This window comes from Tamandua tetradactyla, chromosome 4, assembly GCF_023851605.1.
Source record: "Tamandua tetradactyla isolate mTamTet1 chromosome 4, mTamTet1.pri, whole genome shotgun sequence".
NCBI lineage: Eukaryota > Metazoa > Chordata > Mammalia > Pilosa > Myrmecophagidae > Tamandua > Tamandua tetradactyla.
Window position 1 is genome coordinate 163,202,033 of NC_135330.1, and position 61,527 is coordinate 163,263,559.

The 61,527-nt window shown below is 35.5% G+C and overlaps 1 protein-coding gene across 1 annotated transcript; it reads left to right on the plus strand.

Moving 5' to 3' along the window:
* Window positions 1-2,390: 2,390 nt before the first annotated feature.
* GPR180 (G protein-coupled receptor 180) lies at window positions 2,391-40,573 on the plus strand. The gene is made up of 9 exons (XM_077158535.1): window positions 2,391-2,642; window positions 5,030-5,188; window positions 14,356-14,556; window positions 27,242-27,422; window positions 27,564-27,613; window positions 30,229-30,386; window positions 33,390-33,581; window positions 35,449-35,526; window positions 36,485-40,573. The coding sequence occupies exons 1-9, from the start codon at window positions 2,498-2,500 to the stop codon at window positions 36,641-36,643; spliced, it is 1,323 nt and encodes a 440-aa protein (XP_077014650.1). The 5' UTR covers window positions 2,391-2,497; the 3' UTR covers window positions 36,644-40,573.
* Window positions 40,574-61,527: the final 20,954 nt, after the last annotated feature.

Here is a 61,527-nt window from a genome sequence, read left to right on the forward strand (position 1 = left end):
CAGCCAGGACCTCCTTTCCCCAGGCAAGCCACCTCCATGCTCTTTTCCCCAGATGTCTGCATTGTTTTTATGTTTTGTTTTGTTTTGTTTATTCCTGCTTCTGCAGGTCTCAGCTTAAATATCACTTTACTAGAGAGTTCTTCCTTGACCAACCTCAATTAAAAGAACAAGATATCCACTGCCCAACCACTATACCCTTTCCATAGCATTCATCAACATTTACTTGTGTAATTTCTTTTTGTCACTGCTCCACGTCCTCCATGTCCTGTCTATCCCATGCCTGGAGGGATCCATCCTAATCTGTTAACAGAGATTACCCTTGGGTACTTGGATATGATCAAGGAAAGGAGGAAATGGGGATTTTCATTTTTACTTCACATATTTTTTACTGTGATTTTTTCCTGCACCTAATGAATTGCTTTTGGAATTGACCCCGGGTCTCCTGCATGGAAAGCGAGCATTCTACCACTGAATCACCCATGTGCCTCCATGAATTACTTTTGTAATTTAAAAAGTTCCAATGCACTTTAAAAAAATCCTAAAATATTATTACTTCCCAGTTTATTCATGCTTAGCCAGAGATGCTAAAAATGCTGGGTATGTGGTAAGAGGTATTCTCTCCAAGCCTTTTTTTCCTAAACAGTGAAGTCTGTTATAAGAACTTACTGATATGTAATGAAAGCTTGTGGTTGAATGAAAAATACTATATACATTTATTTATGAAATAGTGTTGAGCTTCCACTTTTGTCAAGACTGTCATAGACTCTGACCAGTTGGAGTTTACAATATAGTGAGAGATTCAGTGTCTTAGTGTCTGATTGCTCAAATAAATACCATACAATGGGTTTGGTTTTGAGGCTAGGAGAAGTCCAAAATCCAGGCATCAACAAGGTGATATTTTCTTTTGGAAGACTATGGCCTCCTGGGGCTCTCTACCAGCATCTTTAGTCCTTGGTTTTTCTGTCATATGGCAATGCACATGACAATGCTTTTTCCTTTCTTCTCCATGTTCCTTTGACTTCCCACTTTTTGCTTCTTCCATGGCTGTTTCTCTGTGGTCTTCTCTGTTACACCTCCAGATATGGAATTAAGACCCACCCTGATTCACTTGGGCCACACCTTAAGTGCAGTAACCACATCAAAGGTCCTATTTACAGAGTTCCAGCCCACAGGAATTGACTAAGAACATAGCTTCCTGGTATACATAATTCATTCTGCCACATATAGATATTCAATGGATAATTATAATATAGTGTATTAAGTGCCCTGATAGAAGAATAAGGGATACCGGTTTGAGGGACATCTAACCCAGACTTGAGGGTTTGGGAACGACTTCTTAAAGAGCTTTCGGAAAGAGGAGTAAAGTAGGAAAAGTAAGGTAATGTGGCATGTGAGTGGAAAGTAAGGGAAGTATTCCAGCCAGAGGGATCTTCGAGTGCTATTGGCTAAAAGCCTTGGAGTGTTGTGGGAACTTCCAGTGGTTCAGTAAGGATGGAGATTAGAAGTTGAGAAACAACTTGAGATATAAGAGCCATATTCTAAAGAGTTTAGCAACTGAGAGCCTTTGAAGGAGAATGATCTGTTAAGCTGCACTTCCAAAGCTTTCTGTGGCTCTAAGATAAAGGATGGATTGTAGCTAATTGAAGCGAATCAAGAATGAAAGCAGTCTGTTGCCATATATCAAGAAAGTGATGATACCGTGGTGTCCTCAGTAGGAAAGCGGCTGCTGCTTCCTATCGTCAAGGTCCAGAAAAGGAGCTAATAAACATTTGCTTAGTTGAATTGATTTAGATGTGGGAGTACAAGGGAGAGGAGCCGCTATAACCCCCAATTACCAGGCCTGGTGTAATTCCCAATTATCTGGCCTGGTGGGTAGTGATGTAATTTTAAAAGACACGGAGGGAACTTGGGAGGGAAAAATCGGTTGGAGTGCAAAGACAAGTCATGGACAAGTATAACCTACTGGAAATGTCCAATAGGCTATATAAGCATCAACGAAGGAAAGGTAAGGACACGGTTCTTGCTCTCAGAGGGGATTGTCATCCCTCCACCAGAAATGGTCTGTCAGGCGTTTCTGAATTCTTCCCGAATCCCATATACCCCTCGAAGACCCTATTGGCCCGTGCCAGCGCCTCTGCGCATGTGCAGTAGTCCGACGCGCAGAGATAGTAAGCAAGACAATTTTTCCGTAACCCGAAGCAACAGTCTCTTGATTCTCCATTCAAAAAGGCCGGAACTGGCAACCAGACTGGAGAGGGATGGGATGCGCGGGTCTGCACGGCCCGCCCACTTCAGTCTCTGATTGGTAGATATCTTTGGACCGTGGCGGAGGCCTCCACTTCATTGGCTGTCAGTCTTCCCGGGCGCTAGTCGGCGGCGCCGAGTGACGCCCCATGCCCGCCTCCACCCCCCCTCCCCCGCTGCCACAGCCGCCGACGTGGGGCTGCAGGCCCGAGGCGGTTGGGGCAGGGGTGTTGGCGCGGAGTGGGAGGCCGGGATGGGGGGGCTGCGGCTGCTGGCGGTGGCCCTCACGTGCTGCTGGTGGCCGCAGGGCTCTCAAGGTAAAACTCTGCGGGGCAGCTTCAGCAGCGCCGCGGCCCGAGACGCTCCGGGCCAGAGCATCGGCCACTTCGTGTTCCACGGTAGGTCCGGGGGGCGGGGAGAGGGATGAAGGCGCGTGGGCCCATTCGCGGTGCGCTCCTCCCCGCCTAGAGTGGCGAGGCCTGGACCCGGCGCGCCTCGGCCCCTCCCCGCCACGTACGGAGCGCTGCCCAGCCCCTCCTGGACTTCCTGCGCAGGTGGCTGTCCTGTCCCTATCTCAGCTCCCCGGAATCGAGGAGGTGCGTGATTGTCAACCCCTCGGTTGCTGCTTCCCAGATTTCGTCAGCAACCTCTCCCGCTTAGGAATTGTATTCCGCACCCAAAAGTTCATTTCCCCCAAGCCTCCCCATACAAACGCATATAAAAATGACTGGTCTGTTGCATCTTTCGAGATTCTTTCTTCAAAGAAACATCATTCATTTATTCCTGTCTCAGCCTGGTGGTATATTGGTTACGAGTGAATTTAAGCCAAGGAACTTAGATCTCTCTGTTTTTTCCAAAGCAGTTTAATAAAACCTGCTTGCAGCAGGGCGGTTTTGGAAACCAAGTCTAACAGCTGATAATCTAGTAGTCCTTATTACTACAGCAGTTGGTTACTCAGTTACTAATGGAGTACATTTACTGTGGACCATGAGGTCTAGCAATAAGTTGACAGAAATGTATGTTAGAGGTGTCCTGGAAGTTTCATAATTTTTATCCTCGATGGCCCTGTTGAACTTAGGGCTGCATTTGATCCTTACCTTCTGGTCTTCATCAAAAATCAGTGAGGGAACTTGCAGTTTATTCCAATTCTTGCTTTATTTACACCCACCAAATTTAAGTGGTTTTCTTGGTGCATCCTCTTGTCACCTCTTCTTAATTTAAGTAGCATTGTATTTCAAATAATTATTTATTTAAATGAGGTTGGGATCCTTGGTTCGTACAGTCTTCAGAATTAAAAGATACAGCCATGAAGATCAAAATATTAGCCTAAAAAATATTCTTAGGAGAAGAAAATAGAAAATAGAAGCTATTTTGGTGAGGGAAAGGAATTTAAAGTATTGGGAAATTACAGAATGGTGGTGGTGTTAAGAGATGGAAACCTAATTTTTTCAATCTGAAGTTTTTAAGATAGTTAAGAAAAGTAGATGCAACCCTGTTTTCCATAATCCAGTGTGGAACATACCTTGGATGAATGAACATTAAGCCCTAGAACCAGAGTTTTTATTTATTATATTTTTAGTCACATTTTCAGTTTCTTAATCAACTGTCTATAACTGTTCTTTAAAAATAATGTCACCAAAACCAGCACAGTCTGGACAGCTCAAGAAAATCTGTGATACGTGGTAGCAGTGATAGAACTTTCACTCCTGACCAGTAGATGATGTGGACAATCTCAGTATTTCATGATGGTCACTCAGTAAACATAAAAGAGAAACACATATACTAAATCCAAATTTCTCTAGAAAGTTTGGGGAATAGGGTATTCTAAGTATACTCTCTCTTTCACTCTTATTTATTTATAATTATCACCAATTTCTAGTGAATATGAATACAGTAAAATAATAACAATATGGCATTAGAGTCATCATACATAATGCCATGCTTAAGACTGTTGATAATATAGAACTAAATTGATGTAAGAGACCTAGATGTTCTTTGATATAATCTGTACATTTAAATTTATTTAAAATATTTAATCACAGAGATAATTGCAGTAACAAATGTCATTCGTATATACACAAACAGAGGATCTTAACATGAAAACAGCAGTCTCCTGCCTCACCTCTCCTAACCCAGAGACCCTGTCCCAGAAGCAATGGTTTTTGCCATTTCTTTTCTAGGCCTCATATTAGTTGGTGTGTGCACCCAGGCTCATCCTATATTGCATTACATATATCGTTAAAAAAATTCTTTGTAAAAGTCATAGGTAGCAAAAATTATCAGGTATAAGATGTCTATCTCCAAACTCTTATTTAAACTTTCTTTCTGTTAGCTATACTTACATTTTATCTTAAAAGTATAATTGAATAGTAACAGCCATGTTGCATTAAAAAAAACAAAAGAAACTTTAGCAGGAAATTTCTATGGATGGTTCATGAACATATGTCAGAGATGTGGAGTAGATGTAAAATGAGGTAAAAATTCTATTGCAGTGATGTCTAGATAACTGCAGAAGTTGCTAGTCAAGTGAAATGTTATTTACTAAATGAATTATAAACTGTGCATTCATTTGAATAATTAATTTGAAAAATCACTTGACTTGCATCTGAATGTGATTTTCATTCTAATGTGATTTATTTTGAGATTTCTTAAGAGAGCATTAAGAAAAATTGTACTTTTTAAACTCTCATTTTGATAATTAGAGGTGTTAAAAGAACTGTCCTACCATCTGAGTTCCACAGGGACAAATTCAAATCTGGTTGATAATTTGTGTTTTAATGTCAAGGTGACCATGCTCTTCTGCGTGTCAGAATCAGCAATATAGCAGCAGCAGCTGGAAAAGAAGCTAAGCTCTACCTGTTCCAAGCCCATGAATGGCTACAGCTGCAGGAAAGCGGTCCTGGCTATAGCTGTAGCGAAAAATTATCCAAAGCTCAGTTAGCAAGTGAGTATGTCCTTTGTCCTTTGATCATTAGATGTTTTTTCTTCCTCAGTGTTGATCTATTTCATGTGCTGTCATGACACAGCACGTATCACACCATGGTGTCACTTTGTTTAGTATGTTTTAAGAGGTTTAAGGAAAGTAAGTTTTTCCTTGATCAAAAGACAGAATCCCTACCAACATTCACAGTTCTTAAAAAACTATTCAAATAATTTTCTGAAGAAGTACTTTCCTTCATTCATACTCTTTACAGTTCACATAAATCATGTCCATATGACAGATATATTTTGACCAATGAGAACATGGAATGAATGAACATTTGTTCCATATTTATTGTATGCCAGCACTAAGTATTTTCTCAGTTAATTGTGTGATTTAGTTCAAGTGGTGCTGTTTTGCAACATGCCCTTGCAACATGCGACCTAGTCATTTAATGACAAAATATGTCATTTTGAGATGTACCACCACCACATTATTTGTAAAACTCTAGCTTTGCTTCTAGAGAGGCTCTATTTTTATTAAACTAATATAGTTGCCTGAACTTTGAGTCCTTCCATTCTCATCAACACTACTACGGTTTAAACCATCCATCATTAGTATAAGTCTTATAGAAATGAAGAGCATGTGCTGTTCTACCCATATGCCCCCTTGAAAGTTAGATGATTGTAGGAGACTGCAGAAATTTGAAGCATTCATGAGAATTATCCCTTTACCTCTTTTTTCCATACATCTCCCTTACCATGTTCTGCACATGGATGAGTCTCTGCATCTTCATTTAAGTAAAAGAAATCTTCTGGTCGATAAAACACTTTCCTTTCTAAATATCCAGTCTAACCATCTCTGCTTTTAGCAGCTGTCTGGTCCCTCATTAGGCAGTTAGCCAATAGAGCAGGGATAAAAGCAGAGATCCCTGATCTTTGCCACCATTATGAGGATCTTTTATCCAGATTTGTGAAGTAACATTGACGATATGCTGAAGCAATCTGAATGGTAAGATTCAGGTATCAAAGGGACGGTTAAATGTTACTTACCTCAACCCTAAACTTAAGAATTATTCTGGGAAATTCGTGTGTATGCTTATTATTAGTTACATTTTCCTTTCTATACCAGTTTGCTTATCTAATTGTTCTATATATGTATGAAAAGTTCTTGGCCTTCGATTCCCAAAACAAATATTCAAAACAGAACTCAGGATCTTCCCTACCCAAACATGGTCTTCTTCCAGTGTTCACTCTTTCAGGTATTGGCATCACCATCCATTCAATAAACAAAGTAGAAACCATGGAGTCTTCTAATACAACAAATCTTTGACCTCTCTACTGCCTTCATATCCATCAGTAAGTCCTGAAGCTACTGAATTTGCTTACTTCTCTAAATCCCTACCACTACATTATTCCAAGCTACCATCATCTCTTGCCTGAACTATTGTAGTAACCAACCTGATCACTCTCCAGCCACGCTGGTACCCTTCTGTAACCTTAATGATCTTTCTAAACAGCAGATTTGATTGTATTACATTCCCTTCCTCAACGTACCCTTAAAATATTTTAGTGGTTTCCCACTGCTTTTCAGACAAAGACAAGCCTACATAATCTGTTAGCAAAACCAACATAATCTGGCCCCTGCTTACCCCTCTAGTCTCATTTCACAGCATTGCCTGCCTCCCATCTCACTCTATTTGGAATGTTCTTTTTATTTCAGCACTTCTCTGGGCCTCTGCCTAGGTTTTCTTCTCTGCCTGTTTTTCCCTCCCCTCTTCTGCTCCTCTCTGACCTCCACTAAGATGAAACCTGAGTTTTTATAGCCTCTTGTTTTCCTGTATAGCACTTATCATAGTTGCCACTTTACTTTTTATGTAAACTGTTATAAAATCAATTAGTGACAACAGTAGGGCATTTTGGTCTGTTCATTTAAACAGAGATATAAAGCAAATGCAATAAAATGTCATTTAAATGTCTCTCATTTTATTGCATTTGCTTTATATATTAATTCAATGAGCACTTCCACCCTTTCCTGTACTATCCCAAACACTGGTGATATACCAGTGACCAAAACACTGACACCCTCTCAGCCCTTAAGAAACTTACAGGCTGAATCATATCAATGTAAATAAATGTGAAATTGCAATTATGATAATTACTATGAATGTTAGTTGTTACATGGTACTGTGACAGTGAGAATATATGATATTCTAGTACCTAGTGAAGGGTTCACTAAATGTTTGTAGGGTGGATTTTCATAGACCTTAGTGCTTGAGGGGTTTTTGTTTTTATGTTTTTGTTTTTGGTTTGTCGGTTGTTTATTTTGTACTTGGCCCTGAAAGACTTTCTTTCTCCAATAAATACTATGTTTTTTTGTATTACATAGTTAATACTATACTGTATTCAATTGCAAAAAACATGATTTTTTTATCAGTCATAAACCTGCATTCCCAGAACTTACATACACAGGGAGACAGTGTGATGCGATAGGAAGACCACTAAACTAAGAATCACTACAGTAACTTGTAACATCTTAGCATTTAATATCTTTGAGCCTCATTTACATATCTGTTTGAAGAAATTGGATTAGGTTTCTTTAAGGTTCCTTACAGTGCTGAAATGCTATGATTCTTACTATAACTCTTTAGTTTAGAGTTGCTTATGTTTAGGACTATAACTTATAAAATCTCTTCTTGTTGTTTCTGCTTCTATTTTCCCTTCTTTCCTACTTTGTAGAGTGCTGTGTTATTCTGTGAGTTATGGAACAGATGCTCTCGGTAAACGGGAATTTTAGAGGAACAAGCATTGTTTTGTTAAGTTTTGGGGCCAGAAACAATTAAGTACTCCTGATATATATATAGCTCTTTCTATACATTAGCCAATGATTTTTTGCCAATAGCAAACCCAAGTCTTAAGAAAGTCTACTTTCTCTAACTTGTATATAGTAATTATATATATATATAGTATGTTGTTATTTACAAACTCAGGTGTATTGAAACAAAAACATTTCCTTAAATTCATGACAGTGTAATACCACCATGTATTTTAAAGTAATTCCTTCATGTGCCATTTTCTTGCCGTTAATGAGACTTAAAAATTAATAAGCTTTTACTTACTTGGTAATGAGCTCATTAACTATGCATAACTTCTATTTAAAACATTACCACTGCTATCAGCTATGTAAAAACTAGCAGATTTGAGAAATCCTGTATGTTGAATGTTACTTGATTCATTCTCCCAAATTAATGTAAAGTTATTTTTTAATCATCCTTTTATTTTTTTTTTAACTGATTTCATAAAACAGATTTTTTTTAAAATTCTAAAATATACTTCTAGGTTTTTAAAACAAGCAAACAAGACATTTAAAAGCACTGAAAGTCATGCATTTATAAATTTCTATCAAAAAATCTTAAAGAAATTCAGAGTCATTTACTGTTAAATTACAAGAGCTGAATATAATTTTGCATATAAAACATTTTTAATATTGTCTTTTTACATCTTGTGCATATGTTTCCTTTTGTAAATTTGATGTACTTCACAAATCATTTAAGGATATTGGTATTTCATTATTTTGTGTATTTGGGTTAACAGTTTTCATTTCCTTTATAATTTGATTGGGCATTTAGCCATTTAACACCATTCTCTGCAATTCAAGTATTGTTAATATATTTGTGATACTAATTACACCAGCATAAACTATGCATGCTGTGCTGTAGTCTTTTGTTTTAAAAACAATGAACATACAGTTTTGTCAAGAGACCTTGTTCCTAGGCTTGCTGAAAAAGGCAGCAAAACAAAAACTAAAGGCCCGTATCACTTTTATAAAGCACCCTTTTTCCGTTTGATGTGTCCACGTAACTTAAAATGAAACATCAAAACGTGTAAAATATAATGAAAATATAATGGTTAATTTTTCTGTTGTTTTAATTAAGTGAAAATAGTAGAAGTGATACATCAGCAACACAGTAGAGTCTTTTAATACTGAGGTCTAGATTACGTAATTGCACCTGCACTTTTAGAAACCACTTTTATTGATCATATAGTGAATGTTATTAAAGGTCTTCAAATATTTACCAGAAACTAGAGTCTTGCCACAATTTTACTAGAAGCTTTCCAGTAAGAAAACAGTAAACTGAAACTAACTTAAGATAGGCAAAAAGAGCAATGCTGTGGTACTGTTAATAAAATTCTAAGGTCTAAGTTCACTGTTAATGAGTGAAATGTTTAACTGTGAAGTCCACGTCCATGAAATTTGAATCCTAATGAGATGCATCTGTATCTCATTCATAAAAATAACTTATAAATAACATTTTCCCAACTTTTTATTAAGAAAATTTTCAGTTATACAGAAAAGTTGAAGGTACATCTAACATTTGTATATTCTCTGCTTAGATTCAATTAATTGTTAACATTTTATTGCGTTTGCTTTATATCTCTGCATATATTATTTTTTTTAACTGAACCATTTGGAAATAAGCTGCAGATATCATGAATCTGCCTGATTGCCCCTCCATACTTCAGAATACATTTCTTAAGAAAAAGTACCTCATTCTACATAACCACAATACCATTATTATAAGGAAATGAATAATTTCAAAATGTTCTCTAAAATCCATCCCGTATGTAAATTTCCCCATTTACAATTAAGAATGTCTTATTTTTTTCCTTCAATTGAGGAAAAATCAGCATTAATTTGACCTTACATATAGGTATAGGGTTGAGGGGTACCAAAATTGAGAATAGGCCCATTATTATCTTATGTTTTAAGAATATTCTATTTTGTATAGAATCATACTTTATGTCAGACTTTGATGTGCTGTTTCAATTGCTCCTCACAAGAGCTTTGAACTAGGCTGAGAGAGGTTAAGTGGTTTATTTGCTAAGTCACCAGATTAATAAGTAGTAAGACTAAGACTTGCTCTTCTGGTTCTGCTACTCTTTTCATTATATGTAGTGTTTGGGACACTATTCTTTTATAATTTTCTAATAGTGAAAGTGAGTGCCTTTTAAGTTAGAATCATAGTTTTATCTTTGGGAAGAATCTTAGACTTCATTCAGTGTTTCTCATGGGGTGCTATTCATATTTTGGGTGGAAGAGTTCTTTGTTGTGTGAAACTTTACCTTTCATTGCATGAAGTTTAGCATAGCCCGCTCCAAGTATCTTCCCCAGCTATCATGACGATACTGTCCCCACACATTGCCAAGTGCCTTGGAGGAATTGATAACTACTTACTAGTGTAGCCACTTTGTTTTAAAGAAAAGTAAAAGGAGAATTAACAGGTATTCAGTGACTACTCTAGATACTAAGATAGGTACCTTAGTCCTTGCATCAGCTTTTTGTTGTAGGTATTATCTTTATTTTACAAATGAAGAAATTGAGTGTCATTATTTATATAACTCACCATGGCCAAATGGAAGGTAAGTGTTGAAGCCAAGATTCAAACACCGATCTGTGTGATGCTAGTATCCATGAGGGATTTTTATCCATGAGGGTTTTTTTCCCATTATATCATTACTTTTTTGGTCCAGATTCAATAAAATAATTCTTATATTTCTGTAATTTCTGTTTTTCTACTTTCAGTACCTTTTTAAGAATAGCCAATCAAAAAAATATGTTGGAAACATGGATGAACCTTGAGGACATAATGCTGCGCAACATAAGCCAGACACAATGGGGGGATAGATACTATATGATTTTACTAATATGACCCCTCTGGAAAATGAAAACTCAGACTTAAAATGTAGGATATAGGGGACCTAGAGAAAGACTGAAGTTGGGGAATGGGGAACGGTTACCAGTATGTACAGACTAGTTAACAAGGTTGAATATAAATGTATGAGAATGGGTAGAGGTAATGGTAGTTCATTAGTGGGTTTATAAGTAATAATGCTATATTGAAGGTGAATATGATTGAAAGGGGTTGTTTAGAGCCCTGTACCTCATTGATTAGCACTACAAGTATAAATAAGTTCTTACATGAACTACTTCAAATTATGACACTTGTACAAAGAGTTTATAATAGAAGGATATTTGGAAAAAATTACTTATTGCATGCTATTTCTGTATTTAACAGGAATACTAGTACCACAACAATATTACGGGTAAATGATTGGGGAGGGACAAGAGTTAAAGGAAGTTTTGGATTTTCTCTTTTAGTGTGTGTGTGTCTTTCTGTTATTTTTCTCTGTGGAGCATTGAAAATTGTCTAAAATTGATAGTGTGATGATTATACAACTAAGAGGATATTGTGAAACCTTGCTTATTTTGTTTAGAATATATGCTATTGAATATATCTCAACAAAATTTGCAGATTCAAAATAAATGAACAGAAAGATTCAAGTGCTGGAGAAAATATGGAGAGAGGTATACCTATTCAACATTGATAGGGTAGCAGAATGGGGCAGCCCTTCTGGAGGGTAATCTAGTGGATCCACAGGAGGCTAAATATAGGGTTGCCATATGATTAGGCAATCCCATTATTGGGAATATACTTGAAAGACTTGAAAGCAGGGACTCATAGACATTTGTGCACTGATGTTTATGGTGACATTATTCATGATACCCAATGAATGGAGGTGGCCAAAGGGTACACTGATTGAGAAGCAGAAGGGCAAACTGGTGTATACTTATGATGGAATATTGTGCAGCTACAGAAAGGAACAAAGTCATGAGGCGTGCAACAAGGTGAATGAACGATGAGGACATTATGTTGAGCAAAAGAAGCCAGAAACAGAAGGACAAATATTGTACAGTCTGTTTTAGAAAATACGTAAAAGAAAATTGGGGCCTAGATTTGTAAGCTCTTACAACAGTCACATTTATTCCTGAGCTGTGTTATTTCTAAATTCTGAAATGCTGTACTATATGTGTATAACCTGGTATTTTCTTGGGTCTTTGGGTACCTGTGTGACACCTAAGATTCAGAGATGGAGTTTTGCAACTCTCAAAGTCAGCATTGCTATATACGGCAACTGTTAAAGAAGCCAAAAAAGAGATCAGTCTTCAATTAGATATAAGAATGAAGGCAATCTGATTGGGACTCAGATAAATCAGAATACCAGGTAAAGGTTATCATTTGTGTTTTAGAACTTCACCTACAGTATGAAACTAAAGGAATACAGTTTATTTTGTCCAAAACCTAAATTTTCTGCAGCACACAGTCTAAGTTAACCTGTCTGGCCAGTTCAGTTAAAAAGTCTAAACACATGGAGCTTAGAATTGGAAATGAGGTCTTAAAATTCTATATAGCTTAATGTAATACCTTGATACATTCCAGAGTATGTTGGGCATATAATTTTAAAATGTTAACAAAGTCCCTTGAAGGACTGGAGAGAAAATATGGAACTATTAAACTTTCCCACCTAGGAAATCCCTGATTTTGTCTCAAACATTAGGGACTCCCAAATGAATAGGACAAACCCTTGATCTTGAGGCCGGCTCTTACAAACCTTATCCCTGTAACGGAGAAGCTACACCACCTATAATTATGTCTAAGAGTTACTTCCAGAAAACCTCTTTTGTTGCTCTCTCTCTCTCTTAGCCCAGGTCTGCAAATGTGGCACATGACATCCAGGGGTGTAAGTTTCACTGACAATGTGGGGCATGACTCCCAATGGTGAGCCTGTTCCTTGCACCATGGATTTGACAGTGCCACCCTGAACAAAAGGGGGAAAATAAATTTTTCCCCTTTTTTGGGGAAATGTAACAAAATAAAGTATTAGTGGCTAAGAGAGTTCAAATAGAGTTGAGAGGCTATTCTTGAGGTTACTCTTATGCTAGCTTTAGCTAGATATCGCCAATTGCCATGGTATGCCAAGCCCCAACTAATAGTATTCTTGTAAACCCAAAAGAATACCCAGGGCTCTGTCTGAGACTCTATAAAAGTTTTCACTCACTAAGTTTATTTTTCAGAAACCTGAAACCTCCAGATGGTTCTTAGGCCAGATAAGCCCTGAAACCCAGAGTTACTAGTCTCTCCAAGAACATAAACTAGTCGCATCTCCCTGCTCTGTGTTGGCACTCTTTTCAATATGAAGAAATTAGAATGGTCATTGCCAAAATATCCCTAAAAATTGGGAGAATGATCAAAGGAGATGAGGAGTTCAAACAGAGAAGATACGATTTAACAAATGAATATGACTTGTGAATCTTTATATTGATACTTCTTTTTAATCTCCAGTGTCATAGAGCAGCTAGAAGGAAAAACCTGAAATTGTGGAATTGTAAAACATACCATGCTTTGAAATTTGTTCTATAACTGCTTGTTAAAATGTATTTTGAAATTTATTGCTTTTTTTGTATATATGTTATATTTCACGATAAAAATGTTTTAAAATATTGGAGGTATTTATCAGCCATAGATTTTAGAATATAATGATTTCTTAAGTTGAATACTCCATTTTAAATTTAATTCAAGTAAGTGATTTTCAAAAATGTCAGTTTATTTAGAGAATAAACTTGGAATATGTCATTGGTAACAGAGACCATCAGGAGTTAGAAACAGGGTAAGATAATGGGTAATTGGAGCTGAAGGGATACAGACTGTGTAACAGGACTAGATACAAAAACTCAAAAATGGACAGCACAATACTACCTAATTGTAATGTAATTATGTTAAAACACTGAGTGAAACTGCATCTGAGCTATAGTTTTTTTTGTTGTTGTTTGTTTTTTTATATATATTTTTTGTATTTTTTCTCCATATTATCATTTTATTTCTTTTTCTGTTATCTTGCTATTTCTTTTTCTAAATCGATGCAAATGTACTAAGAAATGATGATCATACATCTATGTGATGATATTAAGAATTACTGATTGCATATGTAGAATGGAATGATTTCTAAATGTTGTGTTAGTTAATTTTTTTTTTTAATTAATAAAAAAAATGTCAGTAAACTCACTTGGAAATTTTGAAAATATTTAAAGTTAAAGGCTCAAAGTTTCAGTGAAACCATCCTGCTCATTACTGGTGTTTCATAGTACTTTTATAGTAATTCTTTTGATTAAAAGTTCCAGTTTTGTCAGCTTTATGATTTATGTGCCTCATTTCAATATCACCTCATGGCTTGGATTTTCAAAGCAATAAGAAATAAACAAAAGGATTCTAATCTCAAATCAATTTTATGACTAAAACATTGAGTACATTTGAGGGTTTTGCTTTGAAAGTAATATTTTCTTTCTCTTTAAAGTGACCATGAATCAGACTGAACATAATCTAACAGTGTCCCAGATTCCATATCCACAAACATGGCACGTGTTTTATGCAGATAAATATACATGCAAAGATGACTATGAAAATTCTCAGGTGGAAGATATTTCATTTGAGATGATGTTACTAAATCCAGATGCCGAAGGGAATCCATTTGATCATTTTAGTGCTGGAGAATCTGGTAAGAATATATTTAAATGTATGTTCTAAATTTAGAAAAAGATTTATGTATACATAACTTCATGTTTTTTTTTAGAATATTTAAAATTAAAAGCAACCTATTATATCTAACAAGAGAGAAATGGTTAAAAGAATCTTGTTATAGCATTTTAATAGTTATAATATTAAGTAAAAAAACACTGAATTTTTTTATTGCATAATTCAAGTATGTTCAGAGATGCAGAGGAGAAACAGAAAAGAAGTACAGCAAAATACTAACAGGTGGTTTCCATATTGTGGATGGTAGAATTATGGATAATTTTTAGCTTATTCTATATATTTTAAATCCTTTTTTTGTTTTGTTTTGTTTTTGTTTTTTTGATAACCAAGCATTAAATGTTAGTAAGTTGAGCAATCTAAATTGGAAACTCCCCGATTAAATGAAATTAGAAACTAAACTACTTTGATGACTTTCCTTTCATTAGGTTGTTTGAGCAGATTTAGAGATTGCCTTCATTGGAGGTTGCAACAGTTTTAAGATTGTAGTCTATAATGCTTTCAACAATCAGATTTACCCCCATAAAATATTTCATCAAAATTGTAGGTTGACTATGTTCTGCCCTACTGAAGTGATTCACTTTTTGTGGTTCGTGATAAGCATGCTATTAAGTAATATAATAGATTTATAAATTAACATGTCAGATTGAAAATTACTATCTGTAGTTCTTGTTGGAAGAGTCAGTCTGCTCAGAAAAAAACTCATTTCCATTGTACCTCGTTAAAGCAGGGTGGTGAGAGATGGGGCAAAAGTGAGCATTAGACCTAAACAAGATTATTTAGATCAAAGTGTAAATTTCATAGGTAGAAAAGCAACTCAAGAAGTATATGTTATGGACAACAGTCACAAATAAGCTTAATATTTGAAGGGATAAACATTTTTTTCCCTATCCTTTGGTCTAAAAAATATATATGCATAGTGATAGAGTGGGATGCTGAACATGAAAAATAATTTATTTTAAGAGTTCTTTCTGGAAAAGAAATGACATAAGTGTAAGCTTCTCAACTTGTTTTTTTTGTAAATGAACTTAAAAGTCTAAATTTCACTTAATGATTCTTTGGATCAGTGTAGATCGTTATAGGAAGTTAACAGTCCTACCATCTCTTTTTTCTTTATAAAACTAGTGACCTGTTTATTTTCTGTATTTTGGAAAAGCATTGATAAAATCCAGGTCTACTGATACCATTGGATGGATAAAATTAAAAGCACTAAATTGCTGTTAAGTTCTCTTTTTAAGCATACAGATTAATTATTTCATAAGGCACTCCTGCAGTCACTGGTATATGCAAAGCCTTTGTCTCTAGTGGACTTCAGATCTAATAGCCCTTTCCTCTTCTGCCTCCAAGCCATAGGACTTTATCTCAAATGATGGTTTTATTGTATGGATCCATGTGACTGCTCTAGATACTGAAAGAAAAAGGAGGCTTTTTTTTGCCTCCTCATCCAGGCTCCCCTTTCCTAGCTCTTCTCATTTGCAGTTTGGTGTCTGAGCATTGACTTCAGGACATAAAGTGATCACATTTTGCTGTCTGCCGTGCATGAGCCACCGAAAAGTGATCATGTTCAACCTGCCTAGTCCTGAACCTTGCCCTTATCTTCTAGTTGTTTTTTTTGTTTGCTTGTTTATCAATTAAACCTGGCTTTTTCTTCAGAGTTCACACTAAAAATTCTGCTTCAGTTCTTATTCTTCTGACCTACCTTTTCCTGTTTCTGATTTTGATTTGGGGCATACACATCTATCTGAAAGCTGTCTTTCTTATTCTAAAATGAGGAAAGTTACACTGATTAGACCACTGAGAATTATTTTAATAAGGTGCAGAAACCTCACTATAATAGGTATTTTCATTAAGCATGAAATTCTGTGTCAGGCTAATCTGCAACAACTCATTTTTAAAAAGTACCCAAAAGTACCCAACCTTGTTATGTCCTAAGAATCATATAATTTTATTAATAAGGATACCTAAAAGCCTTTATTATTCTACATTGGAATCTAAATTGTTTCTTAACCCATCACTGTGTATGCATCTGGAGAGCTTTAAAAAACTACAGATGTCCATCCCCAGAGACCCAGATAGATTTGATTTAGAATGAAAACCAAAGACTGATAGTCAAAGCTTCCATGTCGATTCTAATGTGCAGAACCACCGATCTAAGAGTTCATATCTCAAATTGTTTCAGTAATGTGTTATCTTTAAAAGAAAGCTTTACTATAGGCTGAGCCCCCAATCTTGGGGTTTGTTCATATGAAACTTAACCCCACAAAGGATAGGTCAAGCCTACGGCCTAAGAGTCACCCCCAAGAGAACCTCTTTTGTTGCTCAGAAGTGGCCTCTCTCTCCAGCCATCACAACAAGCAAACTCACTGCCCTCCCCAGTCTACGTGGAACATTCCTCCCAGGGGTCTGGACCTTCCTGGCAACGTCAGACAGAAATCCTAGAATGAGCTGAGACTCAGCATCAAGGGATTGAGAAAAACCCTAGAATGAACTGAGACTCAGTATCAAGGAATTGAGAATACCTTCTTGACCAAAAGGGGAAAGAGTGAAGTGAGACAAAATAAAGTGTCAATGGCTGAGAGATTCCAAACAGAGTTGAGAGGTTATCCTGGAGGTTATTCTTATGCATTAAATAGATATCACCTTATTAGTCAAGATGTAATGGAGAGGCTGGAGGAAACTGCCTGAAAATATAGAGCTGTGTGCCAGTAGCCATGTTTCTTGAAGATGATCGTATAATGATACAACTGTCACAGTGTGATTGTGAAAACCTTGTCTGATGCTCCTTTTATCTAACTTATCAACAGACGAGTAAAACATATGGAATAAAAATAAATGATAGGGGGAACAAATGCTAAAATAAATTTAGATTGAAATGCAGTGATCAGTGAAAGGGAGGGGTAAGGGGTATGGTATGTATGACTTTTTTTCTGTTGTTTTTAAATTTATTTTTCTGAATAGATGCAAATGCTCTAAGAAATGATCATGATGATGAATATGCAACTATGTGATGATACTATGAATTACTGATTATATATGTAGGTAGAACAGAATGATCAAAAGTTAAGAATGTTTGCTTTTGTTATTTTTTTAATTTAAAAATTAATAAAATAAAAAAGATAAAGCATTCCCATATATATATAAAAAAAAGAGAGAGAGAGCTTTAAAAGGTATAGAATCAGAGCTTTCCCTTGGGTATGGAATTTGTTACCAGGTACTAATCTCTAATTAGTTCATTTAGAAACTTTTGCTAGTTTGTCTAATTATCTACCCTGGGTTGGGAAAATTGCCTTTTTTATTATTATTTTTTATTTTACTGAGATTGACTTACATTTATCCAAAAGGTTTGAATTAGACTAATCTGGTGAATATAGCTGCAGTTGATATTATATATTATTTTAACTTTTATAATTTGTTTTCTTTCAAATCAAGTGTATATTTTATATCAATTAGACTTTGGTTATCATCTATTTTACAGGTTTGGTCTGTGATTAAAAAAACTAAAACAAGTTTGAAGTCATTTGACACCGTACTTAAATAGGAATATGATACTATAAGATAGAATGAAATAAAGCTGCTTCTTAAGAATTTAGAATCCTCATTAACTGTGTTAGTACCCAGAATCCTGAGCGTGAAAGCATTATTCTCTAAAGGCATATAGACTGATTTTCATTGGGATAATATTATAGGACCTATCACAAATGCCTTCTCACTACTTTTTTTGTCTTTTGTTTATTCTCACTGTTTTTAAGATTCCAGATGTGTTCATTCATTTTTCTCTTATCTCTCTTCTTTTTCATGTCCCAAATAGTAATAATGGGTTGGATCTTCCATTTAGCTCTGGTAAAATGTTGCTGTATCAGTTGGAATATTTTTTGGCTTAAAATAACAGAAGAGCCCAATGCAAGTGGTATGAACAATAAGGAAACAAGTTCTCTTTAGTAATAAAAATTCCCGAGGCTGCTTCAGGGTGGTTTATTCAGCATCTCTCAACCCTGCTATCCTCTTATTGTCAGCTCTGTCTAGCTTCCTTCATGTTCAGAGTTAGCTCTAGTATTTCTGGGTATCGTGTCTATTTTTTTTAACTTTTTTATTTTTGAAGTCTTTAAAACTGACAGGAGAGCTGCAAAAATAATACAGACCCCATATGGAGAACTCCAACATAACCCCACCCCTATCCCAGATACCCAGATCCACCAATTTGAACATTTTGCCACGTTTGCTGTATCATTCTGTCTGCCATCTATCTGTCTATTTTCTGAAATTTGAGAATAGATTGCACACATAACTTCCATGTACATTTCCTATGAACAAGGATATTCACTTATGTAATTGCCTTAAGTGCAATTATCAAGTGCAAGAAATTTGATGTTGATTTAAGGCTTACATTCTATACTCTAATTTTTTCTTATGTCTCAGTAATGTCCTTTTTAGCCTTTCTCCTCCATTCTTAGATCCCATCCAGTATCATGTATTCCATTTAATTGTCATTACCTCTAGTTTCTTTTTCTTTTTTTTGAATTGGGGAAACATAAATTTTCCTGAAAGGTTTAGGAAGCGAAAGCGTGAGAAAGACGAAAGATGGACCAGGAAATTTAAAGTGGGGCAGGGGGGTATTTCTGCACTCTGGGGCAGAACTCCCCAAACCCAAGATGGAGGGAGGGGAGTGTGCACGCGGGCTCCCACACGGGCAGCTTTTAAGGATGGAGGTCAGGTGACGTCCGGAAGGGGCAGTTCATTAGTTCTAGAAGTCAGGTTGGGAGGGGCGACACAGCCTCCGCAGCTCCAGTTGCAGTGCCCTTCCCCATTCCCCCCCCCCCCCGACCTAACACTTCCCATCCCACTCTCTCCCAAACAGTAAGATTAGTCACATTCACAGTGTTACAGTACCCTCACCACTGCCCAATGCTATCACTTTCCCTTCACCCCACAGAGAAATCCTGAACTCATTTTACATTAGCTCCCCATAATCCCTGCCCCCTGTCCCTTGTAGCCTGTATTCTTTCTGACTGTGAATTTGCATATTCTCTGTTGTTTTCTTTGTGGTTTCCATGGGACTTAAATTTAACATCCTAAATCTCTTTAACACTCTCCTTTGCTTAAATACCAGTTTAACAACTTCAGTAATATACTGTCTTCCTATGCCCCCATCCCCCACCATTAATGTTCTTGCCATAAATGACATATTTATACATTGAGTCCCAAACCATTAATTTACCATTGCATGTTATACATTTTTAGATGCTGTAGGAAGTAAAAAGTAAACAATACAGTATAACTGGCATTTGTTTTTAGCCATCTCATTATCTTTACTAGATATCTTTATTTCTTCATGTGGCCTCAGTCAATTGTTTATTGTCCTCTCCTTTCAACCTGCAGAACTCCCTTTAGCATTTTTTGTTAGGCTGGTCTACTTTCCTCGGCTTTTTTTTATCTGGAAATGTCTTAATCCCTCCCTCAGTTTTGAAAGACAGTTTTGCCAGATACAGAATTCATGGCTGGCTTATTTTTGCTTTCAGCACTTTAAATATGCCTTCCTACAGCCTTCTTGCCTTCATGATTTCAAATGGGAAATTGGTATTTCAGCTTATTAAGTCTCCCTTATATATGACACATAAGTTCTCTCTTGAGGCTTTCAGAATTCTATCTTTGGCATTCAACAGCTTGATTATAACATGGCATAGTATGTGGGTCTATTTGGATTTATACTGTTTGGAATTTGTTGAGCATCTTGGACAAGTATATTCGTGTCTTTTGATAAATTTGGAGAGTTTTCAGCCATTGTTTCTTTGAATATTCTCTCTATCTCTTTCTTTCTTCTCCCTTTGGAGAGAATGCATGTATTGGTATGCTTGAAGATATCCCACAGGTTCCTCAGACTCGCTTCACTTTTCTTTATTCTTTCTTCTCAGACTGGGTATTTTCAGTTGTCTTATCTTCAAGTTCATTGATTCTTCTATCAGCTCCAATCTGCTGTTAAGCCCCTCTAAGGAATTTTAAATTTTTGTTACTATGGTCTTAAGCTCTTTGGTTCCATTTCATAATTTTCATCTCTCCATTGGTATTCTCTTTCTTTTCCCTGATTTCCTTTAGTTCTTTGACCATGTTAATTATTTGAGCAAATTTAGGGCCTTTTTATAAAAGCCTTTGTCTGGTATGGCTCAGGTATGGTTCACCTCAATGATGGTGCCTAATGCTTTAATCTTCTCCTTTGCCTGGTCCATCATTCCTTGTTTCTTTGTATGCTTTGTAACCTTTTGTTGAAACCTGAACGTTTTGATATTTTAGGGTGTTATTGCTGGGATTTAGACTCTGAGACATCTGTTCCTTAAGCTTGTACCTGGTTAGTGTTATGACTGAGTTTTCCTTGAATACCAGAAGCTAATAAAATAAAACAGAAAAAAATAAAACACCTTTCCCAGTCTCTGCAGATTGACCTATTCAAGTGGTGTCCTTCAGGCCTTATCCATAAAATGGGTTGCATGAGAATAGCTTCTGGCCAAACCATAGGGCCTTCCTAATCCTTTCTGGGAATGCCTCTTGTCTTGGAGCTTTAAGAATTCCCCTGTTTACACAAACAGGAATACCCCTCTTCCCTAGGAAATATTTTCCTCAGGGTCCCAGGCATTGTACATCCTACAGCCAGCAATTGATTGTCCCAGGCAGCAAGACTTGACTGCTCTTCCACACTAGGTGAACTGCCTTCTACATTAGCGTGGCAGTTCTGGGACAGGAGTACATAAGGCCATCATTAATCAGATTGGGCCAGAAATACATGCTTCCAGTATGTACACAGTGTTACTCTGCTCCTGCCTGATCCGGGGACAGGGATCTACGCTGAGCAGCTTAGGGGTTGTGAGAGGGTCCTGCCAGGGTGCTGCAGAAGATCCTACCACTTTTTTTTTTTTTTTGTATGGGCAGGTACTAGGAATGAACCCAGAACTCCGGCATGGCAGGCAAGAACTCTGCCTGCTGAGCCACCGTGGTCTGCCCTGATCCTACCACTTTTAAGTGGCGTTTTTTTAAAAAAAAAAATTGGTACTTGCCCTGTTGCAGTCCTTTAACTGTTTTCTGGAACTTTTAGAAAGATGTTTCTGCCTGTCTTGTTGGTTGTTCAAAGCTTCTGTAGGGAGACAGAGCTCTGAAGCCTCTGACCCCACCATCTTCATTGGGGTGGACTTACGTCTAGTTTTCACAGCATTCAGTGGAAGAGAAGAGACAGTGTTTCCTTTGTATTTCTTTTTACAAGTGAGGAAACCTTTCCCAAAAGCTTCTCCATCATATTTCATTGGCCAGGGCTGATTCACATGTTCTTGCTATACAGCATCATAAGACAATTGTGAAGATATCATAAAGAAGCTAAAGCCTTTAATTGGTAGACCAATCTTTCAGTACAAAGGGTAAGATTTACCTTTTACTAGCAAGGGATTGGAATTCCTCTGATTAGTTTACTATCAGGATATATCTTCGGGACATTGGGGCAAGGATAGCAGTTAGGTATCCAAGAGTATCTGTTAACAGGTGCTGTCCCCCTGACATGACCCAAGGACTTTCTTCCCTTTTCTTGCTGCCTCCTCTCCCATCTCTCATCATTTTTATTTACACTGTCCTCTAGGTTTTTACGTACTTAATTTTGAAAATGCTTTTTCCCATGAAGATTGCCTTAAAATCTGTGCATTTCCTGTTAACATAAGTGCTTACCACCTATTGCATCCCCATTTAAAAGTGTTTTTCTTCATTAGCGTATATGTAAGATTGTTATTCATCTGTTTAAAATTTTTTTTTTAATTTCATAGTGAACAAACAGATTGCTTTCTTAGGAAGGATGGTGGCAGAACAAAAATTAAATTAGTAGCTGAAGGAAAAAGCAGGGAGACTGATATTTATTTGGAAGAACACTACAAAACTAGCATTTTATTGTTAAAGTACCTTGTGGATAGGGTCAAGGTAAGAATAATTTATACAAAATTCAGTGAGCAAAGTACAGCACAAATGTCTTAGTGCAATTCATTTTATATGTTGATAGCTCAATGAAATAATTTTTTGTTGTTGATTATAAATATTAGCTTCTTCTGGAAGATACATTTTGAAAAATCCTAAAACATTTTTTGCTGGTGACATATGTCTTAATTTCAAAAGTCCCTTCTCCTGTAGTATTCTGATTACTCAGTAAATAATCTGAGTATTTTCATTTTCTGAGGGACTTATATCCTAATGAAGTCTAAAACTTTATCTTGCAATGGATATTCTATGAAGGGTTATAAATAAATAAAACTTTAATGGTGGAATGCTATATTTAATTCTTTAATATTAAGAAGAAAGATAAAAACTAAGTTCAAAATGCATAATAGCATGAAGAATGTTACTGACCCACAGTTATAAATTTAGTATTTCTAATTTCTGTCTTGTTCCATTACTGTGACAGTCCTGGACTTGTGAGCCCATTTTTTTCCAGGCAGTATTCTTTACTATATAAGGAGTTTTAAAATAATGTATACCCCCTCTATCACTTAGTCTTGAAGTTGAAACATGCTTTTCACCTGAGGGAGAAAAGTGGATCATTGAAATTTATGTATGTGGAGCAGGAGAGACACCCAGTGGCTGAAATACTTCTTGCCTCTTTTATTTTTTTTCCTCCTAATCATGCCAAAAGCATGACTGAGGTTGAATTGCTTATTGACTATTTTCCCTGCTGTTCATTTGTATCTTCTAGACTGCTTTTGCAAAATTATTTTCTACATAATGGAAATATTCCCTTCCCTGCCCAGTAATTGGAGTTATCCCAAATGGGAAATTAGAGCAGGTTCAGTGTTCATAATTGGAATAGAATGATTGCAGTTTACATTATTCATCCACAAGTTCAATGAAAACAGCTCTATTCTTAGCCACTGCTGCCACACCCCAGTGTTATTTAGACTGAATGTAGAAACCTTATAGTAGGGAGTACCTGAATAGTAACTAAGTAAATGTAAGCCATTAACCTTAAAACTAGCCTTCTGGCTCTTCATTAGAAAAAAAAAAGACCTCCGAAATTTCTGAAAAATGAAGTCTCAGTGAAAAGACTAGGTAACTCAGAAAAATGGGTGTATATCATGAGAGTATTTAAAAACTGCTGAAAAGCTGCCTCTAGGCAACCGTAATAACTGGCATCAATGTCTTACCCCATCGTGCTTTTTTTTTTATATTTTTATTGGCAGATCTTTACACACAGTCCATACATGGTATACCATCAATGACTCACAATATTATCGCATAGCTATGTATTTATCACCATGATCATTTTTAGAACATTTGCATCACTCCAGAAAAAGAAACAAAAAGAAAAAAAAAAACAAACATACGTCCCATACTCCTCACACCTCTCTCTCGTTGACCACTAGTACTTCAATCTACCCAATTTTTTGCCCCATCCCCCCTATTATTTATTTATTTTCTTTCTGTTTTTTTTTTACTCATCTGTCCATATTCTGGACAAAAGGAGCACCAGACACAAGATTTCCACAATCACACAGTCACATTGCAAAAGTCATACTGTTACACAATTATCCTCAAGAATCAAGGCCCCTGCAACACAGTTCCTAAGCCTCAGGCACTTCCCTCTAGCCACTCCAATACACCATAAACCAAAATGAGATGGCTATATAATGTGTAGGAATAACGTTCAGGATAACCTCTCAACTCTGCTTGAAATCTCTCAGCCATTGAAACTTTATTTAGTCTCATTTCTTTTCTCCCCCTTTTGGTCAAGAAGGCCTTCTCAATCCCATGATGCCAGGTCCCACCTCATCCAGGGAATTCTATCCCATGTTGCCAGGGAGATTCACATTTATGGGAGTCATGTTCCACATAGTGGGTAGGGCAGTGAGTTCATCTGCTGAGTTGGTCCAGAGAGAGACACAACATCTGAGCAACAAAAGAGGCTCTCTTTTGCACAATTCTAAGTAGGCCTAGCCTTTATTTGCAGGAAATAGTCCTATAGGGATGAACCTCAAGATCAAGGGCCCACCCCGCTGACCTGGTTGTCCCCACTGCCTGTGAGAATATCAGAAATTCTCCAAATGGGCAAGTTGAACATCTCCTCCATTCTCCCCAGTCCCACAGGGGGACTTTACAAATATGTCTTTATTCACTGTCCAAATTACTATAGAATATATCAGGGCATCACTAAACTGGACAAACAACAAGCCCTCATGCCCTATTCTAGATTCCATGTCCTTATGTTGTTCAACTAAACTGACCATACAAGTTAAATTAGGTAATGCATTACTCAAAATAGAAATTTTGTGCCACTAAACATCTCTCCCTTTGGTCTCACACAGAAATTGAAGTTTTAAAATAAATGGTGTTTTTTTTTAATTTTTATTAATAAAACCAGTCAATGTACAATATGAACATTCTTTTTTTATTACATAGTTGTATATTCATCATCATGATTTCTTAGAACATGTGCATCAATTCAGAAAAAAATAAAAAGAAAACAGAAAAAAAATTCATACACACCATACCCCTTACTCTTCCCTTTCATTGATTACTAGCATTTCAATCTACTAAATTTATTTTAATATTTGTTCCCCCTATTATTTATTTATTTTTAATCAGTATGTTTTACTCATCTGTCCATAAGGTAGATAAAAGAAGCATCAGACACAGGGTTTTCACAATCACACAGTCACATTGTGAAAGCTATATCATTATACAATCATCTTCAGGAAGCATGGTTACTGGAACACAGCCCTACATTTTCAGGCACTTCCCTCCAGCCTCTGTTACACCTTCACTAAAAAGGTGGTATCTATTTAATGCATAAGACTAACCTCCAAGATAATCTCTCAACTCTGTTTGGAATCTCTCAGCCATTGACACTTTATTTTGCCTCATTTCTCTTTTCCCCCTTTGAGTTGAGAAGGTTTTCTCAATCCCTTGGTGCTGAGTCCCTCATTCTAGGATTTCTGTCCCACGTTGCCGGAAGGGCCACACCCCTGGGAGTCATGTCCCACATAAAGAGGGGCAGGGCAGTGAGTTTGCTTGTCATGTTGGCTGTGAGAGAGAGACCACATCTGAGCAACAAAAGAGGTTCTCTTGGGGGTGACTCTTAGGCCTAATTCTAAGAAGGCTTAGCCTATCCTTTGCAGGGTTAAGTTTCATATGAATAAACCCCAAGATTGTGGGCTCAGCCTATTGCTTTGGTTGTCCCCACTGCTTGTGAGAATATCAAGAATTCTCCACTTGGGGAAGTTGAATTTTCCCTCTTTCTCACCATTCCCCCAAGGGGACTTTGCAAATACTTTTCTATTCACTGTTCAAATCCTTCTGAGATTTATCGAGGCATCACTCTGGACAAACCTACAAAATCTCATGCCCTACTCAAGGTTCCATGTATTTATGGTGTTCAGTTAAGCTGTCCACATAAGTTTTATTAGGAAATGCTCTAGTCAAAATACAAATTTTGTACCAAATAAATGTTTTTTGCTTTTGTCTCACACATAAGTTGAAGTTTTAAAATATTAATTACCATCTGTTTTCAACACCCTGCATTATTGACATTCCTTTGTTCTTCCTCATGAAAAACATTTTTAAATTTGTACAATGAATGGAATTTTTTTTACATGGGCAGGCACCGGAAATCGAACCCGGGTCCTTGGGCATGGCAGGCAAGCACTCTTACCTGCTGAGCCACCGTGGCCCACCCAGTGAATGGCATTTTTAATACAAAATTTTGTACATCTACTTTCTTCTCTGTTAAAAACCAGCTCCTTTTGCTCATTCGTAATTTCTGCTCACTCATAACTTCGGTTTCAGCATGGCCTAAGTTTGACTCCTCTGCCCTTTCAGCTTCAATTCCTGTTGCCTACTTCTTTTCCATGTTGTGTAGTTTGAATTCCAAAGAGACGATATTAGCCTAATTTAATGAGATACAAATCATGTTATTGGCCAATGACCAGTCTTTGGGTTAATAGTTCTTTGGTCAGATGCTATAGTTTCATTCAACTATAAAGTCGAGTAACATTATCTTCATAGGATTTTCTCTTTGGCAAGAGATGTAGGCAGTTTACCTCAGAGGGGACCTCTGGACATGAAACCTATTTTGAAACTTGGTCAAAATGGAAATTTAAGATAATGGGACATTGCAGAGCTGTGGTTCTTACATGGTAGCTGTTTCAGAATCACCTGAAGGGCTCCACTCCTAGAATTTCTGATTCATTTAAGCTGGGTGTGGCCTAAGAATTTGCATTTCTCACTGGTCACACTTTGAGAACCATTGTCAGGAGATGAAACTTGACTGACTAAATCTGTTTCTGATCTTCTTAAAAAGATCTATTTTGCAGGTAAAAAGTATATCTAACTGAATACCAAAATCATTGTTTTTACTTACTTTTTTGTTGTTAACTGTGATTTTTATGGTGAGTTACAGCCCTACAAATTAAATTTAACTAGTTTAGTTCAATCTGCTTTCTTATAGTTAAAATTTTATCCCAAAGTAGAGAATTATTTTAGTTTTATGATTTTCCATTTTTTCTTTTACATACATGAATGCTGTAATTCCAATTAAAAAACAATTTCTAGAAATATGTTGACAAGAAGATTTTTACAACAACCCAACACTGTAACTGGCTTTATTTTACTGAAGCAAACTCCCTTTCTTCTCTTCGCAGGGTTACATGAGTTCTTTTTCCTTCTAATCCTAGTGTACTTTGTGATTGCTTGCATTTATGCTCAATCATTGTGGCAGGCTATTAAGAAAGGAGGACCCATGCACATGATTTTAAAGGTTCTGACAACTGCATTGCTGTTACAAGCTGGTTCAGCTTTAGCTAATTACATTCATTTCTCCAGGTAACTCAAAACCGCTAAAACTGTGTTCATCGTTTCATCTATTTAATCCTAAGTAGTCCACCCAAATTATGCTTGTTTAGATTATGAACAATTTTTTCACCTTTGTAATTTACACTAATATTTTGTTCTATAATTCTTCAGTTATTCCAAAGATGGAATAGGGATACCTGTTATGCAAAGTTTGGCAGAATGTGAGTATCTTTCTGAACATTTTTTTAAATATAAACTTGCTGTCTGCTGCATGTTTGTTTTCCTTTTTTTTTAAGGTTGTTTTTGTTGTAATAAAGTTTTTCTATCCAAGCCTACAGGTGCTTAGAATTCAACCTGAATAAATACAGGGTTATACATTTAGTTTTCATATGTCCTACTTTCTTAATAACGGGTAGTGTTTGTACCTCTTCGTTGTTTTTATGCACATATTTATGTGCATTTTCTCATTTAATTCTAAATACAAGCTCAGTGAAGCAGGAATGCTTATCCCTATTTTGCAGATTTAAAAAATTCAATTCAGCAACATGAAGCAAATTTCCAAATGTTACTTAGCTATTGAGTAGTAGAGGCCAGGCTTAAAACTAAAGTTTCTGACCCAAAGCTGAAGTTTTTTCTCCTATATTATCCCTATTTTCTAATACGTTGACACTTTTTCTCTATTTCTGACCAAAGCCACAGAGTTTACACCTATAATTGAGACATGCTCACAACTTTGAAGTACTGCTTCAGTTAAACAGGGTAGGAAAAAAATATTTAAAGTTCCTGAAATCATGACTTTAAGGAGAACTTCAGAGGATCATCAGATATATACCCTTTTTAACCCTGGAAAATTTTAAGATTTGCTTTAAAAAAGCAAATTCTGACCATGAAACCATTTAGGGTTTTGTTTTCCTTACATTTCCTTATTTCTCATCTAGTGTCATCACTCTTAATAGAGTATCTTAAGGTAATCTCTTTTAATCACCTTAGGAACCACTTATTTTGACCTTGCTCCCTATTTTAAGATTCTAATACTTTAAGGACCTTTCATATTCCTTGTGAAGAGGAAATACGTTATTACCTCCTATGCATGAACAAAGGAGACTTATCCTTCTTGAGCATTATTTAGGTTCCTGGTTTCTCCTTCTCTTTTCTCTTTAATGACTTTTGAGTGTTTAATAGAATCATGGAATTTTAGAACGGGACAGAAACCTAGAATAATTTAGTTTATGAATATTAGATGAGGCAATTGAGTTCCACAGAGACAAGCAAACAGAAGCCAATTAATGACAAATTGTTACTCAAATCAAGGACTATTTAATTTTGGTGTGTCTGCTATATATAAAACAGTGTTTTAGCCTGTCTAGCATCCTCGATAAAGGTTGAAAAATAAAAGTTGGGGTAGAAAGCTGGAATAAAATCAGTGTTGCTTATTTTTAGTAGTTCTGACAGAGTTTTGATTAGTATGTAATTAAAATTTTTCAAGACAGAATGAGATTTTAGTGTGGTCTGTATTTTATGTGTAGTATTTTTCAATAATGGATAATCAGCGTTCTACCTATAGAAATAATTCATGTATGTGTTACTTAGTTATACAAATGAGCCAGAAAAATTTTTTTCCGGCTGTTTGTTTTTGCTAGTTAGCAAATTATGTAGAAATATCCCTTTGGATAACGTATTTATTAAGTAATTTAATGTATTTAAGTAGTTTAAGAATTTGTGAAATATTTAATAAAATTAATTGGCATTACAGTCATTTAAAATCTGTGCTAACTGTGCTTGACTACTCCTGTATTTTATATTATTAAAATGTAGTGACAGTTGATTATCAGAATTCACTATTACATATATATAAGCATAAATGTACAGTATCCACTTTTGATTTGGACAACAGAGCTGGAAATATCTATAAAAATATATCTGAAAAGATGTATCACTAACAGGTATTTATTTGGCTTGCAGATTTTAAATACAATTATTATACTTTAGTAACTAGTTTTATCTGTTTCTGCAACAGTGTCTTCATAAAAAGAAGCAAAAGTTGTAAACATTGAAGTAATGAATGGCAATTTGAAGAAAGGCTTATTTTGTTCAGTAATGATCATGTTTATTCCAAAATCCGAATCAAAATACACTGTGATGAGGAAGTGATAATCTTTTGTTTTGATCAATAAATATTAGCTTATAAAACAAATATGTAAGGAACTTGAAGTATTTATAGATTTCTGTTGTTTTCTTTTAGTGCTCAACTGGATTCAGGCAATTTTGTTACATCCTTTTTAAAAGTAGCAGTTTTCCCTGCAATGTAAGCGATGGCCACGTGGTGGCACATCAGACTAATGCATAGAGCATTTCATTTGTGTTCAGGATGTTATAGTGGCTATGCATTTTATTGTCATGCTATTTCTTAATAATATAATAGTTTTAGAAAATACTCATTCTTCACCTTATAGTTCAGCAATCAAAAAAATTTAACAACATGTGAAAAAACAAAAGGACTTGACCAGAAATTATACTTAAAATTTGTTTCTTTTAATAAGTATGGGTTATGGATATGATTGTATAGGAGGAAAAGCTAAGAAGAATGGGAGATACAAAGAGAATTATATATGAGTTATATGTTTTTAAAAATAGGGCTATTGCCTTTAACTATTTTTATAAATGTTTACAGATTTTCTGGTAAAATTGTAATTCATTAGAATTTTTGTATGCATCTCTTGCTTTTCTGTGAAAATACCTATGTTTTGTAGTTCAATAAAATGATGTTCTGAATGCAAAAAGGACCAAATTCTTTTTATTGTAGTAACGGTTCATTTTGGTTTTCATTTCTCATCAGTTTTTGACATCGCTTCCCAAATTCAGATGCTTTACCTACTTCTGAGTCTGTGCATGGGTTGGACAATAGTCAGAATGAAAAAAGCTCAGAGCAGACCTCTCCAGTGGGATTCTACTCCTGCATCCACTGGCATTGCTGTATTCATTGTCATAACACAGGTAAGTGTTGATACTAAATGATTTTGCTTTGCAGTATTCAGAAATGCAAATATCCCATTTTAAAATTGAAATCTGGGACTCATGAGGAATTTGTGTCATTTCAAAGTATGAATTTAAAGAAAAGTAGTTCAAATAATCTGTTAATCTACTGGGTGCTAGTATATGTAGACTGCAGAATTTAATTGTAATTTACCTGTAGTTGAGTTTTCTATTAGCTTATATAGAGCAGTACATACTATTTACAGTAGATTCTCATTTCCTACTTAATATCTTTCTTTGATATTTTCTAGCACATAATAAGTACTCAACATTGAATAAGTGAGTTGATGAATTTGAGAGTCATCTATTGGCAAGGATCTTTAGATCTACTTCTGCTACTATAAACATAAGAAGAATCCAAGTGAATATATAAGATTAATTGAAAAGTAAAATAGAGAATAAAAGAGTAGGATCTTATTTTTGAAAGCAGATATGAAAACAAATGTTTCTTTTTCCCTATAGCAGTAAAGGTGACATTACTATAGGGTATCCATATGCCTATGTAAAATGTATTTATAAATGTTAAGAAGAAAGAAACGTACAAACAAAAATTTATACTGACCAGCATTAGATATAGATGAAAATAAATATTTTGGCTCTATAAAATACATTATAATCTGTAAGTGTTAATGCATTAAATAAGTCATTAAATAAGGGTAGGCTCCATGCTGCATTCATCTTTATATCCCTATTATTTATTTAGTACAGTAGATGCTGAGTAAAGGAGGTATATTGAATTTACATGATTGATCTGAAAAAGAGACGATGTCATAGGTGGTGATGCTTAGGAAAGAAATAATGCCAGAAAGAGAGGACTAATGAGAGAGAACTGAATTAGAAGTGATTAAACTAAGGACAGATTCTACCAGCTTAATGTTTTTGATCCAGGAAATTAGAATGACCTTGTGGAGAGCAGCATTAACTTCAGGTTAGATTCTCATTTCTTATTTAATGGCTTTTTAAAAATTGAATTTTCATTATTTTGTTGTACTTTTAATTCATTCTCATAGACAAATGTGTACTGAGAATACATATTATGATACTTCCCTTGAGTTTATGTGAGCATTTATGAAGACTAGATCAGACATAGCTCTGATTTTCGACAACAAACCAGAGAAGGCAGACAAGCAGGCAACCAAAGACCTTATAAATATATAGATATATTATCCAGATAACATTAATCTATGTATGTCAAAATATGGGAGTTGGGATATGTAAAAATATGTCATTGGAAATAGTAGCTCTATAGTAGCATGTCTTTCTTGAAACATTATGTTTAGAAACTTTTTAGGATAAGCACTTAAATGGGTATTTGGTGGAGTAGAAGAATGACAGTTTCAGTAATAAAGATCAAATTTTGAGCCCAAGAAGGAAATTTTCATGTGTGTGGAATGACAAAGGAAGTAATGTGTAAAGAGGGTAGAAGGTATGAGAATTACGAAGGGAAGAAGTTGCTAGTAAAACTCCATTAAGCCTAAGAATAGGATTTGATGTTGAGTTTTGATCCAAATTCTTGGAAAACTACTGAAGACTCAATTTTGATGGCTGCAGACGTGTGATAGCAAAAACATTATAGTAATTTAATTGATTGATATTTAAAGATGGAGGGAAAGTAGACAGTGATTTCTACTGAATAGCAAGCAGCTTAATCAGGAACTTGCTGAGTTTTTTACTACTATAGTAACAATGTGGGGAAAAAAGCATCAATAAGGAAATGAGGGTGAATAACAGCGTCCCGGGTGTATATAGTGAATACTGAAATTTTTCTCTCTTTTACCCAGAACCCTGCCATAGAAGAAGAGTGAAGTCTGAAATCAACAATTTTGGCTTGTTTATTTCTAGATTAGAAAAGATGCTTAGAAAATTGAAAGTTATCCTGAGATAGTGGGCTTGAATGCAGAACAGTTTGATTCCTGCTGATGGTGTTGAAGTAAAAAGGGGATGGATTTAAAAGAAAGTTTATATTTATTCTCTTTTTTTTAATATACATTTTTATTGTAAACCTTAACAAACAAACATACAAACATTCTTGACATACATTCTATACATGGTATACAATTAGTGGCTCACAATATCATCACATAGTTGTGTATTCATCATTGTGATCATTTTTTTGAACATTTGTATCTGTCCAACCAAACCAATAAAAAATAAACAGGAAAGACTCGTACGTGCCATATCCCCTACCCCTCCATCTCACTGATCACTAGTATTTCAATCTACTCAATTTATTTTAACCTTTGTTCCCCCAATTATTTGTTTATTTTTATCCATATTTTTTACTCATTTGTCCATACCGTAGATAAAAGGAGCATCAGATACAAGGTTTTCACAATCCACACAGTCTCATTGTAAAACCTATATCATTATACATTCATCTTCAAGAAACATGGCTACTGGAACACTCAACAATTTCAGATATTTCCCTCTAGCCACTCTAATATGCCATAAACTAAAATGGGATGTCTGTATAATGCATAAGAATAACCTCCAGGAAAACCTCTCAACTCTGTTTGAAATCTCAGCCTCTGATACCTTATTTCATCTCATTTCTCTCTTCCCCCTTTTGGTCAAGAAAGTTTTCTCAATCCCTTGATACCAGGTCCCAGCTTATCCCAGGATTTCTGTCCCATGTTGCCAGGAAGGTTTACACCCTGGGAGTCATTTTACATTATTCTCTTAACATTTTCAGTTTTTATCCCTAGAGATATTTTATTTAAATCATGATAATAGCATTTTTTGATCTTTTGTGCATGTTGCTATTTGAAAATCCCTTTTTTCTGTTTTAGAATATTAGTAAGGAAGACTGCCCGTACTTTAGTAATTAACAACCTTTATAGTCTGATTACAATCTCTTTAGACATGTTTATTTTATGTTTAAGAGATCCTTACAGAGAGTTGAAAAGTATACTTGATCATAAGTAGATACGGTCTTTTTCCTCAATGTAATTTTGTGTTTTACAGAGTATTTTGCTACTTTGGGAACAGTTTGAAGATGCTGGTCACCACGGCTACTATTCACACCACAACTTAGCAGGGATCCTTCTAATTGTTTTGAGAATTTGCCTAGCATTATCATTAGGCTATGGACTCTACCAGATCATCACAATGGAACGAAGTACACTAAAAAGGGAGTTCTACATCACTTTTGCCAAAGTATGAATTTTGATAAAAAATGACTTCTGGTTGTCAGAGGCTTGTCAGCTTCTTTTGGGTTTCTTTTCGGGGGCTAACAAACAACCACCTAGTAACCTTTATTAAACTTTTATTATGTACTAGATGAACCCCTGTATATGCTTTAACTCATTTAATCTTCATAATCTATGAGGTGCAGGTATTCTTATCCCCATTTTACAGAACACAGGGAATAGTATTTTCCATGTGCTTTTTGACAGGTGAGTTTTTCTTGGAGCATAATTTCTCTATCATTTGTGATTTTCACACTTTTTAATATAGATTCAATTTTTTTTGTATCAGAATTTTTAAAAAATTTAAATCAGGATATGGCCTGTATTTCTCAAAAAACAGTTATTTGACTATGAAGAGCTGTTCATCAGCATAAGCTGATGGAGCCAGGAGGCTAAGTAAATATATGTTTTAAGCACTCCATCCATATGAGGTCATGTTCACTTTATTCTTCCTTTCTTTGTGCTTCTTAAACTAACAAAAATTAAAAGTAAATTTTATTTTTTAATACCTAGTCAGAAAGGTTCTGTATTCATTTAATTAAGTACAACATATCAGAAGATGATCAGGAGAGGGGTTGGGACTATTATAGTACAGAAGCCTCCCTCCCTAGAAGTTACGGTCTTCTGTCAGATTGATGGGATCTGTATTCGTTTGAGAGGATCCATATTCCTTCTAATCTCGGCAAGTCCAAACAGCATTCAGATAAACTGTTCGTTCAGCCCATCCCAGTCTGAAGTCTGTCCTGACCATTTCGGGGCAGCTGTATTAGGAGGGCCATATTCCTTCTTTATTCCAAGTGTTGCGCATTTCAGAGCTGCTGCCACCCCCCAGGGGACCAGCATTTGGCTTTTTAGTATCAAACAGGCAAGAAAATGCCATTCTGTTTTTAAATTTTTCATAGGGACGGAGTGCTTTATTATTTTAAAGTTAGTAGATAGTTGGTGTATTTAAATACAGAATTTCTTCCTTTGTTTCATATTTAAAATAGTGTCAGACTTCTTGAACTGAACAAAATTATTTTTATGTATTTTAATTTAAGTTTTTGAATATATTCAAACATCGAAAAGAATCCAGAGGGTAGCAAAAAATGTGCCCCACGTCTCACCTGTCTATAGTTATCATCACCTCCATGTAATTGCTATTATTTCCCAACTTATGCTTCTGGAGAATTTTCAATATATATGCCTACATTTTCCCTCCATTTTTATACAGATCACAGTATAATAAATAGATTTTTCAGCATCTTACTTTTTTTGTTTTCTGTATCTTCAGCCTACCAGACATCTCAGAAACTACTATTTATTAATTTATGATTTTGCTTCACATTTCATTCGGGAAAAAGAAAATGCATTCTATGTTTAAAAAAAAAAGAAAGAAAAATAATTGAAAAGTATAATGTAAAAAGTTTCCCGTTCTTATCTGCCCAGTTCTTCTACCTTCCTTTGTTCTATCCCTCAAACAGGTAGTATTATTATTTTATGTGTATTCTTACAGAATTTCTTTGTGTATCTGTATGTAAATAGGAATGTACATTCTTATTTTTTCCTTTTTTAATAGAAATATTACATATTGTACCCTTTCTCACTTATTTATTTATATGAATATATTCATAGTACATCAAAATACGTATATGCAACAGATTTACAAATTTTTAAAAACGTATTTAAAAACAAAGTATTAATATCATAGCAAGATTTTTTATTTCTACATGTTATTGTAACCTCTGTTCTAAAGGTCAATCAGAACCTCCTAAATAGTGATTTTTTTCATCAGGTACATTCTGAAAAAAAAATTAAAGGCACAGCTGTACTTATTTGTCTTATTCTTGTTTCAGGGCTGTATCTTGTGGTTTTTATGCCATCCAGGTCTTGCATGCATTTCTCTCGTTTTTAGTGATTACCAAAGAGATAAGGTAAGTAATATGTATTATTAAAATAATTCTGCGTTGGGAAATATTAAAGTAAGAAGGGCCTGTTTTTCCTCTCAGGAGTTTCTTGCATTCTTTAAAATAAAACTTTGAAACAAAATATTGAACCAAAAAGTATATAAATAAGAAGTTTAAGATAGAAAAGAAAAATTTTTAAATTAACATACAGGCAGAATGGTAGAAAATAGCTTTAGTTACTCTTATTTTAGCCTATCCTAGAATACAGTTTTAGAAATTAGAGAATCGTGATACATAATAAGAATAAATTTTAAAAATTCTTTGTAAGTAATTGTAAAAAATCAAGATAGATTTATAAAAATCAGACTAGTTACCTTAACAGACAACAGACTGGAGTACCATGCTTGAGTATACCATATTTTGATTGTATTGATACCTGGCTTCTTAGGTGAGTAACTCTGCCGTTTCAAAGTGGAGCTCTGTCAGGAGCCCTTTGCAAGCAATGCAGTATGTGCTTGAACGCACAAATGTTTTATGAACCTGAAGTATTTTACAAAGTGAATAGGTAGGAAGGCAGTCTATAAAAATAGAGAGGTGGTGTGAGTATTTTTGAAAGGGCTTTTAGAGTGCTCTTCAAAGTTTGAGTAGAGACATGCTTTATTCCTATTACTAATTTAACCAGGAAGCTGATTTTTCTTATTACTCATTGAAACTCCTTTCTGTGATATGTGCATTCTTAGGAGAGAATAGTCTAGCAAATTACTCTTCTGTGTCTTTACTTTGCTGCCTGTAAACTAACTTAAAGAAATTTTACCCTTTGAATGTTATCCATATTTTCCTTTTGAAAATTTATTTGATGAAATAAACCCCTGGTAAAGATGTGTGGAGTAGTATATTTATATAAAAAAGTATATATAGGTTTACAATAAATAAGATTTCTGTCTTTCTGCATGCAGTAAAAGCATTCTATTTCTTTTCTTTTCAGGTTATTACGATAGGTGTTGTCCTTTGCCAGTCTGTTTCCATGGTTATTCTCTACAGACTCTTTCTATCCCACAGTCTATACTGGGAAGTTTCTTCACTTTCCTCAGTAACACTACCACTGACCATATCATCTGGACATAAGAGTCGGCCTCATTTCTGATACTTGATTTTGTGTAAAGGAAAAGTGAATTAATATATAAAGTGCAATAAGATCCAAATATAGACTTTTTTTCATATATTTGTGTGAAAAATTGAACAGAGAAAGAAGAGCGTGTTTTTTTATAACTGCATTTAAGCAGTACCAAAACTGAAGAAAGATAATAAATGAAATGTTTTGAAATATACTTAAACAATAAACTTTCAAGAAAGATTATTGTTACAAAGTGATTTATGGAAATTAAGGTGAAAAGGAATTATATGATATTTCGAGTATATACCTCTTATAATGCCTCATCTTATATCAATATAGCTAACTCAGGTTTAGTAGTCTGATAAAAAGTAGTCAGTTAAATGATTACTTGGTTATACTTATCTAAACTATGAAATCAGTGTTAATATACTGATTAAAAGCTGCTTTTTTATGCTTAAGGAAAATGCATTTCATAATGGAGTTTAAAAGAATTAAAAAATGAAATTACTTCAGGAAATGAATGTAAAATGTCCACAGTTAAATGAGTATGCTATTGTTTATTTGTGGGTGGAGTTAGTTTCCAAATTTTTCTTACCACTTTTTACTCTAGTTGAGGTTTTAGCTTTAGCAAAGCGTTTCTGACAACAGTTTATGGAAAAAATAAAACAGACACATTATAGGGGTTGTAGGGATGAAAAGTTTTGAAATGTAAGCACTTAAATGAAAGAACAGGAAGGTATGCATGTTTAAAAAGGAAGGAAAAAAGTACTGTGTGGTATGGTACTAAAATTTTAATCCTGATATAATTCATTTCTATTACATTGAATCCCCAATCATAATTAAGCCATATACACAGATTAAATTAATAGAAGCATTTCACATAAATGTTGGTTTCAGTCGTCAACTACCCATGAATTCCTGCCCAAGGATACTTAATCAGGATTAAATTTTCTATGAATAATTGAAAAACAAAATACTCACTGGATTTGTTATAATCCTTGTTGGCACTGGATTCTAAGCAGTTGCCATCTTGAATCCTTAGTAATGAAGCCATATTTTTTTGTGTGATGTTCCAGTATTGGGTGTGCTAGCTAAAAAATTACTCTATTTAAAGTGCCTATTCAAAGAACTGCTAAATGATTGTTGATACCTGCTGTATAAAACGAGTATTCCCATTAATAGGCAGTGATTGAAAATTATTGTTTTTGTTCATCAAGTTCACAGATTTTTATTTTACTTGTAACTTACTTAAAAATATATATTTTTATCTGCTTCCAAAAGTGTTGCATTTTTAAGCAAGAAATGTTGCAGTGGTCTGATAATTGAACTTTTAAATTAAATAGTTAAAAAATGTGCAATTAAGAAATATCTGTGACTTTATTTTTCCTTTATACCAGTCTCATTTGAAATGAATAGTATTCTGCCTCATTTTAAAAATATCTGTGACTAGCAAAGTAACAGTTCAACTTGCTCATTAAATCATCTTTCAAACAATTTTTTGTAAGTTATTTAGTAAATGAGAGCTACAGGTTGAAGGTAGAAAATCTGAGGTATGTTTTAAGTTTACAAGATCTGCTGAATGATCATAAGCTTTTTCTTATATTAAATTTCACTAATAACCCCGGTTATTATCTGTTGTGTTCAACTGAGGTGCAGTTAATTAAGCTAAAAAAAAAAGTGAAGCCTATTTATAAATTTAGGGAACTTGGCGACATTACAGAGTGGAATGATCTTTGTGTTGTCTTACATAAAGAATATAGTAATTCTGTAATCAACATATTTGAAATATATTATTATACTAGCATTTATGAAACTTTTAAGTTTTTTTTTTACTTTAATCATTTTTTAATTTATGGTTGAATTTGCCAGTAATTTATTTGTTATTCAAGAGCCATTGTTAAATGAAGAAGAATAGTCGTTAATAAATGCATAAAACTGTCTTTGATTTATAACCAGAGGTCGAATTTTATAGTTCATAAGTTGCGACACAGCATCCCTTTTCCTCTTTCTGAATGTTTACATGAAGATTAATCGCTGCAGATTACAGAACAGTAAGTGTATACTGTAACTTTAAAGATCAGAAACTTTTCTACTTTTATTCTCTTTCAGAAAATGCCTTTCTGAGCAGTTTTTAAATATTTTTTCAAGAAGATCTGTCTAGAACTCTTTTTTTTTCCAGAAGCATTTCTTTTCCTCATTTAGGAAAGCATGAAGATGTTTGGCTTTTGTTGCATGTATAATAATATTGGCTCCTGTGTGAGTGCCAACTATGCATCAGGCACTTGACACTCATTATCACGAAGCCCTACAACAGTAACTTGAAGCCCCCATTTAACTGAGTCGTAAGAGAGAATAAATGATTCCTCTAAGGTCACCCAATTACTATTTACTTTTTCTACTTTACCCCCTGGATTTAATGAGCACCAATTATGTGGTGTTCATAATTCATTTTAGCTCTTGATTTTAACATTAAACTTGGAATTGTGCTGAAATCATGAATGAGCTTGAAGATGTATAGGATCTCAGCACAGGTCAATATTTAAACCTTGACTTTCAGCCAGATAGTACTCTGAATAGAAGAGCTTGTTTTAGGGAAATTTGTCATGATCTCCAGGAAGATAAGCCAAATCTGATGAAAATAGAAGACAGACAAGTCTAAGGTCAACTGTAAAGTAATGAGACTAGATCCTACCCATCAACATGAACATTTACTCTTTCAGTGTGCTTCTCTCGGGAGACTGTGGACATGCTGTGTTGATGCTGTCAGCCTAAAAACTTTTGGAAATCTGGAATTATTTGTGAAACATTCTCTTGAATTGTTTATGTTGTCAAATCTGTACTTTTTCTGAGAATTTATGATCATTAGGAATAGGCCAGTCAATTTGAAACCCTGATACAAGACTGGTTTCCTTACAAAAAGAAAACAGACACAGAGAGGAGAATGGAACATGAAGACATAGGTTGGAGTAAATAGTCTACAAGTTAAGAATTGCTATCAACCACTAGAAGTTAGGAGAGAGGCATGCGACAGATTCTTCTTCAAAGCCCTCAGAGGGTACCAACCTGGCAATCACCTTGAGTTTGAACTTATGGCTTCCAAAACTGAGAGAATAAACTTTGCTTTAAGCTACCCAGTTTGTGTTATTTTGTTACAGCAGCTCTAGGAAATTAACAAAGGATCCTAGCTAACTTTTTTTTCCATACAGTTATCCACTAACTGTAAGCACTTAATATCCAGTCCATCTTTTTTTCACTGATTTGTTGCTGATCTATTTCTGGACTTTTAAGGACGTTTCACTGAACTGTCAATTCATGGTCTAGTACTATACTGTTTTAATTATTGTAGTTTTAGAATATACTTTTTTATCTGGAGGGGCTAATTTCATGTTAGAATTTCAGAACTTATGGAAGTTTTCTGACTTTTCTTAACTTTTTTCTTTTTACATGAACTTTAGATCAATTTTTGATTTCAACAGGACACACAAATTCTGTTGAGTGTTTTTAGTGGAATGAATTTAAATTTCTCTATCAGTTTAGTGAGATTTGACTTCTTTATTATGTCAGTGTTAAATCCATATACGGTGGCTTCACCCTATTGACTTCTCAGCCAAGCATATCATCAACTGTCTGGACCATGGTTGTTTCCATTCTGACCCAAGAAACTGGTATGAATACTATTCTATTTCTTTAATATGCATGTGTGTCCATAGGTAAGTAATCTTTAAAGTCTTCTTCATATGTATTTTGTACATTTCTTGATACCACTGTATTAATATTTTCTTTCATTGCATCTTGCCTATGACTGGTTGTTCTTTTACACACAAAGACTGTTGATTTCTTTATTGTAATTTTTATCCCAATTTGCCTAACTGAATTCTCCTAACAGTTGTAATAACATTCCAGTTGCTTCTCTTGTATTTTCTAGTCAAATGAAAATATCATCTGCAAATAATAATCATTTTTGTCTTCTTTCCATTTGATGCCTCTTACATTTATCCCTTATTTTTAATACTTCTAAACTGAGGGAACAAACAGAAAACAAATAATAACTTGATAGACCTAGATCAATAATTAGCTTGAATGTTCTTAATATAACTATTAAAAGATTGTCAGAATGGATTTTCTAAAATGATCCAACTGTATGCTATCTATAAGAAATTCACTTCAAATATAATGATATAGGTAAGTCAAAAGTAAAATGATGGGAAAGATATGCCAGGCAATTAATAATCAGACAAAAACTGAAGTGGCTATATTAATATCAACATCTACCTCAGAAGCTTATGTAGATAGAGAAGCTTACCCTTCCTGTAGGTATGCCTAAGAGTCACCTCTGGAGGACCTCTTGTTGCTCAGATGTGACCTCTCTAAACCCAACTCTGCAAGTGAAACCACTGCCCTCCCCCCCTACGTGGGACATGACATCCATGGGAGATAACCCCCAGGGATGAGTCTGACCCTGGTGCCATGGGATCAACAATACCATCCTGACCAAAAGGGGGAAAAGAAGTGGAACAAATAAGGTATCAGTGACTGAGAGAGTTCAAATATAGTCAAGAGGCTACTCTGGAGGTCACTCTTATGCAAGCTTCGGTTAGACATTGCTAGCTATCATGGCTTGCCAAACCCCAACCAAAACCATTCCAGCTGATCCTAAAGAACATCTAGGGCATTATATAAGATTCTACAGAGGTCCCACATGCACTAGGGTAACTCCAGAAACCTACGACTGCCATATGGGTCCCTGGACAAAATAAGTCCTGAAACCTAGATTGGCCAGTCTCTAGAACATCAGCTAGACCTATCTCCCTACCCCATGTTATAGACAGCCCCTTCCAACATGTAAAAAGTTGGAATGGGCATAGCCCAAATACTCCTAATGAGTGGGAGAAAGATCAAAGGTGATGGTGGAGTCATACAGAAAAGGTTTAACAAATGAGTATGATTGCTGGATCATTAAATTGATATTTCTTTTAGTCTCCAGTATCTTAGAGCAGCTAGAAGTAAAAACCTAAAGTTGTGGAATTGTAACCCATACCAAACTCTGAAATCTGTTCTACAACTAATGTGGAGATGTGCTTTGAAATTTATACCTTTTTTGTATGTATGTTATTTTTCACAAAAAAGAAAAAGTCAATTGTGATGATAAAAAAATATTCCTTCTAGTCTCCAATGTTCTGGAGTAGCTAGAAGGAAAAATCTGAAATGATGTATAGTAGCCCAAAGCTCTGGGATCTGTCCTGTCACTACTTGTTGAAGAGTGCTTTGAAAGCTAAGATGTATGTATGTGTATATACATATATATATAGATTCAAACAATCAAAAACAAACAAAAAATCTACTTCAGGGCAAAGAAAATTACCAAGATGAAACAGGATATTACATGATAGTAAGAGGGTCGATTCACCAAAAAGACATAACTAGTCCTAAATGTGTATAGACCAAACAAGAGAACTTCAAAATACATGGGGAAAAAATGAGGGGAAATAGGCAAATCCCCAAACATAGTTAAAGATTTCAACACTCCTCTCTCATCAATCGACGGAACTAGCAGAAAATCAGAAAGAATATAGGATGACTGAACAGCACCATCAATCAATTGGATCTAATTGGCACTTAGAGATCACCCAACAGAATATACATCATTCACAGGTGCACATGGACCACTAACTAAGATAGAGTATCCTCGGTCATAAAATAAAATAGAACAAATTTAAAGAATTAAAATACTACAAAATGTGGTCTCTGACTATAATCAGTAACAGAAAGATAATTGGAAAATCTCCAAACACTTGGGAACTAAACCAAACTCTTATAAATCATCCATGGGTAAACAAATACATTTTGAACTGAACAAAAAGGAAACTAAAAGCATGTGAAAGTGTGTTATAGGGAGCTAAAGTATTGCTTAGGGAGAAAGTTATAGTATTTATCAAAAGCTTATGTAGAGGGTGGGCCGCGGTGGCTCAGCGGGCAAAGTGCTTGCCTGCTATGCCGGAGGACCTCGGTTCGATTCCCGGCCCCAGCCCATGTAACAAAAACGGAGAAACAGAATACAATAAAACAAGAAAATGTTTAAAAATGTTTCCCTTTCTTCTTCCTTCCTTCCTTCTATCCTTCCTTCCTTCTCTCTGTCTTTCCTTAAAAAAAAAAAAAAAAAAAAAAAAAGCTTATGTAGAAAAGAAGAAAGCTCTCAAATCAATACTCTTAAAACTATCAATGTAAGAAAACAAAGAGTGAAAATCCCAAAGCAAGAAGGAAGAAAATCAATGCACCTGATCACAGAAAAATAATTGAGAAAATTGATGAAATAAAAAACTGGTTCTTTAAAAATGATTAGTAAAATTGTTAAACCTCTAGCAAGATTGGCAAAGAAACAAGACAGAAATTCAAATGATCAATATCAGGAATGAGAGTACATCACTACAGACCCCACAGATATTAATAAGACAAGGGGATTAGAAAAAAAAACCTCCAATAAATATGACAATTTAGATAAATTAAGCAATTCCTTGTAAACCACACACCAAGAACTGTGAAGGGTCTAAGACTTTACCCTACTTACAAGCTAACTAGTTAACGTGTTACTGCTTCATGGATGCTGGAAGAACACAAGTTTCCAGGTCAGAGATCAATGATTTCATTACTCATAGCACTTAGTTTGCATGGGGTATACATGCCTACAAATTGCACCCAAGGAATACTGAAGTTGAGGATTTGTCTCATTTACAGCTGGTTGTTTGTCCTAGGGGAATATGTTGCCTCATCCTACTCACTGCAAACAAAACCCTGAAAAATGGTCCAGATAAAGAGAGAGGCTTGCATTCTTATTCCTAGAAAGAATGTGAAGGGGCACATAAGATTTATGGTGGATTGCCTCTCCAAAACCCACAAACTACCCAAACTCAGATATCTAAGATGAACTAAATATCCAAAACAGTTTTATAACAGTTAAAAACACTGAATTCATGTTAAAAACCCTTCTGAAAAATCTCTAGCACCAGCAGTTTCACTGGTGATCTTTCTAAACTCTGAAAGAAGAAATAATACCAATTCTACATAACCTCTTCCAGAAAATAGAAGAGGAAGAGGAGAAAGGTGCAAAGACAATAGAGAGAGAAAAAAATGGCTTTTCAACAATTGGTGTTGGAAAAGTTGGACATCTGTAAGCAAAATAAATGAACCTCAACCTAAACCTTATACAAAAATTAACTCAAAATGAATCATAGATCTAAATGTAAAGTGTAAAATATAATTTTAGAACACAGAATAAAGTCTTTGTGACTTGAGGTTAGGAAAAGTGTTCTTAGATGCAGAAAGCATAATCCATAAAATAAAAACTGATAAATTAGATTCCATCAAAATTAAAAATATTTGGTCTGCAAAGGATACTGTTAAGAGAATAAATTGACAAGCTGTGCTTTAGGAGAAGGTATTTGCAAATTACATATCCAACAAAGAACTTATAAAATTAAGGTATAAAGAACTCTCAAAAGTCCACAGTGAGAACACAACTCAATTTTTTTTTTAATTTTTTTATTAACGGAAAGAAAAAAAAAATTAACACAACATTTAGAAATCATACCATTCTACATATGCACTCAGTAATTCTTAACATCATCACATAGATGCATGATCATTGTTTCTTAGTACATTTGCATCGGTTTAGAGGAACTAGCAACACAACAGAAAAAGATATAAAATGTTAATATAAAGAAAAGAAATAAAAGTAGTAATAATAGTAAAAAACAACAACAACAAACAAACCAACAAGCAAACAAAAACAAAAAAAACCCTATAGCTCAGATGCAGCTTCATTCAGTATTTTAACATGATTACTTTACAATTAGGTATTATTGTGCTGTCCATTTTTGAGTTTTTGTATCTAGTCCTGTTACACAGTCTGTATCCCTTCAGCTTCAATTACCCATTGTCTTACCCTGTTTCTAACTCCTGCTGAACTCTGTTACCAATGACATATTTCAAGTTTATTCTCGAATGTCCGTTCACATCAGTGGGACCATACAGTATTTGTCCTTTAGTTTTTGGCTGGATTCACTCAGCATAATATTCTCTAGGTCCATCCATGTTATTACATGGTTCATAAGTTTATCTTGTCTTAAAGCTGCATAATATTCCATCGTATGTATATACCACAGTTTGTTTAGCCATTCTTCTGTTGATGGAGATTTTGGCTGTTTCCATCTCTTTGCAATTGTAAATAACGCTGCTATAAACATTGGTGTGCAAATGTCCGTTTGTGTCTTTGCCCTTAAGTCCTTTGAGTAGATACCTAGCAATGGTATTGCTGGGTTGTATGGCAATTCTATATTCAGCTTTTTGAGGAACCGCCAAACTGCCTTCCACAGTGGTTGCACCCTTTGACATTCCCACCAACAGTGGATAAGTGTGCCTCTTTCTCCACATCCTCTCCAGCACTTGTCATTTTCTGTTTTGTTGATAATGGCCATTCTGGTGGGTGTGAGATGATATCTGATTGTGGTTTTGATTTGCATTTCTCTAATGGCCAGGGACATTGAGCATCTCTTCATGTGCCTCTTGGCCATCCGTATTTCTTCTTCTGGTAGGTGTCTGTTTAAGTCTTTTTCCCATTTTGTAATTGGGTTGGCTGTCTTTTTGTTGTTGAGTTGGACAATCTCTTTATAAATTCTGGATACTAGACCTTTATCTGATATGTCGTTTCCAAATATTGTCTCCCATTGTGTAGGCTGTCTTTCTACTTTCTTGATGAAGTTCTTTGATGCACAAAAGTGTTTAATTTTGAGGAGCTCCCATTTATTTATTTCCTTCTTCAGTGTTCTTGCTTTAGGTTTAAGGTCCATAAAACCACCTCCAGTTGTAAGATCCATAAGATATCTCCCAACATTTTCCTCTAACTGTTTTATGGTCTTAGACCTAATGTTTAGATCTTTGATCCATTTTGAGTTAACTTTTGTATAGGGTGTGAGAGATGGGTCTTCTTTCATTCTTTTGCATATGGATATCCAGTTCTCTAGGCACCATTTATTGAAGAGACTGTTCTGTCCCAGGTGAGTTGGCTTGACTGCCTTATCAAAGATCAAATGTCCATAGATGAGAGGGTCTATATCTGAGCACTCTATTCGATTCCATTAGTCGCTATATCTATCTTTATGCCAATACCATGCTGTTTTGACCACTGTGGCTTCATAATATGCCTTAAAGTCAGGCAGCGCGAGACCTCCAGCTTCGTTTTTTTTCCTCAAGATGTTTTTAGCAATTCGGGGCACCCTGCCCTTCCAGATAAATTTGCTTATTGGTTTTTCTATTTCTGAAAAATAAGTTGTTGGGATTTTGATTGGTATTGCATTGAATCTGTAAATCACAACTCAATTTTAAAATGGCCAAAAGAACAGGCCCTTCTTTTTGTTATATGGATGGCAAATTAGCACATGAAAAAAATGCTCAACCTATAATTAGTCATTAGAGAAATGCAAATTAAAACCACAATGAGATACTACTACACACCTATTAAAATGACTAAAATAAAAATTCTCAAAATACCAGTTCTTGGCAAGGACATGGAACAACTAGAACTCTCATATACTGTTGGTGAGAGTGTAAAATGGTGCAGCCACTCTGGAAAACAGTTTTCCAGTTTCTTATAAAGTAAACAAATTGAAATATGACAGCAATCCCACTTCCAGATATAAACCTTAGTGAAATTAAAACTTATGTTCACACAAAAACCCATACAACAAATGTTTATGGTAGCTCTATTCATGGTTACCCAAAATTAGACACAACCCCAAATGCCCTGAATAGGTAAACAAAGTATGATATACCCATAATGGAAAATATCAGCAGCTTAAAGGAACAAAATATTGGCACACATAACTTGGTGAATCTCAAAGGCATTATGTCAAATGAAAGAAGTCAGTCTTAAAAGGTTCCATACTGTGTGATTCCACTGATACAGCATCTTTAAGTAGACAACACTATAGTGATTGGAGAAATGGTCAGTGGCTGCCAGGTGTTACAGGTTGGGGGGATGGTATGACTACCGAGGGGTAGTAACAAGGAATTTCTTTGATGGTTGTGCTGGTTTGAAAGGATGTATGTCCACTATAAAAGTCATGTCCCCTAGAAAAGACATTTTCTTGGCCTTGGAACTGTAAACTAGCATCTGATTAAATTCCCCTTTTTAAAAGCAATTCCATTTCTGGTATATTGCATTCTGGCAGCTAGCAAACTAGAACAGATTTTGATACCAGAGAGTGGGGTGCTGCTGCGGCTTGTAAATACCAAACATGTTCGAATGGCTTTTAAAATGCATAAGGGGAAGGTTCTGGAGGAGTTGTGAGGAGTTTGATAGAGAAGGCCTAGAATGCTTTGAAGAGACTGTTGGTGGAATTGTGGACTCTAAAGATACCTCTGACCAAGCTCTACACAGAAATGAGGAGTGTGTTACTGCAAGTTGGAAGGAAGGCAATCCTTGTTTTAAAATAGCAGACAACCTGGCAAAATTGACTAGTGGCTTTGGTTGGAAGGCAGAGTTTAAAAGCCATGAACTTGGATATTTAGTGGAAGAGATCTCCAAATTAAATATGGAAAGTGCAGCCTGGTTTCTCACAGTTTATACTGAAATGCGATTGGAAAGATAAACTGAGAACTGAACTGTTGGGTATAAAGAAACCATAAACTGATGTTCTGGAAAATTCTGGGCTTCCAAGAGGGGAGACCCCAGAGTGTGGTGCCCCATGTGAGGGTTTGGCTAAATGTGGAACCACTCAGCCATTTCAGAGAAAGCCAGGATTGGACATGGAGTTATCCAGGAAGGATTTGTGGAAACTCCTTATGTCTGATGGGCATGAGCCAAGGCTATTGCATAGAAAGCCAATGAGAGTGCTGTGGGACCTGTATAAACAGCACCGTGCCAGTCTGGACAGGGGGTTCAGAGATGGGACACATTGGAGGAAAAACAACTTCAGAGGCAAAACCATAGAGACTGAGGTCTAAAGTCAAGAAGCCTCGGACCAGGAGAGCAGACCCACCCAAGCATGTGGAGAGCGTGAATTTGCCCTGAAGGCCGAGGATGGGCCTTCCACCTTGTTGCAGTGGAAAAGTCATGCTGCCTCAGGCCTTGGAGAGGGTGAAGCACATTCCTTGGGGTTTGGGGAGAGCCTGGCTGCCACCACATGGAGCCCCAATGCTTGGAGACGGTGAAACTGATAAAAAGGTGGTCTCCCCAATGTCCCCCAAGGTTGCATGTGGAGAGAGGTAGGCCTCTGTGTAGGCCTCTGGAAAGGGTGGGACTGCCGCTTTCAAAAGCCCTGAAAATAAGTGACTCTCCAACTTTGAAATCTAATGGAGTTTGCCCTGCAGGTTTTCAAAACTGCTTGGGTCCTGTGACCCCTGTGTTCCTTCCTCCCTATGAAAATGGGTAGATGTATCCTATGACTGTTCCTCCTTTGTATGTTGACAGCAAATAATTTGTTTTGAGTTTTTATAGGCCCAGAGACAGAGAATAATTTTGCCTTAGAACAGACTGTGCCTGTAACTAACTTTGATAGGCGTTTATGTGTTTCTAACTTTGTATTTCATGTGCATTGCTACTGAAATGGTTTAAGGATTTCTGATATTGTTACGAAATTAATGTATTTTGTATATGGGGAAAACATGTCTATTTTAGGATCCAGAGGGTGGAATGTGCTGGTTTGAAAGGATGTATGTCCCCTAGAAGTCATCTTTTAATCTAAATCCCATTTCGTAAAGGCAGAATAATCCCTATTCAATACCGTATGTTTAAATCTGTAATTAGATCATCTCCCTGGAGATGTAACCCAATCAAGAGTGGTTGTTAAACTGGATTGGGGGAAATGTGTCTCCACCCATTTGGGTGTGTCTTGATTAGCTTCTGGAGTCCTATAAAAAAGGGAACATTTTGGAGAATGGAAGAGATTCAGAGAGAGCAGAGCAGAACAACCAAGCCACGAGAAGCAGAGTCCACCAGCCACCGACCTTTGGAGGTGAAGAAGGAAAATACCTCCCAGGGAGCTTCATGAAACAGGAAGCCAGGAGAAGAATCTAGCAGATGATGCTGTGTTCGCCATGTGCCCTTCCAGATAAGAGAGGAACTCTCACTGTGTTCACCATGTGCCTTCTCCCTTGAGAGAGAAACCCTGAACTTCATTGGCCTTCTTGAATCAAGGTATCTTTCCCTGGATGCCTTAGATTGGATAGTTCTATAGACTTGTTTTAATTGGGACATTTTCTTGGCCTTGAAACTGTAAACTAGCATCTGATTAAATTCCCCTTTTTAAAAGCCATTCCGTTTCTGGTATATTGCATTCTGGTAGCTAGCAACCTAGAACAATGGTGATACAGCTGTTCTGTATCTTGAATATGATAGAGGTTGCATGAATCTATACACGTGTTAAAATGGAAAGAACTGTGCCCCACCCTCCAAAAAAATCAATTTTATTGTGTAATACTTTTAAAAATATTTTGTTTTAAATAGGTGTTGGATATTTTCTCATGTCTTTCAGCATCCAAGAAGATGATGATACAATATGGTTTTTTGTTCTGTACTACAGTGAATGATATTAATAGACTGCCTGATGTTGAAACAACATTCAATTCATTTTCGAAAAGTTTTATCATCCCAAAATGCTAAAGTTAAAAAAAATACCTGGGGTACTTAATAGGATGTAAACTTTAGGAATTTGGATAATGAGAACATTCAGTATCACTCATTCCTTGAGAATGTCAAAAGGCAAGACTCATATGTTCACTCTGAAATGTGCATTCAAATATCAGTTGCATTACTTTGGTTTTTTTTTTTTATTCATCACCATTGTATTTCAGGTTTATTGCTGCTAGATGCTTTAAAATTTGACTGGTTTAGGTGTAACATGTGCTGACATCGTTTGTTATTAGAAGATATTATAATAAACTGGAAAGAACATGGGCTTTGAGGCAAGACAGACCTGATTTCAAATCCTGACCCTGCCATTTCTCAACAATTTTCTCATCTGTGAAATGGGCTAATATTACTAATTCATGGGATTTTTGTGAAGATTCTGTATAGCACTTAATCTTCACAAAAGATTCACTTGATGTGTAGCTATTTAGTACAGTGCTCATTGTTTATAGACCTGAAGGTTTTCTGTAAAATTTTTCATGATCCTGAGGTTCCTCCTAATCTATCCGCTAATGGAAAGAATGTTAAGGACCATGAAATGAAAATGCCTGTTTTATAGAATCATACAGATGTAGTTAGAACAGAAAGTAGGTATCACTGGAATGTGTTCAAGATTCTGTCTAATTCACAGATGACTACATTCCAACTTACTCCCACACACACAAAAAAACTTTGAAATCTCTTGCTTAGCTTATGAGCCTTGTAGATCTTTCAGGAGATTAGGGTTTTTTCCTCAGAAGTTAAATACAAGTTTTTTTGGAGGATAAGATAGATTTTTAGTTCATTAGAAAATTTTTTTTCTCAGATGCACTGCTAATTGCTGTGACTTGTGTTCCTCATGAAATTAACTGACATATTTTTTTCTTTTTTGTAAAACATCGGGTTTTGTGGAAATACATTTTATTCAGTAGTTGTTAAAATGTAACATATACAGGGCGGGCCGCGGTGGCTCAGCGGGCTAAGTGCTTGCCTGCTATGCCGGAGGACCTCGGTTGGATTCCCGGCCCCAGCCCATGTAACAAAAACGGAGAAACAGAATACAATAAAACAAGAAAATGTTTAAAAATGTTTCCCTTTCTTCCTTCCTTCCTTCCTTCTCTCTGTCTTTCCTTTAAAAAAAAAAAAAAAAAAAATGTAACATATACAAACAAACAATCATTTTAAAGCCTAGTAAAGTCTATCTTTGAGTGTTCCTCAAAGTGCATAGAATGGTTTGTAAATTAAAGCTGAGACTTCAACATAGAAAACATTCCCAACATACGAAAGTCAGGTTTATACATAATTGCCCAAATCATAAAGCATGGCTTTTCTTCATATACTCCAAGGACATAGATCTCTCACCGTTTTAAATATAAATTCCCTCACTGAGAAGAACATTTCACTGTCTGCTCTTCAGGCTACTCCCCACTCTACACAGTAAGACCCGTCCCTGTGCTAAAAGAATCACTGCTCTGAGCCAGATGTTTCCCCCCAGGGCTCTGCCGTGAGTCGGTAAAGGCAAAATTTCCTGTCCTTTGTCTTCATATTATTTTTAATACTTCTACTCTTTATCATAATGTTCATTTGGTGTTCCTGGTTCTTAATGATATGCCACTGTCAGCTTGAGCTCATGCTCTTATGAGTTTCAACCGCTGTGACATGTCTAAACTGCATTATCGTGAAAATGTTGGCACTAGCAAAAAATAGAAAGCAGCCAAATTAATAAAACAAAACATTTCAAAGAGTTCCTATGGATACATCCTGCAACCAGGAAGTACACACTGGGTTGAGTTGACTCATTCAGCCTGTAATAGCTGCTCTTCTACAGCGGCATCATTTGTGTACACACAGCATAATGTATGCTGGAGGAGAACTGGAGCATTTGATGATTGCAATCACATCACGAAGGTGTGCCTTTTTGCCTATAAAATCCATTCTTAAATGGGTTATTGTGTTTGAAGTGATTTATTACAATCTTTAGGGATAAAATATGTATACTGTACAGGGGTGTGGAAACCGAGGTACAAGATGGTATGTTTTATGTAGAGGAATAATCAGAAAATAATGAGTATGCCTTCTAATAAGGGTAAAGCCACTCCAGCAGATGAAAAAGACTTCCTTTTATTGCGAGTTGAACCTGTGGAGAGCTGGACTCAGGCAGTAAAAGGGGTGCTTCGTTCCTTTGCATCTGATTTTATGAGACCTTTATGTGTCAGTGTGACTGTCCTTGTTATATATTCATGTCTTAGTTTTAATATATTTGCTTTGAGTTTGATTTTTTTTTAATGAGGTAAAGCTTCAGGGCATAAAGGTAAATGCTGCTGCATGACCCCTGAGTTATGAGTGGCAGGGGCGGAGGCAGGGGAGGAGTCTGGAAAGGAAGAATGTATTCTGTCATGAAGATCAGCTTATTTTTCAATCAAAAAGGAATGCTTTTTATCTCCAAGTGTATAGTTCCCTTTATTGTGTGCATGTGATTTGCCTGTATCTGACCTTTTCTATTTAGCACTTAATCTTTTCCTTTTTACTTTCTAAAATGCATATGAAAATGTATTTCCCAGTTTGTCACTGGCTTTTCACTTTTGTTTATGATTTGTTTTTTACATTCAGAAATTCAAAGTTTTCATGTAGCCATATTTCTGAATATTTTCCTTTGGAGTTTGTCCTTCAGTATCTCAAGACTGCATATGCATTTATATTATTATTCACTAATTCTATGTTTTCATTTTTATCAATTCTTTCCTCTATTTGGAACTTATTTTGATGTAAAGTAAACTGTACTCAATCCTGGCTATACATTAGAATCATTTGAGAAAAAAAATTCATGCCTAGATCCCATCCCAGACCAATTGATCCAGAATCCCTGAGGGTGGGATATGGGTGTCATATTTTTTAAAATCTCAACAGTGATTTCTGATATACAGCCAGAAGTCATGAACCACTGGGTAAAGAGTCAAGTAGGGATCCAGTGTTTTGTTTTTCTAATTAGTTAGTGTTTGCCCAATCCACACACCCGCAAAGAAGATGTTTTTGAAGAATATTTACTGATATGAAAATTAAAATTGTCATGATAAAGTGAACATTTACATGAAAGAAAATTGATAGAAATTTTATATGTATGTGTATATGCTGGCATTCTGACTTAAGTTTTACAGATATATATATATATATATATATATATATGTGCGTGTGTGTGTGTGTGTGTGTGTATAGAGTACCATATAAAAGACTGAAAAAAATACATCCAAATCTCAATGATAATTGTCACAGGGTGGTGGGACTAAAATTTTCTTGTTTATATTTTTGTACATTTTCCTAATTCTCTATAAGGACCACGTATTATTCTTTATAATTAGAAAAAAATTACTTAAAACGAATTTTCAGTAACAGAAAAAGCAGTGATTAATTTTTAGTCACTATTTTTAAAAAAGTGCATAGAAGGAAATTGAAAATGGTTAAACTATGACAATATCATTAGATTAAGTCCGTACTTTGCAAAGTTGTCTTATCAGAAGAGGATAACAAGTATTTGCATACAGAAGTTTTAATATGTTTGCTGTTTACATTTTTAGCCACATACTTTGTATGAGTATACTGATTAAAACTATAAGTGGTTTTAAGTATATTAGACTTTTTACTTTTTTTTTTTTTTTTTTTTTTGCATGGCAGGCACTGGGAAACGAACCCCAGTCTCTGGCATGGCAGGCAAGAACTCTGCCACTGAGCCACTGTGGCCCACCCAGATTTTTTGCTTTTAATATTAACTTGTCTCTTGAGAAAAGCATGCAGTTTCAGGGAGGTTGATAAAAAAAATCTATATATTTCAGCACCTGATTACTTTGGCTAATGAGAAAATCATAACAGCCAGTATGGTTTTATCTTAGCTTGTGTTAGTGCATTTCCTTATTTTGCATGGGGAAATCAATTTAATAAGATTTTGCATTCATATAGTCTGTATAAAGACACAGAGACTTGGAAATTAAGAAAATATTTAGTCCATTCTCCTCTGTTTACAATTGACAAGACTCTTTGAAGTCCATTTATCTCATTGGAGCTTTACAAAAGCCCTATATTAGGTAAATAGAATATCACTCTATTTAATTGAATCTAAGATTCCATCGATTTTAAGACTCTCCATTATTTTAGCTAAGAAAGAAAAATGCTGCTCATAAAATTATGACACAAAGTTTTCTAAACACATCAATTCTTAGATGCAAACAATTTTGAGATGTTAAAATGTGAAAAATATTTTAACAGTGAAATGCAGGTATTATTCCCTTCAACTGAGAATACAGAAAGGTGAGAAGACTTTCTCATGCAATACTTCTACAGCTTGAATCCCAGATTGTCCTACTCATACAGAAATTGCAGACCTTAAAATCAAGATTAATGAAGAGCAGTTTCATAGGATAAATTGTTCAAAAATTTACTTAGTCAAAATAATATGGTAGAAGATCAATCTGAGAAATATTAGGGGTCATATCTTTCTACCCTGTCCAAGTGACCCTTATTATACCTGTGTGAAGATGTTTGTTTATGCCATGTCAAATGTAACTTCTTATAGCCAGATATGAGTTCTGCAAAAACTTTTTACTTGGTTAAAACGGTTCAGGAACCTACCTTGCCATAGCTTTAGTACCTTCCCTAAATGTTTGAGTAGAGTGGGGGGATGTTAAACATTTTGTCCTAGATATCTGACTAGTTAATTTGAGCAAAGTTGCAATTATATTACTTAGTCAAATCTTAAAATCGTATATCTAAAAAGGAGTTGTAAAGACTCTTTTAATCCCCTCATTCTACCAATAAGGGATCTAAAGTTTACAGAGGTAAATAATTTGCTCAAGATTACATGGTCAAGAAAGGACTTAACAAATGAATATGACTGCTGAATCATAAAATTGATACCTCTTTTAGTCTCCAGTATTTTAGAGCAGCTAGAAGTAAAAACCTAAAATTGTGAAATTGTAACCCATGTCAAAGTCTGAAATATGTTCTACAACTAATTGTGGTGCTGTACTTGGAAATTTATAGCTTTTTTGTATATACGTTATTGTTCAAAAAGAAGAAGGGAAAAAAAGTCGATTGCGATGATAAAAAGGTATTTAAGCCTGCTAACCTCCTATATTCTAGAGCAGCTAAAAGGAAAAATATGAGAGGATCATATGGTAGCCCATGACAAACTCTGGGATCTATCCTGTAACCACTTTTTGAAGAGTGCTTTGGAAACTATTGCTTTTTTTATTTTTTGCTTTGTATATATGTTATACTATACAATAAAAAAATAAAAAAAAAAAAGATTACATGGTCACATAGAGGTAGAACCAAAATTAGAATCCAAGCTAAGTCCCAGTCTAATAAGCCCTTTCCCCTGTCTCATGCTCCAGGCATACAGGGATATAATGAGGATTGTGATTATTAAGTAACTTTAAGTGCACTGAATCTGAAATGTGTACTTATTTTGGAATAATTGTTTTACAAGTGCAAACTCTACTTTGGGAGAAATCTGAAAAATAAAATGGCAATGATGACTTACTCATCACTTACACAGTACAAGGCCATGGCTAAGTACAAATTATTTAATATAATTTTCTCAATAACCTGGAGAAGAAACGAGTTCGATTAGATTAAGCAACTTAACTCAATGTCACACAGTTAAACTACAAAATTAGGAGAGTTTCAGATTCTAAAGCTTATTTGTGGCTATACTCTACTCCCTTCTTTTGATTAAGACAATTAGGTAGGGAAAGGACAAGGCTTTGCGATAAGTGATGCTGGAATAACTGGATAAATGCATAGAAACATAATGAACCTTGACCTCTACCTTCTACCACATCCCCAAATTAATTTGAAATGTAAAAGTTAAAACTTCAAAATTTATACAAGGAAACTTTGTGAACTTTGGGTAGGCAAAAAGTTTCTTAAGACTCAAAAAATATACTAAGCATCAGAGAAAAAATTGGTACATTGGACTTCATCAAAATGAAAACTTTCACTTTTCAAAATACACCATTAAGAAAATGAATGGCAAGCCAGAGACTGATAGAAAATATTCACAGTACATATATCCAAAAAGGACATGTATCCAGAATTTATAAAGAAGTCCTACAATATAAATAAGAAAAAATAGAACCTGATTTAGAAAAATGGACACAAAATTTGAACTGACCTCCACAAAAGAACCTATATGAACAGCCAATGAGCCTATGGAAAGGTGCTCAACATCATTGGTCACTGGGGAAGTGCAAATCAAAGCTGCAGTGAGATACAGTTGAATACATAGCCCCTAGAATGGCTGAAATTAAAAAGGCTGATGTTAATAAATGATGAGAATGTGGAGCAAGACAAACTCACATACATTTTTGGAGTATAAAATTGCACAACCACTTTGCAAAACTCTTTAGCACTGTCTTATCCTGTTAAATATGCGTTGACTCTACAATTCAGCAATTCCACTCCTAGGTCTTTAAGCCAAGAAAGCAGATGTCTGCTGGAAGCGTTTGACGTGTATGAGAATGTACATTGCAACTTAATTCACAATAATCAAACCCTAGGAATAACTCAAATAACCATAAGCAAGAAAATAAGTTGTTCTATATTCATATATATTCATATAAGGGACTATTACTCAGCAATAAAAAGGAATAAACTAATGAACCAATTAGAATAAGCAAGCTCATAGAGGTGGAATCTAGAATATAGGTCATCAGGGAATGGGGTGGGGCAGGGAATGGGAAGTTAAGAATTAAAACTTACAGAGCTCTATTTGGGATGATAGAAATGGTGAAACAACATCGTGAGCACAATTAACAGCACTGAGATATACATATCTGAATAGGAGTCAAAAAAGGGAAATGTTAGATTGTATATGTTAATAGAATAGAATTCTTGAGACCTATTATTCTAGGTTCTGCTTCAGCCCAAGAAATTAGGGAAATGGTGTAGGTGCAGGTGTGCCCTCCCCAGTGTTGAATGTTTGAAACCGAATCTGAAGAGCTCTAATAAAGAATTGAATTTCCCTTAAAAAAAGAAATCCATGGAACACCACTACACCAACAGTGAGCTCTAAGTTAAACCATGGACTTTAATAAATAGTACAAATGTTAAATGTGCTATCATCAATTGTACTAAATGTTCCACATCAGTGCAAGGTGTTGGTGGTGGGGTAACGTATGAGAATCCAGCATTTTATTCATGATGGCTCTGTAAACCCATGACTTCCCTAACAAAAAAATTTAAAAAAACAAAAAAATTACATTGAAGCAAGTGAAAACAAAACAATAACAAGACTATGTAAATCAGCCAGATTAATTTATATATGAATTTCTCTATATTTTTTCATAGTTTGTTCCTAGGATTAAATAGAATATAAATATTATACACATATCAAAGGAGTTATTGTTCCATAGTTAAAATACCTGAATTTTATCCAATTATGTGACTATACCACAACTTTTTAAACCAATTCCTAGACATCCAGGTTAGACATTTGAATTTTCCCAATTTTTAATTGTTATTTTTATGCTTATTCCCTGAAAGATTTGTAAAGACAAGCAGGCTTTTGAGTCAAAGGGGTTGTAGAATAACTGAAATACACTTTCACTAAAAGTTCTGCTAGACAGTATCAGACTCATTTTACTGGCATTATCTGGCATGTGGTAGGCACGCAGTGATTTTTACATGGCAGCAAATATGAGAGAAAGGATAGTGTTTTAGTTCACAGTTGCTAAAACAAATACCATGCAATGAGTTGACCTAAACAATGGGAATTTGTCTGCTTATGGGAGGCTAGGAGAAGTCCGAACTCGAGGCATCAACAAGCCATGCGTTCCCCGGCACTAAGCCTGCCTGCCAGCGACCCTTGGCCCTTGGCTTTTCTGCTCCTTGGCAATGCATGTAGCATCATCATCTTTCTCTTCCAGGTGCCACTGATTTCCACTTTCCGGCTGCTCCCCTTGGCTTCCTTCGGGGCCTTCACTATAAGATCTCCAGGAAGACCCATCCTGAGTTAGTTGACCACACCTTAACCAGAGTAACCTCCCCCAAAAGTCCTATTTACAATGGGTTCACACCCACAGAAATTGAGTAAGATTAAGAACATGCTTTTACGGAGTACATAGAAAAGCCTGGGCCCTTAAATTTTACATAACACCTTGCACAATGCTGAGCTTCTAAAGGTTCATAAATATTTATGTTAGTGAGGTTCCTTTTATTCATGAAGTTTTATTCACTGCCTGCTATGTGCCAAGCAATGTACTAAAGGAGGAGATATAAAAGGATGAAAAATGAAACACTTAGTCCTCAAGAAACTTTTTCAGATAAAGGATAGACATAGAATCAAATAATGGTGACATGTTTTGTTAAATGCTAAAGGAGTTCTGCATAAAATTTGGTGGAAAGGCTGCAGGAGAAAACAGCTACAGGTTTGGAAACTATGGACAAGAAGGGCCTTTTTGAGGAGACTGTGGGAGTGGTGAAAATATTAGAATCTTGGAGAAGGGGAGAGGAAGCTTATGAAGTGGATCAAGGAGGAAGGGCATTCCAAGCAGAGTGAATGGCCTGTGCAAATCACAGAGCTTTGAATGAGCACGAACTGTGTGGGGAAACACAAGCTATTTGGTAAGGCCAGAGAGCTGGGTATGAGTTGGAGAGTGCCAGCAGATGAGACTAGCAAGGTGGGTAGAGCCAGATCAGAAAGTGCTTTGAGTGCCAGACTCACTTATATAAATTTTATCCTGAAATATTTTAGGAGGAGAGCAATGTGATCAGTTTTGTGTCAAGGAATGCTGGCCTCAGAGTCAAGCATTGGTTGTTACGGTTTGAGTTAATAGCCAGAGATCGTATCATAGTAATCCAGGCGAGAAATTACGCAGGACTGACAGAAAACTATGGGAAGAGAATTATATATATATGTTGGAAATAAAATTAACTGATAGTCACCATCAAAGAACAGGCAAAACTGACTTCCAAGATTTCTCCTTAGCTTTGGGCAACTGGGTATCTGGTGTATTTATTTTCTATTGCTGTGTAACAAATTATAGCAAACGAAGTGGCTTAAAACAACATCCAATTATTATCTCACAGTTTCCATGGTCTGGGAACACAGAGTCCTCTGCTCAGAGTCTCACAAGGCTACACTGAAGGCGTTGGTCAGGCAATGTTCCTCTTTGGAACTCAAGGTCCTCTTCCAAGCTCATACAGTTGTTGGAAGAATTCAGTTCCTTGTAGTTTTAGAACTGAGTTCCCTGTTCTCTTGCTGGCTGTCAACCAAGGGCCCCTCTCAGCATCCAGAAGCCCCCAACAGTTTCTTGTCATGCAGGCCTTCTCACGATATACAGCTTCTTTAGGACCAGCAGGAGAATTTCTGTGTTCTAGACCTTCTTTTAAAGGCTCCAACTTATTAGACAAGGCCCATGGGACCCCTTATGACTAAATCAAGGTCAGGTCTTTAGGGACTTGATCACATCTGCAAAAATCCCTTTGCCATATAAACATAACATAATCACTAAAGGGAAAGAGATTATGCAAGAATGCTGTCATTTGGGGGATCATCTTAGAATCTTGCCTACTACAGATGGTATGTTATGAACTTAAATAGAAAATAGTTTCCTATTTAAAATCCCAGTTTTTTTTTTCTGAAATGATAATTTAACTTTAATACTCAGAGAAAATAAGGAGGGTACCTAAAAAATAAAAAAGCCAAAACATACTCACAAATCCATGGGTTAATGTCAGTTATCAACATAGAATCTTAAATTCCTAAATTAAATATTAGTAAACACAATCTAACAAAAACATAATGATCAGGTAGGAAAACATAGGAATGCAAGGCTGGTATAAATAAGAATGTTCACAATGTAATTTACTCCATTAGCAGATGAAAAGAAAAAACTAGCTAGCATTCGGCAGGTGTATTTCCAGACATTGCTTCAAGTGTTTTACATGAACTCATTTAGTCCTTATAATAACCCTACAGAGTTACATAACTGGCTGTGTCAGCAGAATCTTAAAGGACAGGGGTTGGAAAGCTTTTGCAGTAAAGGACCAGAAAGTAAAGGTTTTAGGTTTTGCAGGCTACTTGGTCTCTGTCACAACTCCACAACTTTGATGCTGTAGTGAGTGCTAAAGCAGCCAAAGACAACCTGGAAACAAATGGCTGAGGCCATATACAATCAAATGTTATTTAGAAAAATGGGCATTGGATGGGATTTGGCCTGTACTCATAATTTGCCAAATCCTGATCTAGGGCAATTATTAAAATACTAATACTAATTCTTGGGCAGTTCCAAAGACTCAATGAACCAGGGTCTGGGGAAATTGGTATTTTTCAATGGCTTTGTTTTTTTAATATAACAGCAAACAAACAAAAACATTCTTAACATATGATCATTCCATTCTACATATACAATCAGTAATTCACAATATCATCACATAGTTGCATATTCATCATCATGATCACTTCTTAGAACATTTGTATCAATTTAGAAAAAGAAAAAAAAAGACAACAGAAAAAAATTCATACATACCAGACCCCTTACCCCTCCCTTTCATTGATCACTAGCATTTCAATCTACTAAATTTATTTTAACATTCGTTCCCCCTATTATTTATTTTTATTCTGTATAAAGCCCTAGCACTTAGTTGCCAAATTATTGGATTTGAAATGCATGTGTATTATCTGGGTGGAAAACACTATATTTGATGGCTTTCTGCACAACACTTGTCTTGGTTTGCCTGGTTTCTATGACAAGTACCACACAATGGATTGGCTTAGCAACAGGAATATATTGGCTCATGGTTTCAGAGGTTAGAAGTTCTGAATCAAGGTATCAGAATGGTCACTCTTTCTCCCCAAAATCTTAGTATTCTGAGGCTGACTTGCTGCAATCCTTGGGGTTCCTTGGCTTGCACCTCTGCTCCCATCACATGATAATCCCTCTCTCCTTGTGACTGCTCTTTGGTTTCTGCTGACTTCCAGCTTCTTTCTGTAGGGCCCTCTCCAACTGTTTCTGACTGTGTCCAAATTTCTTCTGCTTCTAAAGACTCTAGGAATACAGATTAAGGCCCATCCTGGTTCCGTTGAGCCACACCTTAACTAAAAGTAACATCTTCAAAAGGTCCTATTTGTAAATGGATCCACACCTACAGGAACATGTATCAAGAACATGCCTTTTGCCGGTGTGCATGATTCAACCTAACCACAATGCCTAAGAAAGGACTTTGGCAAACATTCCACTTCAGCACAAATACTACAAAATCATCTTCCTAACAACTATTCATTCACTTGAACAAAAGTAATAATTTTAGGCATGTTAAGAACATCTTAAAAGTTCTATGGCCACATCACTACAAACAATATAAAATTTCAATTTTACGTGCCTTAATTTTACTTATAATTTTATGTATAAGTGTCCATATATATATATATATGCACATTTGTAGGCTTGTATGGATATACACACATCATGAATTCACACATACATCTTGAGATAATGTAATAATTATCTTCCATGATATATTTATTCTAAGTACTGTGTGATAGTCCTATGAAAGTTGCATGCAGCGCTACTTCTCAGTTTATTTCATCAACAGTATACCTCTATTTCCCAATACTTTCTGTGAGCTCTGTCTTCAGGGCAGACACCGAAGCACATTGTCTCATATGCTTTGAATTCAAAAGGGAAGCATGTTCATAATGAGATGTTATATTGCACTTCTATAGAGTGTGACCTTATGCAGTAAAATGTAGTTTATGTGATACTTGATACTATATAGTTTATGTTCATGCATATCGTCATATTTAACATTTACAATGTGTGGGTTGGCATTTTATAGGAAGAGTCTGCGCTCCAGCTGAACAATTGCCCCACAAAAAGTTTAAAACAGTTGCCAGCTGAGAGTAGGCACTGCCTGGAGCCTTTTAGAGGACTCTTTAACTGCAAGAAAGACATCAAACAAGATGGTGGATGTCTTCTTTAGCAGTCTGTTTGAATAGCATTTTCTCACTTTGAGATAAAAATGTTCTGGAGAGTTTGTTTAGGACTACTAATGAATATTTTATCCCAGATGGAGAAAGCACAGGGGAATGCTGCACAAACAACCCTTTCCATGAACTCACCCACCCTTTGTATTCAAGTGGTGTGTATATCTGAAAAGAATGGGGCTGCATTTTTGCTGCTGCTGACTCTTTTCAAACACGGTTTGGTTTGGTTTGGTTTGGTTGTCATATAAAACAACCAAATCCTCACTTGCAGGC

Bases quoted from the DNA above. Each gene is read 5' to 3' on its own strand.
- GPR180 (XM_077158535.1), top strand. From the start codon at position 2,498: ATGGGGGGGCTGCGGCTGCTGGCGGTGGCCCTCACGTGCTGCTGGTGG. The intron at 14,557-27,241 runs GTAAGAATATAT...TTCTCTTCGCAG, and splicing joins TTTTAGTGCTGGAGAATCTG to GGTTACATGAGTTCTTTTTC. The intron at 33,582-35,448 runs GTATGAATTTTG...TTCTTGTTTCAG, and splicing joins TCTACATCACTTTTGCCAAA to GGCTGTATCTTGTGGTTTTT.